Here is a 59,691-nt window from a genome sequence, read left to right as displayed (position 1 = left end):
CTGGCAGCTATGTTCTAACTCATACCTATGGACTTGACTTTACAGAATGAGTCTTTGTCATGTTGTGCTGGAGCCAGGGTGTTGTGAGGCCTCTGTGTCTGAATAACAGAGGAGATCTTTGTCTGCTTGACTTACACAGTGTGTGTGTGTGTCCTATAAGGGTTGGTCACAACCAAACTACATTTAGAAATAATTTAAAGTACTACAATGTAGAGGACTATAAAAACATACCGTTTAACATTAGTGATAATCTGAGTGAAGTAGCACAAAGTGACACTGACAGTATGAATGTTGTATTTGTATGTTTGGGACCATTCTAGAAACAGTGGAGCCGACATTAATGACTTTATGAGTGAACTAGGAGGCCATGCTTTAAGAAATGCAGTTGGTCTATGACACAAAACCTGAAGAATAATTTACTACAGTCTTTAAAAGATCCATCATGATGTATTCAAATAGTTTTGATGGGTGTATGTGGGTTTGGTAAGAAACAAAACTAGGTAGTCTCCAATGATATCAAATAAAACATGCAGTAAACCGAAAGAAAGAAGAGAACGATCTGTATATCGATATGGTTTAGTTGAACAGCGTCAAGCTGTGAAATGCAACAATAAAACCACATAACGCAGCAAAGGTTTGGAAAGTACCTGTCTACACAACATGCAGACACACCCACACACGATACGGAGAGAGAAGATGGTGGATCAGGGTCACACCCTGTTCCTTCCTCCATTTTGAGTGTCATCTCTTCTCTAGTCCTGAGATGAACAGCACTGTGCAGGATTCTTATGACTTTACACATCCTTATACACATAGCTGAGGGAATTGTCATAATAACAATGTTTTGTTCAGCTGTGAGCACAGACACTGAGTATGCTTTATCACGATGTGAGAGGAATGGTGCAGATGATTTTGGTTGCTTGTTTGATGATTCTTTATTTTTTCTTACTTTTCTTTGTGAGGTAGATGTATCAAGATGCAATGTTGATTGTGAGGATGATTGATCATTGTATTTAGATGTTATGTTTATTCTGGAATACTGAGAATTCAGAAAATATAATGTTGTTCTGGAACTAGTAAACACCCCTTGAGAGCATTTTGTCATGGACCCCGATGAGGCATTGAAACCAGTCAATGAATACAGACCGTTTATGACTGGAAAGTCCCTTCTAATGAGCTGGGTAACAGTGCCCTTATAGGTAGAAGCATTTAACTGCATCTGATGTTTCTGAGAAATCAGCTGCCCGGTCACTTGACTGGCTGGTCGATCCACTTTGAGTGTTTCTGTGCCAACTGGCAACAACAGAATGACAACCAGGAAGTTGGGTTGAGGTTGATGTCTGCCTGTCTTTCAACCCATGTCCCACTGTCCTACTGCAAAGCCAGCCATACTTTTGTTTACACGGATCTCTTTCAAACATTACATGCTTTATGCCACCCTGTTTGTCTGGATTCTCGAGACCAGGCTATTACTGGCATAATGCTTGTCAATTAAGGTTTAATTACAAGTGAGCTTAACATGAGCAAGTTGAGATCAGGATCTGTAAAAATGATTCTTGCATTAAAACATGTCTTGATATTTTCCAAATTGTTTCAGATGCATAGAGAAATCAGGAGGGCATGGAGAAAGTTATATTCTGTTTCAAGATGCAAAATTCACAATGTTTAAAATATTTGGTTTTCCAGGATCTGATCATGTCCTGAAATAACCCCATATTAACTGGTCATGGGCCGCTATTCACGCATGTACTCTCACCAAAAATTGTGTTAGATTGCCACCGTGTGGATGATTATGCATGCAAACTGCAAAGTGAAAGTGAAAGAAAAAGTGGAATTTCAGGGGAAATCCAACGGCCAAAACACTTCTTCGTGAAGAAACAGCCTTCGTGAAAACTTAAAACTGCAGACAGATAGGTACAACTGTCCATCGACAACAATCATGGCAAATATTTCGACAATTTACAAGCTTTCTTTGCTCGCATTAACTTACTTCATACACGGTAAGCCAAAGCCATTTGCAGCTATGGCGTACATTATATCTACTTTTATGTAAAGAAAACCTTAAGTTATTTTGTCTTAAAAGTTGATTTCCATAACGTTCTTAAATGCGCAAAACAAGCTACATCGCTGTCTCCTTCTCCAGTCGGTGCGTCGACTTGCCCGGTTCTGGAGTGCTGGTTCGTGCAGGAGAAGCCAGGCAGAGGGTTCCCTGCGGCTATGACCCAGGAGAAATCTCTGTTGGTTATCAGAACCGACCCAGAAAGCCAAGGAACCGGGTCACTACTGAAACCATCGTCAGACATAAACCCAGAGAGGGTCTATTACATCACAGGTCGGTTTTAACGTCACTGGATGTGTTGAAATGATATGAGTGTGAGAAGATAGAGGAGGTGGTTCAGATCATGTTTGACACACTGAGATGCCCTTTAGTTGGAAAAGCAGCAGTGACTTCTAACTTCAGTCAGTTTAGTTTGATGATACGGTAAAGCTGGTTGATACGTCACATCTCACTGATAATCCCTGAGAATCCCCCTTGTGATTTCTGTGTGTTCCAGACCCTGCTGCCACCTTCTGCCACTCCTCCCTCCACCCACCAGGGGGTGCTGTGGAGAAACCCCAGTGTGAGCTCAACCCCTTCCTGCCTCAGCCCTCCACCGTCCAATGGGCCGCGCCGCTCACAGACTCTGCCCTCAGCCCCATCTACCTGCAAGCTGATTGGTACTCTGCTGCCTTGCAGGGCCTTGACAGACAGCTGACCCTGTCCAGTGTCATGCGCGCTCCTACGGCAACTAAAGAACCCCAAGGTGCAGACATCTACATTAGATACAGACTAATAATATTAGCCTAATATTCTTGTTCTCCCTCTTCACCCCATTTGCTTTGCCTCTTCCCTCCTTCCTTTTCTCTCCATCTATCCATACCTTCCTCCTTCTCTTCTCCCCTCCTTCCTCTATTCTTCACTCCCCCAGTGATCCTCAGTGTGTCCAGCAGAACCGTGAGGGTCCAGTCCAGACTGGGAGAACCGGTTCTCCTGGACTGTGGGTTCTGGGTGGACCCCTCCTCTCCCCTGTCCGGGTCGGGCTTTGCCGTGGAGTGGCGGTACCAGTTCAGGGGCGATGGACGATTGGTCCTGGCCTACGATGGCAAGGGCGACCGATTGGCTGATAACTGGGAGGCAGGGGCGGGGCTGGATATCAACGCCCTCCACAAGACAGGAAACGCATCACTGATCCTGCAGGAAGCCCAGGTGCGCCACTCTGGAACATACATCTGCACGGTGTATCTGCCATATTTGCTGGCTCAGGTGGCGGTGGACCTGGAGATAGTGGGTAAGACTCAGCTACAATACTTTTATATGTACTCTAAATATACTATTAAAATAGGAAATGTATATTATAAATATCTGGAGATGGAGAGTTAGGCTGCAGCATGAAGATTCAAGTGGTGATCATCCATTAATTCCTCACTCTGTCCTTCTGGCTGTCCCTCCCTCTCTCTATTCCCTCTCCTCCTCCCTCTCTCCTCCCTGTTATCTCTCCTCCTCTTTGTCTCTCCCTTCCTTAATGGTATCTCTCCTCCTCCCTCTCCTCTGTGTATATCTCTCCTCCTCTGTCTCTCCCAGAGCCCCCCTCCCTCTCCATCTTCCCCTCCCCGCTCCCCCTCTCCTCTCCGGGCCAGCTGGTGGTGGTGCAGTGTGAGGCGTCAGGCTTCGCCCCCCTGTCCCTGGAGCTGGGCTGGGAGCTGAGCGGGGCAGGGGGGGTCCAGGACCTGGGCCGGGGCAGCGTGACGGGCCACAGGCAGGCCTCTGACGGCACCTACAGCCAGAGCTCCCGTCTGGAGCTGGACCCAGCCCGGGTGGGGGGGGAGCGGGGGGGGCAGGTCAGCTGTGTGGCCGTCCACCAGGGGGGCACCCGACGAGTCAGCGTGTCCCTCAACGTGATTGGTGAGAGGAGCAGCACCGCTGGCTGATCATAGCCTTTAACCAGCTTATGAAATTCATAACACATTGTTTATGATACCATGTAAAGTACAGTGTAAATGTATTTACAATGGCCTAAATGGGATTGAGATACTGCACAGTATAATCTTACACTGATGCGCAGATCACATTGATAATGACAGAATAAAATATAATGTGATATGTTGATGATTTGATAGAAGAGTATGGTTCATATGGTCTCATTTCTTTTTCTCTTTCTCTCTGTCGCTCCCAGGAGTCAGCACTCCCTCTATTGAGGACTCCATGGCGATGGTTGCCGTGGCACTGGGACTCTATGGTTTGATCAAGGTCTTCTCCTGGACAGTCAGCAGCTCTGGTAAATAAGACATCATCCATATATCTACAGTATACATTTATCTATTCATCTGTCAAACATGCATCCATCCACCCACTAATCTACTAACCAAATGAAAACCGAAACAACCAACCAATCAGTAGAACTATCAATAACCAATCAGTCTATCAGCGTGGTGGAAGATGTGTCTAACTCTTACTTGTATTTCCTCAGACTCCACTGCTGCTGACACACAGGAGAAGGTAACACACAGGCTCCTCTGACTGTCTTCCTCATGTCTGACTCTCTTCCTCATGTCTGACTCTCTTCCTCATGTCTGACTCTTTTCCTCATGTCTGACTCTCTTCCTCATGTCTGACTCTCTTCCTCCATGTCTGACTCTCTTCCTCCATGTCTGACTCTCTTCCTCATGTCTGACTCTCCTCCTCATGTCTGACTCTCTTCCTCATGTGTGACTCTCCTCCTACCTGCTGGGTTTACTTCAGGCTGGCTTGGTGCTTAGTTAACCATCATTCTAACATGTCTCTGTTACAGAAGGAGAATTAAAGAGTAGGAGCTGCATAGGGGCCAGTGGTAAGTAGGATGGATTTATGTATCTGTTTAATAGACAGTTTTATTCTAAGGGTACAGGGGGATTTGAACCTGGGACCTGTTCATCTGCAGTCAAATGAAATGCTGTACATTTGAGCTACAAGCCCCAAGGTTCAGTAGTTCTTACTATACACTATAGTCTATAGATATACTGTAGATACACTATAGATATACTGTATAGCTATATACATGTGTGTATATACAGTGTATACTGCATATGTCAATATACTGCATATACTGTATGTATTGTCAATAACTATATTAAATTGTATAGTATAACATGTAATTATAGTTACAGTTACACATAGTCTAGGTAGACTACAATATTTACTGAATGTTCAAATAGTCAACTCATTTTTCTTTCCAGTGGTGCCTGAGAACTGAAGAGACCTGGACTGTTTGTAAATGTGCACATTTATACTTTTCCCTAAAGAAGTAAAATGGCTGAGTGGTTGTTAATATTCTTCTTTCTCTCTGATGATATTGCAGTAGAGACAGTAATTTATTGTAGAGTTTTGTACAGAACGAGGATGTCGAGTTTTGAGAGTTGGGTACTGTTGTTGTTTTCTCTCATCTCATATTTAGGAAAGATAGTTGAGCTTTTCCTTTCATTGTTTGTAGCTGCACATTTGCATAAATTGAATAAAACGTGATTATCTTTGATAAAAAAATCTATGCTGTGTTATGAATCTAAAAACATAACTGTATGATTATTAGTTGAGAGAGGGTACGTTTGATTGTAAAGCAGGAAAATATCTAATGAACCTGTTAGTCCTACATATGAACCTTTCAGATGAAAATCCTGGTATTCTTTGTTTCTGACCACAGACAACATAAATAGCTCCAGAATAAATGAATAATCTAGTCTAGATCAGTGTTTCCAAAACCCGGTCCTCAGGACCCTCTGCCCTGCATGTTTTAGATGTTTCCCTTCTCCAGTACACCGGATTCCAAGGAATGGGTCATTATGAAGCTCAGCAGAAGCCTGATTCATTTGAATCAGGTGTGTTGGAGCAGGGAAACATCTCAAACATACAGGGCAGGAGGTCCTGATGACCAGGGTTGGGAAACACTGGTGTGGATCTCATACTGATAAATGGATCTCCACTAGATGGTGGCGAAATACCATGTGTTGACCACCACCACAGAGAAAGGGTGTCATCTAGTGGTTAGGAAGGGTGATTGCAAGTCTCCCTCTTTCTTTTACTCTGTATTTCTCTCCTTCTCTCTTTCTCTGTCCTCAGTGGTCAGAGATTGAGGACAGTCCAGTTACAAACACAGTGTGGAAACACAAGTATGGAAGGACTCTTCCATACTTGTTTGGTTTCTAGGTGAGATACTTTCTCCTGTTTGGACTGAGATTGAATAACACAACCAGATTATAATGGTTTCGTATTTTATGTGATCATGGCTCTTGATTTGAAGAAGAGTCGATGGTAATAACACAGACAGTGGCAGCTAAAACAAAAACACTCCCTTCTTGGAACAGTTGTTGTGATGTCATACCAGACTGATATTTACTAAATGGTCAGTTTATGTTTGCAAGTATAAAAGCAAATAACAGGCCAGTAATGTCAGCTTTTACAATAGCTCTGTCATTGTCCATAACAAATCTGGCCTTTATAGGTGTTCAACACAGGAATTCCATTATCCTGGATCTTTCAAAAAAGGGAATGGGTTATGAAAAAGAGAGAGCGAGAGAGCAAGAAACAGAGAGAAAGAGAGAAGGAAATAATGAAATGGAGGGAGAGAGAGAGGTGAACAGTTGGTAGAGGCTTCAGTAAACACTTGAAGGTTTCTGTGAATCAACGTTCTATTGATTCTCCTACACTGCATGCAGGTAGCATTTGCACAACATTTGATGAAAACCGACAAACAATATTTACAGCATCGCAACACACTGAGGAAATTAGGACCATGAGTTATAGGACATGTTCTGTACTGATGTTTAAAATGGTGTGTGTCTGTATTGATGTTAACAATGGTGTGTGTGTGTTGTAGCATCCTAGGACACGCATGTAGAAACAAGGATACCTTACCTCAGCCAACCTTACCTTACCTGCTGCAGTAGTTTCAATACGTATGATTATACCTATCAGGCCCAGCCTCAATGTTAGACACATGCATGCACACACACACTCACAAGTATGCACACACACTCACAAGCATGCACACACACACGCCCATACTGTTCACAGACACACACACACATTGCTGTACCGTTCTCACAATTTGAGAGATCTCAAGCCTTCTCTCGTCAGCATCAGTCTGTCTAAATGACTCTCATCTCTCTCTCCAGCTCTGCTCTCACTCCCCCATTGGCACACTCAGTCTGTCTAAATGACTCTCATCTCTCTCTCCAGCTCTGCTCTCACTCCCCTATTGGATCTCTTCTTCTTCTCTCCTCCCTCTCTCCTCCCTCTCTCCTCCCTCCACCACACAGCACTGCTGGTCTCATTCATTTCTGCTCACGCCATCCTGTCCTCTCTCCCTCCATCTCATTCATTCATTCCTATTCTGCCTCTCATTCTCTCCTCTCTTTCTATCTCTCCTTCAACCCCTCCTGCTCCTCCTAAACTCTTACCTTTTTTCTCCTCCACCATCCTATCTCTTTGTCTTTCCTTCTTTCTCCTCCTCCCCCGTAACTCCCCTCTCCCATATCTCTCTTTTTCTCCCTCCCTCCTTCTCTCCTCCCTCCTTCTCTCCCTCCATCCCTCTCTCCTTGATGTCTGAGTGAAGCTTGTGTGACAGATGGTCTAATGGGAGATAATGGAACATTAAAACCATCATTCATAGGAACGTAATGTTCCAAAGCTTTCACTGGAGCTTGCTCCAGATACTCCACACACGTGTGTGTGTGTGTGTGTGTGTGTGTGTGTGTGTGTGTGTGTGCGCATGTGTGTGTTTGTGCATGTGTTTGTGTCTGTGTCTGTGTGTATGAAAAAACAGGTATGTACAAGAGTGAATAGATTTTTGTATGAATGTGCACATGTGTGTTGTATGTGTTTGTGTATGTAGGTGTGTGTATGTGTGTCCATTGTGTGTATGTAGATATGTTTGTAAAAGTGTGTGAAGTTGATCTAAGTGTTATACTCAGGCCTAGCTGAGAATCATAGTGGTTACTAATTAGAAGCAAAATACATAATTACAGGAAGGACCTTAATGCACCTATGGGTGTCCTGTGAATGTGCCTGCTTCAAACAGCCAGTGTAAAACCTGCTATCCATCACCTCAGGCTGGTAAATGGAAGGCCTCTCCAGAATATCCTGATTGATAAAACATGGAGGTATGAAAGCAGTTTTCCTGTACCAATGTTATGCACACACACACACACTCACACACACACACACGCTGCTTCTCAACACCAGAAACCTGTGAAGACTTGTGAAAGGTAAGACACTAATGAGGACCAATCACATGATGGTGTCAAAACCAGATTTCAGGGGCCTCAGTACACCAACACACAGGATACCCTCTGGCTGGTGAGAAAGGATAACTACACCCAGGTGCTTCATCCAGGAAGAGGAAATGACAACTGAGTGTTTGTGAGGTAAAAGGTCACCTGATACTTGACAGGAAAAAACATTAAGAATGACATACATGCAGAATGACAAGCATGTGGAACTACAGATACCTACAGAGACATACACACAGACATGGTTTTATCAAATACCCTAAATGCACAATATAGAGCAGAAAGACACACAAGCCACCTAGATCTGGTGAACAGGCTTGCTGATGTGTCACTGATGTTTTGTAGGTGGTGAGGGTGGTTTTGCTGGGGTGGGGGGAGTGGGGATAATTTCCTGCCCTGACACACACACACACACACACACACACAAATAGCATATGTGAGCTGGAAACAGCTGGTTCCAATATGTGGTCCAACCATAAAATACTTTGTATTACCCAACCTTACAATGCAACACCAGAGGTGCCCCACCTCACACACACACACACACACACACACAGCCCCCACATATGATTTACAATACACACATGTGCACTGGAGACTGTATGACTGCTGGTAACAGGACTAGAAGGAGAGTGACCTGAACAGTGATGACATGACACAGACCCTCTGGGTACAGGGCTGGTACACCTTCATCATCACCACCAGCATCACCAGGATAAAAGTTTCTCACCCAGAGAAAAGTGTATATTCTTTTTCCAAACTAGCTTCCAGTGGTGTGAAATTGCCACTATTAGTCTCCTAATGTGCTTATTGCACTGATTGATTTTAAACATCTAAGAATGTTTGAATGGTACATAATGTGAGGCAGCTTGCTGGGGGAACAACCTGTGCCTGGTGCAGGGAGAGATCACACACCAGCACTGACATGAGTCCCACTCTGATAGGAGTGGTTGGTGGTCAGGATGGAAACAAGACTGCCAGAGAGAGGGGGGAGAGAGAAAGTGAGAAAGAGAGATTGAAGGTGAGAGAGACAGAAAGAGAGAGAGGGTGATAAGAGAGAGAGAGAGAGAGAGAGATGGAAGAGATGGAAATGACTGAATTAAGGGAGAGATTGAGGATCTGGATCTGTTTTGCTTAATGTCCTGGGTTTATGAGGGCTGTTAAATAGTCTTTTTACAATGCTTGGCTGATCCACACACACACGCTTACATGTATTAAATTATTTCTGATGTAGTCTATGTGTGGGGCGCCATGGTGGCTCACTGGGTAGAGTGTGTATCACATGATCTGAGGCCTTCCTGCAACGGGCCAGGTCCCTCACCTGCATCAACACACTCTCTCAGTCTCTCAGTCTTCACCTATATCAACACAACCTCTCACTTTCTCAGTCTCACTCTCTCAGTCTTAGCCCACTGCTTCTCATCCAAGTTCATCAGGTCAAATGAATTGAACTAATCCCAGTTAGCGGCTCTCCACAGCTGGTTGCTTGTCTTCAGGAACAGTCAGGTACAGAGAGACAGACAGGTCTAGTAGCACTAATAGACATAGGTACGGAAAGACAGACAGGTGCTCTAACACAGACAGACACAGGCAGGTACAGAGAGACAGACAGGTGCTCTAACACAGACAGACACAGGCAGGTACAGAGAGACAGACAGGTGCTCTAACGCAGACAGAACCAGGCAGGTGCAGAGAGACAGACAGGTGCTCTAACACAGACAGACACAGGCAGGTACAGAGAGACAGACAGGTGCTCTAACACAGACTGACTCAGGCAGTCCTGTGCTTGGCACATCGCTCATCTGTCTCATTTGGCCCCGGCTGACAAGAAGGAAGGATAACAAAGCAGCTGATGAACAGATCTTAAACAGATGCTGCCTCTGAACGCTCTCTGGAAGGCATGCGCCTGTTCAGAGTGTGGAGTGGGCGTTCAGGGAGGTCTGGGTTGTCGCTTATTGCTCTCTCTCTCCTTTCTCACTCCAAGTCTCCTTGCCCCTCTCTCTCTCTATTCTCTCATTCTCTCCTTCTGTCTCACTCTCACTCTGTGTTCCTATCTCTCACTGCTCTCTCTGTTTTTCTGCTGTCACTCTCTCATTGTCTATTTATCTCTCTCCCTTTCACTCTCTTGCTCCCTGCTATCTCTCTCTATTCTCTCCTGAGTCCTGACAGGAGATTACTGTGAAGAGTGAAGGACAATCAAAATTAACTCCCTCCAGGCCACAAAGGTGTGGTGACTGGGTGCATTCACAAGCACTTAACGTTTTCATGTTCACATGGCAACAGCACAAGACACTCTATGGTAGACAGATCCACATACCCAGGCCAGAGAGAAGGGTGGCTGTGAGTCACTTTCAAATTCACCAGCTGGTCTCATTCCGGGCCTACTGGGAGTAAAGGGAAATACCTAACTCTGACTAATGTAAACAAACCACACAACTCTTGGGAAGCTTGTAACTACAGCCCAGTGAAAATGATGGAACTAATCCTAATTTAACGAAGCAGATGTATCTAGACTACAGCTCTGAGGTCAGTTATGCCCCAGTGAGATCTTTTCAGTTTTGATTTGCATTCAATTTGAAGAACATTTCCCAAGCGATTAATGACATGATGCCATGGGCTATGGCCCGAGTAGGACTATAAACATTTAGTATGTGTTTAAGATGTCAATAAAGCACAACTCATGTATTTTGCAATTCACTTTCTATGTGGGAACAATTCAACGATCGGGTCATGTGGTTTTCTCGTCTGGCTCCTGGCATCCCCCTCTGAAAAGTAGATGAAATGTAACAACGTTTCAGTGTGTCTTCTCCTCTGTGTGTGTCTGAGGTCTGTGAGACTTCCTCTTCTCACTCTGAGTATTTTGATAAGTTCTGAACAGTTCCTGGCGGTGCAGTATCATCATGGGTTTGCTTTTCCTGTCTTCACTCATCTCTCAGTCCATTGACATAGTTTATGAGACACGACTGTCTACAACAACCAACCGTAAGGTGAGGGGGAGGCATGTATGGAAAGAGTGTGTGTGTAAGAGTGCGTACGAGCATGCGTGAGAGAGAGAGAGAGAGAGAGAGAGAGAGAGAGAGAGAGAGAGAGAGAGAGAGAGAGAGGGAGAGAGAGAGAGAGAGAGAGAACAGGGAAGGGAAGGGCACAGCTAGGAGAAGAGAGATAGAATGTTCATGATTGTAGAAAAGGAGTTTTACTCCTGTCAGCACATCCAACAATGTGTACATTTGCTGTTGCTCCTTTTATCAGCTCTTGAGTAACCACACTTGGATGACTGAGTTGTGTGTGTATGAAGTTGTGTGTGTGTATGAGGTTGTGTGTGTGTGGGAGGGCTAGGAAAGGTGGTGGAGAGGCTGCTTTTAGATTCAAACCTGATATGTGTGAATATGAGCTAAATCAAGAAGTGAAATACAAACTACACAACTTCATACACACACACAACTACAGCAAGTTATACAGTCTACTATCCATATTTCATTCTTTTCTATAAATAGTTAATCTATGAGTTTAGCTGTTGGTCTTGTCCATATGGTGATGCCATGCTCGGGCACATCTTGAGTTACTTGATGCGTCTTATGTCAGAGTAACTTACTTAAGATATTTTTTTATTCCACTCTGTGTGCTTCAACAGTTTTTTTTCCTCAAGATGAAAATTGCCTCAAAAAAATATATGTAGCCTACATTTACTGTTATACAAGCCATGCTGGAGGGCGAGATTCTGAAACTTTCAACAGAATGTTACGTTGTCAGTGAGCTCCAAAAACCAATCATTCTTCTACAAAGAGGACAACCCTTCTTCCTCCAACCACTGCACAACGTTGTCATGTTCAATCCATCAAGAAGCACTCTTAATCGCAACATTGTTCATAGTTTACAAACAGATGTTATCAAGAGATGCGATATGGAACATGGCTTTTCTAGGCAAAGCGGAGAGTAGACTATGTCTTGGAAGTGATTCAGCAAATCACTCAGTCTGGAGAGTATCTCTAGGCCTAGCCTCACACAGTTTAATATGGAGACCCATATTGTAAGTTGCCAAAGCGTTGTTACAACGTTGGTAAATGGGTTGAAAAGTGATTCAACAGTGTTTCTGGGGAGTCTGGGGAGAAAACTCATGTTTCATCATAACTTATTCACTACCTCCTAGAACAACGTTATCATCCCGGAGCATCATGCACCAAATCAATTGTCTGCCTCTCTAATAAAAAACTAAGATTGGGTACAGGTCTATTTCAACGCGCTTACACACCGTGGCTGTTCACAACGCAGAGTGGATATCTCCCGTTGACGACATAACTGGCGCGTCTACGTGTGTAATCAGTATAACCGTGTCGGACGTCTGAATAATTCCGTGCACAAGTGCCCCCCACCCTCGGGGTCGACTCGACGGTTATTAGTGAACGAGTTTCTGTGCTGCAGATCAGCGTCATTAGCACGCAGAGTGATGTGAACACGCAAGGGGTTCAGAGAGAAGCGCTGGCAAGACTTGATCTGAATGGTGCCACGGTAGGTCTGTTCGGTTGTCTCATCACGCAACGGGAAGATTTTAAACAGGACATATAGAAGGAGAGACTAAAAATACATGAAAAGAGAGGTAGGGGGGGAATGAAAAGGAGAAAGACTGAGAAAGAGAAATACCTATAAAAAGTGAGTAAGAAAGACAGAAAGAAAGAAGAAAACGAAAGAAAGAGAAATGGAGAAGAGAGACAGATGCCTCTACTGTAGATGGTTAGATAGAGAAAAAGAGAGAAGCAGGAGTAGCAGGACTGGAGGCCATGAATCCATGCTGGTGTTGGCAACTTGATCCTAAGTAGACCCAGAGGATTAGGTCTACATGCACTCCTCTCCTCCAGCAATAACAACTCCTGATGTATAGTTCTGCTTCACGTGGGAACAACAAGGCCAAGGTCTCTTTGAGATTCAAGAGTCAAGTTTATTAGCAAATAAACATAAAAACTAATCTTAATCTGGATTTGGTTAAACATTTTTAAATTAGATTTTATTTATTCATTTAACATATTTTTACTTCCTGACATTGAAGTTCATAAAACAAAAATGTACATCTGGTTTTAAATATTAAACTCAAAGTTGAAGTTAAAGTTAGTATTATATTACAACAAAAAGGTTACAGACAAAGTGAAATATAAAATTTGAATTGTCCATCTATTGTGTGGATACGTTTTATTGTTCAAAAGGAGGATTTGGGGAGTTTGGGGAGTTGTCCTCCCTGCTGGGTTCATAACGGTTCAGTCCACACAAACATGACCAGACTAGCACTCTCCTACAGGTGGGGACCAAACCAATCCACAGGAGGGGGTTGTGACAGCAAACAGAGAGAGAGAGAGAGAGAGAGAGAGAGAGAGAGAGACAGAGAGAGACAGAGAGAGAGAAAGAGAGAGAGAGAGAGAGGGTGAGAGATAGAGGGAATGAAAGCAAGAAAAACAGAGAAAGAGAAAGTGAGGGGGAGAAATAACGAGCAGAGAATGTTCCCAGTTGTTTCTATTGTGCTGGTTGTAGTGTACATATCTGTGGCTTCCTCTTCTAACCCCTCTGTTACGAAGGAGGGAGGGAGAGTTGGGACGGTGGAGGGAGGGAGGGAGAACAGAGGGAGGGAGGGAGAACAGAGGGAGGGAGGAAAGGGGCTGTTGAGTGAATATGTGCTGAAGTAAGGAGGGGGTGTGTAGAGAGCCATACACTCTCCAGTAACTTTGAGAGCCCTGCCATTTCAGCCAACATCCCCAAACCAGCCACTCTTCTCCTCCTCCTGTCATCCTCCTGTTCTCCTCCTCCTCCACTCCTCCTCTCAGCTCTCCATCCAGGCAGAACGGACACCACCCACACAGCTGGAGTAAAGGAGGTCGACGGAAAGAAACAACCAGAAGAAAAGAGGAGACCAGAGGCTAGATAAAGTACTTCTCAGCCTGTTTCCTGGACCAACGAAGATCTGCTGGGGGCAAACAGGAAGACATCCCATCTCCCTGCAGCCGTCCAGCCCCAGCAACCGTCTGCCTGTCTGTCTGCCTGTCTGTCTGTCCTGACAGCACACAGCAGGGATGATGGAGCACTGCTGAGTTTTGGGGAAGACTGCTGGATGTATCTGCCACAGGAGAGATACAGGACTAAACTGGAGGATACACAGCAGCCAGACAGAAGCCTGGTGTGTTTTTAACAGATCCAGAGAGAGAAAGAGAACGAGAAAGAGAGCGAGAAAGAGAGAAGAGAGAGAGAACAACTGAGTCAACAGAGACTAAGACAGTAGGTGCACACTCACCGGACACACCTTCCCCACCCCTCAACCCTCACCTCTCCCCCTCCTCCCCCGTGCCCGACATGGGCCTCCCCCTCGCCCTGTCCCTCACCTACCTCGTCTACCTGTCGGCTGTGGTGATTGGTTCAGAGCGGCGCCCATATCGCGTGCAGCATGGCCCCTGCAGCTACACCTTCCTGCTGCCCGAGGTCGACCACTGCTCGCCCCTCAAGGACTTCCAGGTCACCAACTCCCTCCAGAGGGACTCTCCCCCAGCCCCAGGCACAGGCCAACCTGAGGGGGGTGGTGGCCAGCCACGGCCCTCCTGGCACCAGAGAAAGCTTGAGGTCCTGGAGAGCGCTACAGAGAATAACACACTGTGGCTGCAGAAGGTAAGGTACCTCAGGGGCTGGGGGAAGGGGGGGGTGGGTGTATTTGTGTTGGTGTTTGTGTGCTTAGTGCCTTTGTGTACATGTTGGTGCGTGTGTTTGGTTTATGTGTTTGGTGTGTTTGTGTGTGTGTTGGCTAACAATGACTGGTATAGTCTTCTCAAGGGTCTTCTTCTCCTCTGCTCTCTTGTCCTCTCATCTCCTCTCCCTCTCTCCTTCTTCTCTCTCTTTCTATCTCCCTCCATCCTATCCATCTTCTGTCCTTCTCTCCTTACCCCAACTCCTTCCTTCACTCTCTCAATCTCTCCATCCTCTATCTCCCTCCCTCCTTTTCCTCTCTCTCTCACCCTCCTCTCTGCTTCACCCTCTCCTCTTCCAGCAGTCTGTATGATGTAGTGAAAGCCATCATCAAACAGATGATGACTTGATAATGATGACACAGACTTCTCAGTAGAGTTGACAAGGCCTCATCAGTAACGTTTTTTTGTGATCATTTATAATAAACTGGATACTCAGTGTTCTTTTGGCCTTCTGACAATATGCGTATGTGTGTGTGTATGTGTGTGATAGAAAGAGAGAGAGAGAGAGTCTCTATTTAAGACCATTGGGTAGCCAGGAGTTCCTATAGCATGAGAGGAAATACAAGACATTTAGCATATCAGCCAAATATGCATCAGACCATTAAACCAGTAGTGTTCCTCTGTCACACATGCACACACACACACACACACACACACATACACATAGACAGAAACACACACACGCCTCAAAATACTGTTTTAGTTCATTTAAACAAAAACTAGTAATTGAAGGGATTGAAGAGCTTTCACAAGCACAAACCTTGCCTTGCCAATGAACTATCTATTTATATATTTTAACACTTCTGAACAATTCTAGTTCACGGGTCATGTACCTTTACTATGTCTGTGCCATGTGCACTTTATTCTGAACCGGCATGCTGGTACTGTGAGATTGCTGCTGAGTGGACAATAGTGTTTGAGCTGCTAACGTTATCAGGGTGGAGATCAGAGTTTGTCTGTCAACCAGAGACTATCTGATACTCCATCCTGTTGTCTCCTTCTCCCTAAACCTCGACCTTTTCTCCTCTGTCCCTTCTCTCTCTCTCCTTGCTCTCCTTCATCCTGCCCTGTTCCCCTTCATCCTCTCTCCTTCTCTCCTCTCTCTCCATCTCTCTCTTCCTCCCTCCTCTCAGAGAGAGTGCTACCCCACCCTGTCCTCTATTCACAGACGGCTTCTCTGGCAGACATGCTGTTTATCTGACCCACAGCCTGTTCAAAGGCTTTTGTGTTCATGTATTTACATTTTAAAGGCCAACTAAGGGCATTTATCCTAATTTGAGAACTTTCAGAGCTAGTGAAGTGTGTTCTTTTCCTCTCTGCCTTTGTCTTAGTCTCTGTGAGTAGTAAACCATGGTGTTAAATCACAACACTTTCTCTTAAAACAAACGTAAAACCTACCACCCCAGTCTCTTGAGAATACACTGTAAATGGATGATTAGATATTATTTGATGTCTCTCTAGATACCTTTCTGTTTTGTGTTCTAACCCCTTCCTCTATCGCTTCCACTTTTTTCCCTCTTTGGCTCTTCTTTTATTTTCTGTCATCCTTAAATGGATCTCTCTGCTCTCCAACTTTGGTGTTGGTTCATCTCAGTGTTACAGTAAAGATGAAAAATGTGTCTGGTGTTATTCCCTGGTTGGCCTGTCTTAACTCCCTCCCTCCCTCCCACACACACACACACACACACACACACACACACACACACAAAGACACACACAGACACACTCACACATTCACGCACACACATACACCAGCTGTGTCCCTTGTGTGTTGTCAATCTGACATACAGACTGTGAACTGGAAATGAGGCTACCAACAAGCTTCCCCGGGAATTTTCCATAAACACTTGAAGAGTGTGTGTGTATTATATGTGGGTGTGTGTGAAGCTCGTCAAACTAATAGCAAAGTCTTGTATCACCGCAACAGTAGATTACAAGAGGGTAAAACTATGCACCTATCCAGTTAGGGTGTTCCTGCCACCTCTCTCTCTTTCTCCCTTTCTCTCAGTCCCTCAACCAATCTCTCTTTCTCATCTACACTCCTTTCTCTCTCCCTGTCATTCACCTTCACTCAGAACCAGCCAGGCCACCCACCTGGCTCCTTCTCATTGTATCCAGTGTGAGCCTCTCAATGTCTTTCACCACCTGGATGACTGTTTGCATAAATGATTGGTTTTAGCCTGGCGATGGTGGGATTTCTAAACAAACACTGGAGAGCCCCTGTGAGAGGCAGCTTCTGATGGAGCTGGGGACAGTCTGGGCCCCTGGACCTTCTCTTCTTAGGGCTTGAGATAGTGGCCGGGTTTCCCAGATTTGTTAAGAAGCTCTTAACGCTAAGAGCTTCTTACAGTAAGAACGTTCTAAGAGCGCTCTAGAACGTTCTTAGAATGCTTCTAAAAAGCTCGTAGTGTTAAGAGCTTCTTAACGAATCTGGGAAACCCGGCCAGTGACAGTTTGGGGCACCTGGAATGACTATTGTCAGGGTTAGGGACAAGAATAAAACAAGATCTTTCAACACATTGCTGTCTTGCATAGATCCTGTTGCTGTTCATGACCTGCTGTGTAGCTGGGAGAGACTGCTTTCAATCAATAGTGTTATATCTGTGTTCGATTGTGTGTATGTGTGTTTCTAAAATGGGGATAATCTTGGCAATAGTCTTGCTGTACAAATGCAGACACACACATCCAAGACTGCCCCCCCCCCCCCACACACACACTAACACGCACACACACACACACACACACACACACACACACACTAACACACACACACACACACACACTAACACACACACACTAACACCCCAGACACCCACACTCACACACGATCCAGCATGTTACTACAGTGAGTTCTTAAATCAGGGTTGCAATATTCAGTTTTAAGAGTTCCAGATTATTTTAGTAGTGTTCCCAGAACACATCATTGTGGGATTGTTCCATCCTCCCCCACACCCCCCATGTGGTGTGCTTTGCTCCCCCCAGCAGCTGTGTGAGTGTGTGTGTGTGGTCTCTGATGTGTTAATTGTTGGTAGAGTTAATTGTATCCTGCATTATAGTCTGGAGATTAAGGAGATTTAAGTGGCCAGCTTTGTTCATATAATAATTAAGTTAATTTCATTAAGACCATATTTCTTTTAAACTAGCTAAATGTACTAAAAGCTTTTAACTCTCTCTTTCTGTCTTTACTCAACGAAACTCTCTCTCACACACACACACACACACACCCACACACACACACACACACACACACACACACACACACACACACACACACACACACACACAACACACACACACACACACACAGTTGCAAACTCCCTTGTCTGTGTAACTCTTACAGATAGAGAACAATGATCCTATTGACTCAGCAAATGAAGACATCAAGTGGTGGATATCATCTAAGCTGATTTACACCTCTGCTATCCATTTATATTCCTTCTCAGACAGCATTCTTTGTGGGCCTAATGCTTGAGATTTACACACACACACACACACACACACACGTGTGTTTTCATACAGACACACACACAGAGGATCTACTAGCTGGCTGTGTTTCTGACAGCAGAGGAGGGAGTTTGTATTGACCTCAGGGAGTGAACTACATCATGTACTGTGATGGAGACACGCTGGGCTGTGTTCTGATATCTGTGGAAGAGAAAGAGGGAGGAGGGAGAGAGATATAGAGATAGAGAGGGAGAGAGAGAGAGAGAGAAAAAGAGCGAAAGAGTGAGGGAGACAAAGACAGAGAGGGAGAGAAAGATTGAGAGTGACAGAAAGATGAATAGAGGAAGAGAGGGAGAGAAAGACAGATATATTCCTCCCTTTTGAGGGTTGAAGGCAGAGGGTAATCCACTACTACTGTAATCTCTTCTCCCAGCTCTGCTCATCATGTATTTCTTTCCTGTTCAGATGTCTCTATACATCACAGTAGCAAGGATATATTTAGGTTTACAGAGAGTGAGAGACAAAAAAAGTGAGAGACAGAGAGAAAAAGAACAAGATAGTGAGAAAGAGAGAGAAAGAAAGAAAGACAGAAATAAATAAATTATAGAGCCAGAAATCACTCCAAAGTCAACAATTTTATGCTGATTTATCTTTATTTTTTCTTGTCCTTATAAGGTATTTGATTGAAAACTGAAGGCGCACTAGTGGCCGGTGTCTATTGTGCTTATAACTACGCTTCTCAGAATAATACAGTTTATTGTGAAAACCAATAATCATAGCATTGTTTGAATACACTCACCCCTCATTGCTGTGGCTACCCACCTATTAGCAGAATTATTCTGAAGAATGTTCTCCTTTTAGACTAAATTTGTACATCTTCTCTTCAGAGACATAAATATGGATGTGTACCTTACAATACCCAGCCATGATTTATTGCTAAGTTCCAAGCAGCTCCTGCTAGGGTGAATTCCGTAACTCAGAAATGGAAACGTTTGAACAAAAACACCAGAGAGTGACGTGTGGATTAGTCTAGCATGTTCTGTTCTCACAAAGTAGCCACATCAATACATAAATCTGTTTATGGCCCTGAGACGGATGGGCCTCTATTTTTACTACTCCTATAAAGTACAACGGGTTTTGGATGGATTGAAGTATGTATGTTTGTGTGTTTTCTACATTAGGTGTGTGTGTGTGTGTGATTGTATTGTGTCTGTGTCCATTGTGTCGTGTATTGTGTCCTCCAAGCCACTCCAGGATAAAGCAATCAAGTGCAATATGAAAGGTAATTAATGAACTCCAACTCCCACGTGCACTTGCACCAGCAGGACACACGTGTGGAATGCTGTGCTTCCTTACTGTGTTTTCAGAAGAGGGATTATGAATACAGTTAGATAGAGCAGGGATGAATTACAGTTCAGATTATATTTTGCCAACTGAACCTCCACAGGCAAAATGTGACTAACTCAGCAGGAGCTTAGTAGCTCCTCTGCAACAAGGACCAGGCAGGGATGACAGGGATGTGTATGTGGGGCTCCTGGGTGGGTTACAAATCCTACTCATCCCAACAAGGTCATGTTCCATCCTGCAGTGTTTTGCAGTGTACAGTGTGTTGTGGGTTCGAGTTCCACACCCCACTGCTGGTTCCACTCCTGCATTACTGTGTACATTTCCTCATGGGTTCGAGTCCCACACCCACAAGTCAATAGGCTAATGTAAATGGAATGTATAGGTTTAGATAAGTTATTGAATGCAAATGTTAAGATAATGGTAATGGAATGTAAAGATTTGGATAAAAGTCCTGTGTCTCTTGTGAGCAGCTAGAGAACTACATCCAGGAAAACGTGCGTTCCAGGATGGAGGAGATGAAGAGGAACGCCGTCCACACCCAGACGGCGGCCATGTTGGAAATGGGAACCAACCTCTTGAGCCAATCAGCTGAGCAGACCCGCAAACTGACGGATGTGGAGACCCAGGTCAGCCAATAACAAGCAGCCAAGTGGAAAATAGTTTGGTCTTGTAACTGTATTATTGTTACTGACCTCTTAGTAGCTAATGGTTAGGTAACGTTAGCAACTGTAGCTTAAGTGTAAGAAACAACTCTAAAAAGCTTACAGCTTGCTAATTATACATCAACTGATTCTAGTGTGGAAATTAGAGTTAAAATGATCAACAAAGTGTTAATTTTAGTAGCTAACAATTGCTAAAATTATAGCAACTTCAATACTCAAACTGCCTACGAGGAAGTTATCATATTTTAGCAAGACTTTAAAGTCACAAGTTAAATTGAATCTGATGGGTTATGCACTCTGGGAAAAGGCTAGACAAAAGTTCAGGTCAACAGTTTGTGACCGTCTCTTTGTAACAGGTGATATTTGGGCTGAGTAAACTCTGATTGACGTTCTAGGTCAAGCTAGGTGACTGACAACTAGCCAGTTCAAACACAAGTCCCCACAGTACCACAACACAGATGTGGCTGTAGATATGCCATGGCTGTTATTACAGATTGTTTTAATCCCTCACAATTCTCATCCTTTGTAGCTTTAGCATCCTTCTCTCTCACTCTCCTTTTGTTAGCTGTCCCTGTAGTGATGCATGATGAGGCAACCAGAGCAAATATTTGTCTTTTAGCTGTTTATTTCAAAACACAGGTGGATTGACGTGTCAGCCTTCTCTTTTCACTGTCGATAAAATCCAGCTCCCTATCCACCTATTGAACTGTTCATCTATCTATCCCTCCTTCAACTATCCTCTGTTTTTTCTCGTTCCCTCCTTTCGTCCTCTTTCATCCATCCATCCATACATACATCTTCTCAACCTCCACCCTTCCCTGTTCTTCTTTCTCTCTATCCATCTCTTACTCCCTCCATTTATACCTCCCTCCCATAATATATTCATCTCTCTATCCCTCTCTTCCTTCTTCCATACCTCCATACCTCTCTCCCTCCATCCCTCCCTCTTGTAGGTGTTGAACCAAACCAGCAGGCTGGAGATCCAGCTGTTGGAGTACTCTCTGTTCACCAGCCGCCTGGAGAACCACATCCTGCTGCAGACCCAGGAGATCTCACGACTCAACCTCAAAAACAAGTAAACGTTTGTGTGCGTGTGTCTGCATAGGTGTGTGACTATGTGTGTTTCTGCGTATGTGTGTGTATCTGCACAGTGTGAAGAGAGTATGTGAACTGTGTGTTTGGATGTATGTATTTTTGTGTTGGTGTACTCTCGCAAACCCTTTATTGGAGTGCAAATTCCTTTTATTCCTTTATGTGTATATTCTCACCTGTGTGTGTGTATACATTTTTACCTGTGCTTGTGTGTGTGTATTCTCAGTTGTGTTTTTTTGTGTTCTTACTTGTGTGTGTGCGTTATATATTCGTGTGTCTACATTCTCACCTGTGTGTGTCTGTATTCTCATATGTGCATGTGTGTGTGTATACTTGCCTGTGTATGCGTGTGTGTTTGTGTGTGTAGAGAATGTATATACAATGTCTGTCTATCTGCTTGTTTAACATCCTAGCCTCCCGGCCAACAGTTGCCCATCTGGGTCTGTTTGACCCTTCGCCCCCACCGTACATGCTTACACCAGGTTCATGATGCGTCAGTAGATGGTGGACAAAGAGAAAGGAGATTACTTGCAAGAGAAAGAAGAAGAGAAGAGGAGGAGAGGGAAGAGGAAGGAAAAGAGAAAGAAGAGGATGAATGAAGAAGAGGAATGAATCTCTGGTTGCTTTTCAGAGGGGCTACTGTTGTAGCCTCGGGGGTCTGTGAGTGAGCTTTGATCCACCGCCCACTCAACAAGAAGAGTTTTTTCAACAATTGACATGCTAATCTGTGAGAAATGTTCTGGTAATGTACTACCAGAACATGTGGCCCTATCCCTTCCCAAGGCTGAGAGAGAGAGACAGAAGACAGAGATAAAGAGAGAGAGACGGAGTAAGAGGGTGAGAAAGGAGGAGAGAGAGAGAGAGAGAGAGAGAGAGAGAGAGAGAGAGAGAGAGAGAGAGAGAGAGAGAGAGAGAGAGAGAGAGAGAGAGAGAGAGGAAGAAAGAAGGAGAGAGAGAGAGCGGGCAAGAGAGAGATGTCATGTTAAAAGTCTGTAACGTTCTAATGAGCAAAATGCTTTCCCATCTTCAAGCGTCTTGAGAAAAAGTCAAAGACATGCTTCACTCAGAATCTAAAAAAAAAAAAAAAAACACGATCCTCTTTAAACAATTGAAACCTTCCTGGATCATGACATCATCTCCCCCTCACCCTCGTCCAATCACAAGTCAGCACATGCCGTGCTTCACGGTGGATTGGCTGGCCAAGTGTTCTTACACAAAGACAATGTGAAATAAAAGTGCCATTGAGATCGATATTCACAGAGACAAGTGTCCTCGGGGGGTGTGAGCAGAAATGTGTGTGTGTGTGTGTGTGTGTGTGTGTGTAGCGGTGAGAGATGGAGGGAACATGTTGGAGAGCGTGGCGATGGAGCGGAATGCTGGGAAGTAGCTTGTCCAATCAGGGCGGCTGGATTGTTTCAATAAATGATGGCCGCAGTGTCGTTAGTCACAGCTATAAAGATCAGGACGGGGATTTATGATGTTCATTTGCAGCTAGCAATAACATGCACACACATACACACAGACACACACATACACGTGCACAGAAACACACACACACTGTATAAACCCAATCTCTCTTCGTCTCCATTCACAATGTAATTCTCTCTCTCTCTCACACACACACACACACACACACACACACACACACACACACACACACACACAAAGACGGTGGCCGGTCATATCCCTGCCTCTGGGTGGTGATTGAGAGCCTGCTCTGCAAGTCCATCTGCAGACACTACTGCTGTACAGGTGTTTCTGTGGTGTTGAACCAATGAGACTCTACCCTCCCTCCATCACTCAGCCATCTTCTCCATCCAGGCTGGGTGCTCATTCTATTGTGTGCCCTGTGCTGCAAAATGGAAATGGATAAACGACAAGGTTTCCTTTAGCCTTCATCTCCTCTCCTCTTTTCACTCCATCACTTCTCTTGTTTGCTTTACTGTGTCCTCTCCTCTATTCTGTTCTCCTAATTGTCTTTCTCTCTCATTCCCACTCCTCTCCAATCCTCCCTCTTCTCCTCAATCCCCACTTCTCTAATTATCTTTACTCTCCTCTCCTCTCTCCTATCTCCACCACCTACTCCTCTCCTTTACTGCTTCTTCCTCTTTTTGCTTCTTTCTTCTGACCTCACACCTCTCCAATTCCCTCTCCTCTTCACTCCTCAATCCCCACTCCTCTCCAATTCTCACCCCCCTCCCCCGCACCTGCACACCCCCCGTGTGTCCCCCAGTCTCCTTGAGCAGAGGGTCTCCTCCCTGGAGGCCAGGCACCAGAGGGAGCAGCAGGACCTGATGGAGCTGGTGGAGAGGCAGAGCTGGCTGGTGGGGCAGCTGCAGACTGGGCTGGGGGCTTCCAGCCACAACAGCAGCCTGCTGCAGAGACAGCAGGCCTCCCTCACAGACACTGTGCAGCAGCTCCTGGCTCTGGTCACACACTGCAACGGTGAGACTCTGGGCTGGGGATGTGTGGAGGTCGAGGAATCAAGCTGTTCTAACTTCAAACACGCTGCTTATGAATATGTTCAATCTTGTTAGATCTAAACATGATTAAAAGAGTTCAGGTGCACAAATGACTTACAGTAAATTGATGTGAACATTATATTGTATACAGTATATCAACATTACTTTTACATGATTTACTAAAAGTCATTCGTCATTTCTGAAGTTACTAAGGTTGATTTTTGCTGATGTGTTGATCAGAATGTGAATGTTGTTGTTCTAGAAATCTCCAGCCCTCCTATAGAGGAGGGGTCCAGTCTGAGGGACTGTGCTGAGCTCTTCAGGTCAGGGGTCACAGAGAGCGGCGTCTACAGCATACGGCTCCCCAACTCCACACGCACCATCAAGGTCAGAGGTCAATCTTGGGCCCAAACTTTTAGTCTTTGACATAAATACACTGTATTTGTATATACTGTATCAATATATCTATCTATCAATATATTGCTAAATCGATATATCAATCAATATACTGATCGATAGATAAATAGATGGAATAGATGGATGGATGACTCACACATCCGACAATCTCATGGTGGAGGTGATAAAGGTCATACCTTATTCAAATAAACTATTTGTGATTCCTATTTAAATCTTCAGGAGGCTACTGAGTCACAGCAACTTTATTGAACTCCTGACAAAGGGAATCATGTTGTTAACATACTGTGCAACCAAATGTCGTTCCTTCTTTGATATCAGTTTGGCCACATTTGTCTTTCTTTTACCTGAAAACATGTAAAATTTTTCTTGACTTTTTGATAACCTTTTACAGTTTTTTACAATCGCTATGACAGTTTTTTCAATACCTTTAACAATTTTTCTAAACTCTTAACGCAACAACACACCTACCACACACAATTGGCAAAACTGTTAATTTCATACTCAAAATCACACATTGTAAACTAAGCTCAAACACTAATTGTCATAACACAAAAATATACTAAAAATGACACCATGTCTACCAAACACTAACACACGTTCTCTTTTCACAGTAACATTTAGTCAATCATAGCACAATGTCATAAAAAACACTAACATCAGATGGAATTACAGAAACTGCATTCATTTATGCAGGTATGTGTCAGGTCTCACAGTATATGGATTATAGATTGTGTTTGCAATGCAGTTTTTTTTTAAGCCTCTACATTTTTGTTTTGTTGGGTTTAGAAAATGCATGCATTTTGTTTCTTTTGCTGCAGAAATTCAGAACAAAAAATGAATGACGATGTCAGAATAGCTTTATAGAATGTATGGTTACTGTATTGAAAAAAAAGAAGCCAGAAACATAATTGCTGCAGTAAAGGCTTCATTTGCAACAGGACATTACTGCAAGAAATATGCAATATAGCTGCCATTTACAGTATTACCCTAGCTCTGGCCTTTCTCTGAGCGCCACCTCACATTCTAACTCCTCTCCCTTGCCCTTGTCCCACTCTTCTCCCTTGTCCTGGTACTTGTCTTCCTCTCCTCCGTGCAGGTATTACTATACTGTATTCTTACTTTCTTCGTGTTTCTCTATATTGTTTTTTTTCCACACAAGATCAGCACAAAGAGCTCCACTTTGCAGTATATGTACCATATAGTCATGCGATTGAAAGAACCTCAACACCATAGTGTTTCCTAGTTGGGAATCAACTGTAATTTACAGTATTTGCATAACTTCAACCAGCTTTTTCTCAGTAGCAATGGAATAAAATACAGGGGATATATTTGTGTTTCAATTCACAATATGAACAGCTGTTCACTTTGACTTTAGCCAATAAATTAGGTTTTGAACATAGTGTTATCTGTTCTGACAAACAGTGTTAAAGCATTGGTAAATTGGTCCGTAAAAATCGATTGTTTTGGTCTTGGTGGAGCTTGTGTGTAAAAGAAGTTCAAGCATTAAAAATTTGTGTTTACTCTATGCATTTTGTGTCAAAGCAACAAGAAATGTGTTAATTGTATGGCCAACACAGGCGGATGTTCTGCTAACTGTGTCAAGAGTTTAGAAAACTTGTTAAAGGTATTGAAAAAACTGTCATAGCGATTGAAAAAAACTGTAACAACTTCTGTTCAACTCCAAGTTGTTTTTCCACTTTACACATGCAGTACTACAACTCTCAATATCTCAAGCATTTCATTGTCTAGAAGACACTGTCACTCTGTGTATTTGATGAATACAATAGTTTGCGCCGTTGACCTTCAAATGCGTAGGAAAAGCAATACCTCAAAACAAATACTTTCAAGCCATCAAGAACACAGTCGGAACAGAGTTTTTCCACTAACAGGTATTTCACAGTCAGAGATGCAGATCATTTCACCACCCAGGAGATTGATTCATTCACTGTTGCATGTGAGTCCTGAGAGAGACTGAGATGTAGCTCTATTTTCCCCACTGGGCAACATTTCTCTGTCTGCCTGAGAGTTGAATAGCTGTGATTCATTAGTGTTCGTCCTTCCAAACACATCTACATAGGATGAATGTGTAATCAGGTTGAACAGAAAACATACAGTGATCGTTTGGGTGACTGAAGACAGGATTTCTCTCTCTCTCTCTTCCTCTCTTTCTATCTCTCCTTCCCCCTCTTTCTTTCATTCTCTCTTTCTCTCTCCTCTCTCTGGGATCATAACAGGCTGTTGGTTTTCACACCTGGGTCATATCAGTGTAGGACACCCTCGGGTGTACACTCCCCTCTCTCCCTTTTCTCTCTTTTCTCCAAGACTTACCAAACTTGTTCCAAGTTCAGGAAACTTCTCTCCATGATGTCACCCCTGGTGCCTCTCACTCTCCACCTTCACACTTCAAAGAAGGTGTTGTCTCAGATTAGCAGATCAAGATACACATTCTCAACTACTATGAAGAGTGCATTCATCATCAGTTGTCACTTTTAGCCAGGCGCGTTGCTAGACATAAAGCTAGACTGGGGCACAGGCCCCTGCTCACTATACAAACACTTCAGGGACGCAAGTTTGATACCAGCTTTGATAGGGACATCAATAGCTAATGTGAGCATGCGGCAGCGATCGAGACCATTTTTCCCCAGAATATATTATATCATATATTTTTGGCCTGTAATATATCGGAATCATGTTATTATGTTTGAGTTGTCCTTTTATTTAGAAACCTTTTTTCGTTTCGTTTTCTTAGCCTACCTCAATCCTGACTTGGGTGCCGATACCTCACATTAGTGAGCAGGTGGTGAAGAGGAGAGAAAAGGCTCTGATAGAAATGAGCGTCAGCTGAGCTCGCTCTGATTCGAAAAGAATACAGAATGACCACTAGACCATCCCTCGAGCCCCGACAATGTTTAGCCAGCACTACCTGAAGTGTGCCTGTATGCTAGCTTATCATACTTAGATAGTGAAACAGATATTTTCTAGATTGCTTTAGTGAGGACCCCCAATCACAGACACATCGTTATTTGTGTCATCTACAGCGTTTAGAGGTCTTAAGGAGTGTGTTTTCAACTCTGCAGGTGTTTACAGGTCTAACCAGGAGTGTGTTCACCTCTGCAGGTGTTAACAGGTCTAACCAGGAGTGTGTTCACCTCTGCAGGTGTTAACAGGTCTAACCAGGAGTGTGTTCACCTCTGCAGGTGTTAAGAGGTCTAACCAGGAGTGTGTTCACCTCTGCAGGTGTTAACAGGTCTAACCAGGAGTGTGTTCACCTCTGCAGGTGTTTACAGGTCTAACCAGGAATGTGTTCTCACCCTCACAGGTGTTTTGTGACATGAAGACGAGAGGAGGAGGCTGGACGGTTCTACAGCATCGCAAAGACGGATCAGTGGACTTCCATCGTGGCTGGAAGGACTACAAAACTGTACGTTTACAAGGACTACAAAACACTTTATGATACATGGTATATTTTAAAATATATAATATTATGTATTATAAAACTCTGTTTTGGCTAATCACAAAACAACAGTGCACAAGACATGTAAAACAGTACATTTGAAAATAATCTAAGGAGTGTTATTCAGAAGGATTCACAATAGAGTACATCAGAGATGTATTGCCATGGAAATACAGAGACAACAATTACGACATGCAACAACTGGGGGCATGTCAAGAATGTTTCCACAGGCTTCAAACACTTCAGATTGAATCACAAGAGCATCATTAGAGCACAGCACAGTATCAGAGACTGAACACAGCAGAGTATCAGAGTATCAGTATCAGTGTGTGTGTGTGTGTGTGTGTGTGTATGTGTGTGTGTGTGTATGTATGTGTGTATGTGTGTGTGTGTATGTGTGTGTGTGTGTGTGTGTGTGTGTGTGGGCGTGGGATACTGACAGGCCCACGATCCCCAGTGACCTGTGGTTGTTTTGATTGGCCGCCCGTGTGTGTTCCTCCCTCCACACTCCCTGTTTATACACCTGCTCTGTCCTCCCTGTCTGTCCTGCCCCTCCCCTCCTCACACACACACACACACACACACATACAGTACATACACACACATCTTTCATAATGATATATATTTGGCCGTGGCAGTGCAGTGAGAGGGCAGGGGCTCTGGTGATGCTGGATATCGGTTGGTTGATGTTGCGTGTTGATGTTCAGCTAACGTTTAGCCAAGGTTGCTCTCTGCTGTGTGTGTGTCAGTTGTTATGGACAATAATTCTGAAGACACTGTGCACTCAAAATTCCGGATTAATACAAATTATTCAGTCAATACTGTGAAATACTTATCAGAGTACTCTGAGACAGATCTACTGAAGGACACATAACGCAAATGTCGTTCAGCCGAGTGATAAAGACCTTCCAGATTAGATAAATTCAAACAAAACTTTATACCAACGTAACCATCATCAAAATACAAACATAATACAATAACACCAAGCCACCTGTCCATGTATCAGATGGGATCACAATTAGCGTTCGCCCAAACAGTCTCACAAGTCCTGATGCCCAACCTAATTTCAGATTTCATTTATAAAGGACTTCTCTGGAATTGGTCAAGCATCTCCCTAGGCATCAGCCAATCAATCAATATAGACATTGGATAACTTCTTCTCCACAATGGATGTCTTATTAGGTAAAGGTAATCCAGCATCTTCACATCAACATATTCCCAAAAACTTGTTAACTCTTAAATCACCTACACTTCATGTCTTCGGATTTCACCCCCTGGTCAAACTACCCCATTGTATCAAGAATCTTGGATAGAAGGCCGTAAAAAATTCCCACCCATCCCCAAGGGTCAACTGTCCCACAAGGTGGTCAGCACCTTAGGTCAAACAAACGTTCCTCCTAATCTTTCACCCCCTCTTGACTTAACTCCTTGTCTGTAAACTGTAAACTATTCCCAGGATATTCCATAACAATCAACACAGGAACTTACAGTTCAACCACAATTAAAACACATTCATTTCAGATTTAACTTTTTGTGTTACATCTTGGCATCTGTCATGTTTGTCTGAGCTCTTTCTGTATGATCTGTCTTTTTCTTCAATTATATCTCTCTCCTTCATTCCCTTTTCTTTCTGTCTTTCTCCCTCTCTCTCCCTGTCTCACACACACACAAACAGATTCTGTGTGACACTAGATGTCTCCCGTATGTCTTTATGCAGGCTCAGTTTGTCCCTCCTCTCTCCTTGTCCCTATCCCCAGGGTTTTGGGGACCCCTCTGGAGAGTACTGGCTGGGGAATGATGTCATCCACCATGTGACCATCTCCCAGGAGTACAGTCTGCATGTCCTGCTGCAGGATGGAGAGGGGAACCAAGCCTACTCACACTACGACCACTTCTACATAAATGGAGAGGACAAGAACTACAGGTACCAGAATGTAACTGAGCTTTGCAATCTGTTACTGCAGAGTGGTGAAATGGTTGAGTCTATGGTCTTACATGTTGGAGGGACTGTGGCAGGTAATGTGTTAATGTACGTGATAAAGAGAGAGAGAATCCTCCTCTGCAAACATAATGCATTCACATCTCAATGTGGGAAAGTCTTGCTGTTATTGTTTATGTTTTTTATGGCTAACATAACAAATTATATCTTCAAACTGTCAAAAGCACATCTTTACAAGTGTCTGATTGTACAAATTACGTGTAAAAGAATCACATTGATTAAATATATTGATCAGTACTGAACAATCTACAGTTTAACAATTGCCACTATGCCATAATTTCATGCAGGCATTAAAGACCTGGGAGGAGCAATTCAGTGAGGGATCCCCTCCTCAAGAGACGGTTGGTGAAAGAAAAGAGCAGAACACAGGCTTAACATAGTCATACAGCAGGGAAGTGTCAATGGGTTTTGAAACACCCAAATCCATTGTTCAACTTGGTAGATGTGGGAAGGGACTAGGAAACTCGATGTTGCCCGTCTTGGAGACTGGTTTCCGGTTGGCGACCAGGTCTAGCTTTGGCAGACCGACGACCAGGCAGGTGCTGACAGCTCAAACCCCCCACACCACAAGGGATGTGTGTGTGTGTGGGGGGGGGGGGGCAGAGAGGGGAGAGCAGGGATTAGAGAATGCCAGGAGCAGCTAACAGTTACAGTCATATTAGAATGAGATCCCCACTGGTCAAGTGTGGACTAGTGCAGCAATTTAGCAGAGCAAAAAAGGGTATTAGATGCAGCCCTAGACTCTTAAGTCAGCGCCAGTCCCCTCGGTTGGGACATGAAATCTGTTCCAGGGGAAAGAACTCTAAAATAAGTTACATTTATACGAATAAGGATGAGAATGCCCCGTCCCCCGTCTTCACCCACCAGTAACAGAAACTGTAACAGTAACAACATACAGTAACAGGTTGACTTTATTTGTAAAATCTAGATGGGGCAACATGAACATATAGAAGCTTTAATTGTTATTTAAAAGTTACATGTGATACATATACAGACAAACCCACACTTCAGATTTACATAGAAAGTACATTACATTTAGCAGACGCTCTTATCCAGAGCGACTTACGGTAAGTAGAGGGACATTCCCCCCAAGGCAAGTAGGGTGAAGTGCCTTGCTCAAGGACACATCGTCATTTGGCACGGCTGGGAATCGAGCCAACAACCTTCTGATTAATAGTCCGACTCCCTAACCGCTCAGCCATTTGATCCCCAAGTACATACACACATACTTTAGCAGTCATAGTACGCTTAGCAGTCTGAACAATAACGTTTTTAACCTAATTATGAATGTCGAAACAGTATCAGCCTCCTTAATTGAGACAGGTAATTTGTTCCAGAGAAGAGGTGCTCTATATGAGAACACCCTGCCTCCAGCAGTTTTTTAAAAATTAATTTTGGGAACCACCAGATAGCTGGCATCTTGAGATCTAAGTGTCCTTACGGGGTGATAGGGTGCAAGGGGACCAGAGAGGTGAAGTGGAGCCAAACCATGCAGAGATTTGTAGGTTAGTAATAGAACTTTGAAATCAGCTCTGGCTTGGATCGGGAGCCAGTGTAAAGAGACGAGAGTAGATGTTATGTGATCAAACTTTCTGGTTCTAGTCAATAATCTAGCAGCAGCATTTTGCACCCGCTGTAACATTTTCAAGTAGGTAATTGGGAGGCCGGAGAACAACACATTACAGTATACCAGTCGGAATGTAACAAATGCATGGATTAGTTGTAATGTAATGTTACCCACTCTCTCCACCCTTCCTCCCTCCTTCCTCATCCCATCATTCTTGTCCTCCTCCCTCCTTCCCTCCCTCTCCTCCTCTTCTCTCTGCCAGCCTCCATACCCAGGGCTTCAGTGGCACAGCGGGCAAGACCAGCAGTCTGACCCACCCTGGTACCCCGTTCAGCACCAAGGACAGGGACAACGACAGCTGCAGCTGTAAGTGTGCCCAGATGGCATCAGGAGGTAAGGACCATTGGTTGATTTTAAACCCACTTTTCTTCTATCTCTTTATCCCTCTATCCTTCTATATCTCTATCCCTCCTCCCCACTATCCAGTAAGACTTCTATCTCACTCACTTTATATCCATCCATCCCTATTGATCTATTCCTCTATTGCTCAATCTCTGTATCCTTCCATCTCTATCCCAACCATCCTTCTGTCTCTCTAAGTCTCTATTCCTCCATCTCTCTATTCTCCTACCTTTCAAATCTATCTCTCGATCTCCCTATACCTCTATGCATCTATCTCTCTTTCTTTCTATCCCTCTATAGCTTTCCATCCTCAATTCATGCTTCTCTTCACTATAACCCATTCTATTTCACTCTGATTATCTGCTAACCATCCATTCTGGAAGTAAGAGGGGATGAGAAGCCAGGTGTAGCAGTGAATGAGGAGTGGAGATGCACAGTAGACCGTAAGAACACACAGTTGTTTCTGGTTATTAGTGAAAGTCTCCCCTTTTTTATTCTTCTTTGGTTCTTCAACATAACTTTCCTATAGTTTGAATGGTTTGAACAAGTCTCTGAAGGCTGCCAGCTGCACTGCAGAGAGATTCTCATACGTTTATTTACTTTCCAAAGCAGAATTATTTTTAATAAAAAAGTTATTAAATAATGTTTGGGTTTGGAGTGGTCCACTGTTGTGTGCACTGTTACAGTTTCTCTGCCGTCATGGTTACATAGAACACGTGTAGCAATCCCAGCAGCACCATTAGAGGACCTCATGATGGTCTCAGCAAGACCTTCTCCAACCTGCCTTCCCCCAATTTAGTGGTATGCATTATGCCTTATCTCAACCAGAATACTTGACCTGGTAATCGGCTACTAAATTCCCGAAAATGTTAACCTCTGATTGGTTTACATACAAATAATTAATTGGATATTTATGCATTGTAAAAACATAACCTTTCCACATACAGTAAAGACACCTGATATACTGCACATCACACCAAGCTGGCCCTCCCTGTTTCTCTGGGTTGATGTAGCACTCCTTATTGCTGGGGTTATTTGTAGGGCTGATGGTGTGTGTGAGTGGGATTCCCCCGTTACAAGAGAACCTAGAACCTCGCCTGACAATTTATCTTCTCGGCCATGTCACGAACCCGGCTCAGTGGTTGTGACAAAACAAAGGGGAACACATGCGAGAGGACTATCTGCTGTGGTAATTTATTAAAGAATACTAATTTAACAGAAATTAAGTGTGTCATGATTGTTAGCAGTGTTGAAGTGTGTATTAACAAAAGTCAAAAAGGTTGCCACAACGCAAAACAAAACTTGCTGCCGACAAAAAGAAGTCTCCTCTCTCTGCTTTGACGTCCTTTTAAAGGGGAAAAGACACACCAGCCCAGGTGTATCCACTTAACGGCTGAGGAGCAGGAGGCCGTCACAGCCAAAGATAGTTGAAGAGGAGGAGGACAGGAACAAGGGGGAGAATGGAGGAACGCATGCAGAACATCGAGGGAAGAGAAACCAAGGGAGGGAAGAAGAGATGAGCCAAGGGGAGGAAGAGAGGAATGAGGTGGAGGAAGATGAGGAGGAGAAGGAAGAGGAGGAGGAGGGGAGCAATATCCTCAGTGTGAACATGACAGCTTCTACATGCTGCTCTTCTTCCACAGATGGTTCACTAAAGGCTATGGAGGGTGAGACAGAAAGAGAGACAGCATTATAGTGAAACTTAGATGAAAGCGACCACTGTCTTGGTATGTGTGTGTGTGTGTGTCTTGGACAGTGTGTTGTCAACCACACTGAGACAGAAGATTCAGTCAGCAGGGTACTGTCTCTGGTAGTGGCTGGGTCGACCTGAGGTCTCTCTGATGCTCCTCTGTGGGTTGTGCACTCTGCAGACATGATGGAGCTTCTTCCTCCTAGGAGGGAGAGGGAGAAGAGGAGGCCCTAGAGGAGGGGGCAGCACAGGCGTCTTGGTCTCCCCTTGGCTGCCAGCCTTGGATGGTGGACTCCGCTGGCCAGAACCGGTGAGAGATGGAACAATCCTGGACAACTAGCACTCAGACAGGAAGACCCCGCTCCCTGCAGGTGTAGCACCTCCAGACACGGCCTCCAGACACGGCCTCCAGACACGGCCTCCAGACACGGCCTCCAGACACGGCCTCCAGACACGGCCTCCAGACACGGCCTCCAGACACGGCCTCCAGACACGGCCTCCAGACACGGCCTCCAGACACGGCCTCCAGACACGGCCTCCAGACACGGCCTCCAGACACGGCCTCCAGACACGGCCTCCAGACACGGCCTCCAGACACGGCCTCCAAACAGCCTCGGGGTTGAGCAGGTGTTGCCTGGGTGGTGAAGGTGGTGATGCGGTTGGTGGGCTGGACGAACCAGAGCCTGCTGTGTCTTCCTGGACTCTTGCTCGACCATCATTTTTCTGTTACCTGGAAGTTCCAGCGTCTGGATGAAGTGATCAATGTAGTTCTGCTGCTTCTGCTTCTCCAGGTAGGTGATATCATCTTCCAGCGTCAGCGTGGTGAGGACAGTCACCGGAGCAGCCCTCAGGGTTAATGGGGTGATTTGTGTCACCAGTTGAGAGAGGAGGTCCTGCATGGGGCCCAGGTCCTGGTCTGGCTGGGTGTGGGATTGAAGCAGGCGTGCTAGGGAGCTGTCCATCTTCCTCATCTGACCTGAGCTCACTCAGATCCTTCTGGGCTGGGTAGCGGTCTCAGGTGCCCTCATGCTCCACCATGTGAGGTAATCACACTGAGACCTGTATGTGTAGCACAGCCAGATCAGAGGGGTCAGACACAGGAAGTCAGGTTTGCATGGCTGGGCATTTAAGGTACAGTGAAAAACTAAAAGGAAAACTCTGATTGTAGTCGTTGGAGGTTCTTCTGCCTCTGGAAGCTTCTCTGGGATGTCACTGCCTATTCCTGCACTGTGGACACAGAAAGAACAGGTTAGTGCATGTTGACATTGTGTGATGCTGCACACAAGCTATCACTCCTCTGCCCTCAGTCAGTGTTCTCTCCCTCTGAGCTGCTGTGGCTCTGCTTTTGTAGGCAGTGACTGATGAGGGAATGAGGTGCAGCTGTGCTGTCCCTCATTATGAGGAGTGGGGAACTTGAGGGGTGCTGAACTTGGAGAGCTTAGGTGCTGGGTTGGGGCGCTGTCCCTGGTGCTGAAGGTGCCACAGGTCCATGGATTGCCACAGTGTGTGAGAGGTTGAGAGACACCAGAATGGAGTGGGAGAGGAATCATTTATTAACTCCTTTTTCACTAAGAAAAAGCTGCCAGCATAACACAAACTCTTGTCTTGCTTTAAATATAAAACTGATTAAAATTAGCTACTTGTTTTAGATCATTGGCTAGCAGTAGAGGTCTGTGAGACCCTCCAAGGATATGTCTCCCCAGACTATCTGATGTTGCAGGCAGCACAACGTTCACCACGGCGTCTCCAGACTGTTTCACGTCTGTCACGTGCTCAGTGTGAAGCTGCTCTACTCTGTGAAGAGAACGGGGCACCACTGAAGGACCTGCTGATTCTTTCTATTTCATTTACACCAAAACCCTGATTCACAAGCTCTTAGGCTTCCTAACGGGACAGATTGATATCCCTAAAGTTGAATGTACTTGGTGTTGATACTGTTCATAATGTCTGTGAGGGTTACGTGTTCCCTTCATGTTTTGAGTAGTGTAAATCACTCTAAAGTACTTTTACTTTAAAGCGATTCAAATCAATGGATCATTTTTTAGTTTGATTGATTGGACTGATTTTGGAGATTGACTTCTAAAATACATGACTGAAATAAACTACTTTCTCTCACACAACTACCAGTGACTAGTGGTCCAGTCCAGAGATTACAGCCATCAAGAGCAGATTCCATCTGAGATGTCTGTTCGTCTGTGTTTAATTGTTTTTCTTTTGCTTGTCTGGTCAGTACAATACAATGTGATGGTCTTTACGTCTGTCAACTCTTGAATCTAGACATATTAATTCCATTACCTTCTGCAAACAGCTCCTTCCACTGTCTTTCCCTATGAACCACACAGAAATTTAGCGTCAAATTATTAATTAAGCATAATTGATAGTTTGATGTGTGCATGTCTGGGATCCAGAATGGTGACTGAGGAAGGCACAGGGACACACACACTGTCATAAATACACATGCAAATGTTGAGGGAGCTCAAACATTTGTTACTGTAGCTCCTAAAAGGACATACCATTCCTTCATTCTTTCCATCTCTTTCTTTCCTTTTTTATTTCTCTCTCATGCATGTACACAAACAAACACACTTTTGTCAGGAATAGACAGTTGAATCTAAACACACGACACAGCACAGGAAAAGAGAATGGAGTAAGAGGTGTTTTAATGAAGGGTTGGGGGTGTAGGAGAATGAGGGCAGAGCAAGGCGATGGTGTAAGGCAGGTAGGGAAGGTCGGCTGTGTGGGCTGATTCAGCATCCAGCCAGCCTCTCAGCATGGTGCATGTCCTCTAAGCTCTCAGAGGTCAAACAGCCATGTCTGAGGTATATCTGAGGTCTCTGTCATCTCTGGTGACGTGACAACCCTGGATTTGACCTTTCATGATGCATTTCAGATATGATGTTGTTGTTGCACTGTGTCCTGTTAACTTAGATTGTTTCTTGGCACCAACCACAGTAATACAGAACTGTGCACTTCTAGATCTTGTCTATCTGCTTTAGTTTCTATATTCTTTGTGCTCCTCGTTGGTAAGTGTCTGCTAAATGAATACCTGTCCTCTAACACATTACGTCACCACCTCCCATAACCACAAATGACGAGTGTGGATGTGTTCAGTAGGTTTGACATAAGTGAAGAAGTGGGTACACTGAAGTTCATTTACTGTATGCATGGGAGAGTTCAGCTGATGTTTTCAGAGGTTAGGGAGCCCCACTCCCACACAAAACAGGGTGTCTCAAAGTAGCAGATTCAGTCTGTCTGGAAACCAGACCTTGATGTTCTGTAGCCCTGCTGCCCTGCATGGTTGAGTTCCTCCCTTCTCTGTGGTGGAAAGTCCCTGCCTGCCTGCCTGGTCAACAACAGCAGGTGTAGTGAAGCTCTCACAGGGAGAGATGGAGTCACATCGCCCCCTAGAGGGGAAAACGTGTTATACTTGTAGGTTGCTTTGATATGACTCTTTTTCCAGTTCCTCCAAAACCCGCTCAATGGGGTTTAAGTCTGGAGACTGCACTGGCCAGTCCATGACTTGAACCCTACTGTCTTGTTAATTTTGGTAGTGCTGACATAACCTGGAGGTATGTTTATGTCATTATCTCGCTGTAGAGTGAGAGCATGCATACCCACATACAGTATTTAGTATACTTTGATTAGTAATCACACCCATTACCAGTTTAACACAACTACAGTGAATGAGTTTATCTGATCACTGACTAGCTTACTGACTGAAGCTCTCCAAGCAACTTAGATCTTCAGGAAACACAAAGAACACAGTTGAACTCCTTTAATTTATCTTTTAACCACGCATACATAAACCACGCCCAAAATATTATAATCATGACAAAAGAATCATCTCCTGAAATAAAAAATAGATCGCACGTGATCTCATCTTACCCTAAACATGAGATCAAGAGATGAACAATAGCATTTCAGACATAAAAAACACTATAAACACTGTTGTCTATGGAGCTCCCATCAGAGATAGAGATATGAAACAGGAGGAAACCACTGTCCAGGCCACCAGCAGCAACAACATGACAGTACAAGCAGTGGCAGCTGGTCTCTGATGACTCACTGAGATCTCTCTATGCTGGTCTCTCTAAGATAGTCTCTCCAGTTAGCTATAGAAGAGTGTAGCTGACTTCTAACATGTTTAGGAGACTAATGGGGAGAGTCTCCCTTCATTTTGATGTTATAAAGCTAGGTTAGAGTTGTTCCTTAAGTGTGATAGAGTAAACAGTTATACACTAACAGAGCCTTCCTGCAGACTGGTGCTGAAGAGAGGAGAGGTCTGCTGTTGATCTGAACAGCAGAAGCACTGAGTCATCTGTCTACAGGCTGCCAGCATGATCATACATACAGTATCTGATCTCAACACAGTTAGAAACCTCTCTATAGCCTCTGACTATATTATATACTATAAACTCAGTGTTCTAAACATGACGTCATTACTCCCTAAGAACCCGATACTGGACAGTTTTGACAGGACACAGTCAGATAATGTCATCTGGCAGAACATGCCCCATTAATTATAATATGTACAGTAATAGAGTATTAAGCTGAGCAGAAACACAGAGAAACAAAGTATGTTTTGGTGAAGCATGAAAACAAGAATTACTGTATGTTTTGGTACAAAGTAGTTTGTTTGAAACATAAAATCCTGACAATCCTTTTATCAGGATCAAAATATTATTAATTGCTCATTATTAAGACCAGATCAGTAATCAGAGACACTGTGTGAAATTGGCGTTGTTCCTTTCTGCACTTCATGATTGGTGAGTTTCGTTTCTCTCCATCCTCCACTCATCTCTGCTTCTCTCCTGTTAGGACACATTAAAACCACAGAACAGTAAACACTAACCTTTACATTGTAAAACCAAGACTCTTGGTGAGTGATTTGTTGAATCGAGTCTCTAAAATATCAGTTTAACATGTTACTGTGATAAACACAAACTTCCAGAGACACTCACCTTTGATTGGTTAAACAGAGAGGCCTCATGCGTTTGTTGGCGTGTTATTGGAGGAGTTAGATCCACCATCAGAAGCTGCATGGAGAAATAACCAGAGCAGTTCAATGAGCTGACCAGGAACACACAACTGACATGAAGGTAGTCACACATCATGGATACACATACACACACACACACAATATTGACCTACCAAAAACTCAATTTAAGAAGGATTGTCTATGTGATGCACATATCTATGTATCTATGTGAACATAGATATACTGTGAACATAGTACACTGTCTGGATACTTCAGTTTAATACTCACTGTTTGCTGGAACAAAGCCTGAAACAGAGATGACAGCGTTAATATCACTAGAATAACTATGATCACTGATCATCCCCACTATTAGCACTAGAGAGATCCTTACACACACAGATGAGGTCTAACAGAGTTCCTCTCCTCTCACCTTTCTTGGCATTCTTCTTCTTCCAGATGACGACTCCACAGACGATGGCGACCAGCAGAAGAACACCAACCACAGCTCCAATGATGAGACCAGAGGAATCAGGACCTTCTGGCCCATCTGCACCTGTAACAACCAACACAGAACATTCAGACTGCAGCTTGGAGCCTCACATGCTGCTGATGTCACATTCTATGGAGTCATTAGGAAGAGATCAGATGGTCACTCTGAGAAAGAGAGAGCCTTAATATTAAAGTAAGAACATTCTAGAACTGTGTATGTTGTCACCAGTAGCAGAACCCTCCAGGTAGAACACTTTTTAAACATGGCATGGTAACAACAAGGTTCAGGGTAAAATATGTACTGTATGTAAGAAAGTGTTTCTTATATACTAGTGTAATAATTGGACCAATACGCTGTTCCTATTGGTCCAGAAGACCAGTTAATAAATCCGACCTACGGTGTTTATAAGTATGAATACAGACTAGTAGTGTATATTAGATTTAACAGAACAGAGATACAACACTAAATACTCCTCCTAGTCATCCCTCCATCATTCTATCCTCATGTGAGGAAGTACAGTAACAAATGTATATTTGTCTTCTCAGCCCTGCTGGTCTCACCTGGGTTGGTCCTTCCAGTGTTTCCATGGTTGGTCTTCACCACAGAGCGCTCCAGTCTGGTGACAAAGTCCTCCTGAACCCCCGAGAGCTGAACCACACACTCATACCTCCCGCTGTCCAGGTCCTCAGGCTTCACTGTCAGGTGAACACTGTTCTGGAAGGTTCCGTCCTCGTTGTGGAGAACCTCTCCATGCTCCACATCCTCGTACACCTGGTCTCCATCTCTCCTCCAGAACACCATGACACTACTGGGGTAGAAGCCTGTAGCGTGGCAGGTGACTGGAGAGGAGGGGCTCTTCTGGAGCAGAGACATGGAGGGGGGGACTGGAGGAAGACACACTATTTTGAACAACATTTTAAATAAAACATTTCAATAACATTCTTTGTTGTACAAACGACTTAGTTAACTCAGTTCCAGTGATTTCTGTGAATGCACGTGTGACGCAGGTGTAGAGTAGGTGGTAGCTGAACCAATAGGAAAAAATGGAAGTCATATTGTTAAAAAATTGCCCTAACTCTATGATACATACGGTAATATTTTGCATTGCGATATATTGTGCCACGATATATTGTTACACCCCTAAGAGTTTCGTAGATAAGGTCATGTGACTCTACCTGTCCTCTTCAGAGTGCTCTTCCCATAGTCCACATACTTCTTCAGCCAGTCAATACACTCCTGGGTGAGGTAGTTCTTCCTGTGCTCAACCTCAGCTCTGTTGTCCCACTTGAGTTTGGTGATGACAGCCTGCTGCACTGGAGCGATGTATCTCAGGTTCTTCAGATCCAGAGATATAAAGTCTTCTCCATCATAACCAAACTGATCAAACCCATCTGTAGCTCCAGTCTCCTCATCCCACTCACAACCATACATGTTCTGGTATGTGTGCACACCTGAGAGGGGGAAGAGAGAAAGAGAGTGTGAGAGTTAGAAAGAGAGAGAGGACCAATATCAGTACAGTCCACTGCCTGCTGAGTCTAATAAGATATGATACACAACATACTGTGCAGTATAAACACAAATTGTACAGTATTCCATGGTAGGAGAACACACACACCCTACATGCATAACATCAAGTTGAACACAGCTACATTGCATCCGACAGAAACACACACAAATGCACAGCATATACTGTATGTGTACTACACCTGTGGTTCTGTACATTCAGATATACACACAGCTGACGTGCACAATGCAGAGACACACTAAGATCCACACTGAGCAAGACAGTCTTGGTGAAAGACCAGAATGTTCCATAGGGCAGGACCCTATCTCCTGTTCCTGCATAGAGAGGCAGCTTGATGGACAGTAACCCCCCTGGACACACTGGTCTATCATGGGGGGGGGGGGCAGACCCAGTGTGACTGTATCCAGAGAGACATGGAGTCCTGTGTTAGAGCGGGTGCTCTACCTCAGCTGGTCCCACCTCATGTCAGGGAGGACCCTCTACCACACAGGACCACAGAGGGGCTCACTCAGGATGAGGTCACACATCATGATGTCATCATCATCTAGCAGAGGTTCAAGCAGCCAGTCCTGAACCTGACCCCCCAGCACACACACTCTCTGTCACTGCTACAGGGAGTCAACACCACCTACAGCCTGCACAGTGTGTGTGTGTGTGTCGTCCCTCTCTTCTACTGATGTCACTCCACCACTCAGACTGACTGACAGACTGGCAGCGTTAACATGGAGACATGGAGAGAGAGAGAGGGTGTATCTACACTGGCTGATGTTGCCATGGTGACATCTACAGCACCGGGTTGGAGGTAGCCACTGTGTTCAGTGCAGTGGTGTTGCTGTAACGTGTGTGTGTGTGTGTGTGTGTGAGAGAGAGAGACGGTGTGTGGGAGGTAGGGGTGTGTATGACCAGACCTCCAGGGAGATACCAGGGGTTCAGTATGGGTCTCTCCCTGTAGACTCGGACACAGAGGAGCGTCTCTCTGCTCTCTCCCTCCAGCTGCTGGGATGGTTTCTTACTTCCATCACCTCAGTCACATCTCAGGTGAGGACGGTGACATGTTCCTCTGTCACTGTCACCAGACGACTGCAGGGCGGCTCTCATGGTCCTGCAGAGCTGACGCCAGCTGGCTGAGGAACAGCTGGTCCTGCACATCAGCTGACGTGCAGGGCGCACCACAACGCCTCTGACAAAGACCCTGCAGGAGTCTGATACCAGTGACAGCCGACGTCATCGTCGACGTCACACGTTTAGAAGAAGTGTCCTGAAACACTAAACTATGGACCACAGCGACTGGAGGAAGACACCAAAGAGACGCTCCTTCCTGTTGAAGTCAGTCAGACGGAGCACAGTGTTACCCCCAGCTAGTGGGCCTGGGCTCTGGGTGAGTCAGAGACTGTTACATCAGCTCCTGCCTTGCCTCTTCCTCTCTTCCTGGGTCTCCCTAACCTGCTGCCACTCCCCCAGCTCTCTCTCTCTCCCCCTCCCTGTGTGTGTGTGTGTGACAGAGAGAGAGGAGACTGGTGTGCTGAGGCAGAGCACATCCCACCAGCTGCTCTGTGTTCTCCATCCAGACCTCTAGAAACCCTCAGCCCTGCCTCTCCCAGGCTGCAGCTCCTAGCCTCTCCCAGGCTGCAGCTCCTAGTCTCTCCCAGGCTGCAGCTCCTAGCCTCTCCCAGGCTGCAGCTCCTAGCCTCTCCCAGGCTGCAGCTCCTAGCCTCTCCCAGGCTGCAGCTCCTAGTCTCTCCCAGGCTGCAGCTCCTAGCCTCTCCCAGGCTGCAGCTCCTAGCCTCTCCCAGGCTGCAGCTCCTAGCCTCTCCCAGGCTGCAGCTCCTAGCCTCTCCCAGGCTGCAGCTCCTAGCCTCTCCCAGGCTGCAGCTCCTAGCCTCTCCCAGGCTGCAGCTCCTAGCCTCTCCCAGGCTGCAGCTCCTAGTCTCTCCCAGGCTGCAGCTCCTAGCCTCTCCCAGGCTGCAGCTCCTAGCCTCTCCCAGGCTGCAGCTCCTAGCCTCTCCCAGGCTGCAGCTCCTAGCCTCTCCCAGGCTGCAGCTGCTAGCCTCTGCTCAGTCAGGCTGTGCTTCAGGACGTTGGCTCCTGTGTTGGTCTAGTCCTCCTGCTGTGCCTGCTTGTCCCTGGCCTGATGCTGCTTCTCTCTCTGCTCCAGTTCCCTCTGCTCTGACTCTGGTCCCCGTTTACAGTCCCCTCTCTCAGCCCTGCTCCCCTACCTGGACCCCCGCTCTGCTGCCTGCTGGGACCCCACTCCACACCTGCTCCCCCTGCCCCAGCCTCAGTCCTGCCCCTGCCTCAGTCCTGCCTCCCTGCCCCTACCCCAGCCTCAATCCTACCTCCCTGCCCATATTCCCCCTGCCCCAGCCTCAATCATGCCTCCCTGCCCCAGCCTCAGTCCTGCCTCTACCCCAGCCTCAGTCCTGCCTCCCTGCATCCTACTACCCCTGCCACAGCCTCAATCCTACCTGCCTGCCCCAGCCTCAGTCCTGCCTCCCTGCCCCTACTCCCTTTGCCCCGGCCTCAATCCTTCCTCAAACTCCCCCTGCTCCAGCCTCAGTCCAGCCTCCCTACCCCTGCCCGAGCCTCACTGCCCCTACCCTAGCCTCAGTCCTGCCTCCCTGCTGTCCGTGCTCCCCCTGCCACAGTCTCTGTCCTGCCTCCCTGCCCCAGCATCAGTCCTGTCTCCCTGCCCCTACCCCCCCTCCACCAGCCTCAGTGCTGACTCCCTGCCCCTACTTCCTCTGCCCCAGCCTCAACCCTGTACCAACTGTGACTGTACCAACACCAGACCCCCGCCTAGACCACCCTACAGAGTCTAACCACTGGAGCTGTGGGATGACAGTGTGGCTCTGTGTGAGAAGCAGACATCAGAGTTCAGACCTGGATGTGTTCTAACTCCACTGATGGTGCAGATGAACAGTGGAATGTTGGAGCCCTGGGTGTGTTCTGGGTTCTGTATGACTACAGTCTGTTCCTACATCTCTGAACACTGATACAGTACTGGAGTGTGTGGATGTGTGTGTGTGTGTGTGGATGTGGACTGAAGAGTGAATGTCAACACGTGTGTGTCGTGCATGTAGTGCTGGAGCTTCACATCCAAGCCCTCTGGACAGTGTGTGTGTGCTACAGAGTGATACGTCCATACATGTGCATCTGGGTGTCTGACTGTAGTCCTGTGTGGATGTGTACTCTGGTCCTGATGTGTGTGTAAGTGTGTGTAGTGTGTAGTGTGTCCTGAGTGTGTGTATGTGTGTAGTGTGTACTGAGTGTGTGTATGTGTGTAGTGCGTCCTGAGTGTGTGTATGAGTGTGTTCATAGTGAGCTCCACTGTGTGATGTCGAGTCTCAGCAGATCCTGATGGTTCTGACAGCATCATAACCCAGGACTCCTTCACCATCAGACAGTGTGTGTTTGAGTGTACATGAGTGTGGATGTGTGTGTGTGCGCGTGTTCAAGTTCAAGTGACTTGGATGTGAGCGTGTCTGTAGGGAATCAAACGTTGTGTGACACTGAGTGTCTGTATGTGATGTCGTCATGTTGTGACGTGTGTATGAGTGTGTGTGACGTTTCCTCGGTCAGACGTGCTGCTGCTCTGCTGCCCTCTGCTGTCCCCTCAGAGACAGGCAGGGAGGAGTCGACAGCTCAGGGGCCAAATGTACCAAGGAGCGTACGCATGACAATGGGCGTAGAAACGTGTGCGGGTGTTTCTACACAGAGTTTCCGATTGATGAAAAAGCACGTGAGAACCTGCGTACCTTCTGCGCACGGTAGAAGCCGTGCGTACGCCATGTTTAGAGATGTGATGCGGCGACACAGAGTGACCGAGAGGCAGAGAGGATGTGCATGCATAACAAATGACAGTTTGACTTGATCTACAGTGGGAGTAAGTTGTGTAGATTATCTAAAAATGATGCCAATTATCTCACTTCAGCCTATTTAGGCAGAAAGAAAACGTGTGATTTGGGCCATTTCAGCAGGAGCTGCAGACAGGGAAGGGATGAGCCAATCCACCCTCTGTCATGTGACGCCAGAGGTGTGCAATGACATGATCTGCCTGTCCCCAAAGTACATTAGATGACCTTATACTGTGGTACAACAGGCCAGCATTAAAGCATAATTTGCTGCAAAAAAAAAAAAGTTTCCCAAATGTGATCAGTGCCATCGACTGCACACATGTTACGATAAGGGCACAATGGGTTGATTATTTATTTTTGTTTTATTCTATCAACGTTCAAACAACTGCTAGTCTAAGGCCACCAAACAAGATGCTCCTGCTATTTCGCTAATTAAGATCTCCATTTCACATTCAGTACAATTTCTCTTTTTCCGTTTTTTTTGCTTAGCCATTTCTCATATAGAATCCTTCATTGTTCACAATGGGTTAATTGAGAAGTTTGAGAAACCTGACAAAATAGGGGTGTTTCAACAACCATGTAAGGTAGAATATGGGAGTTGACTGGGTGTGGACAACAAGCTTGTTCACGTGCCACCTTTTACAAGTTAAGTGGAGTCTATGAACATAAACGTGTGATATCGGTCGCTTACGCAGTGTTCATAAATCTGAGAAAAACGTTGCGTACAGAGTTTTCCCAGTTTTCTCCGTATACACTTTTACAGATGAATTTACACAGAGTGTGGTAGAATTGGCCCCTGCTGGGGAGCACATCCTTGGTTTAGCTGCTGCAGAAAGCAGCTTCAGATTATGAGGCCTCATGTATCTGGATGTAAATGTCTGAGGATGTGTTTGACAATACCTCCAGTTTGGTTGAAGCGCTGCTTTGCAATCTCAATGTTGGCCTTGAATGACTGCTGGTCACCCATAAAGTTGCCAGTGTTTCTCTCCCAGTACTGTGGATCTCCTTCAGTTGCCTCGTCCATCCAGTCCTGTTTGGGCACGGCTCTTGGGTTGTTGCTGTCGTAGTAGACCATCTGAACGTTATCCACCATTCCTACAACCACAAACTCTGGGAAGTTTGGGACTTGAGAGGATGCAGTGTAGAAATACTTGAGGGAGTGTGTCCCTGGAGACAAAATGTGAAGATATACAGACATGTTAGTCAGTACAGTTGAGCAGTACTGACTACTACTAGAGAGGTGGTGTTGGGTGGTGTGTGTGTGTGTGGGGGGGCATTATTCCTGGAGCATTTACAAGATCAATACGAAATATAAACAATAACCATCAAATTAAATGTCTTATATACAATATACTTAGTGTTACTAGAAAGTGTGAAACCCTGGTCATGTCTAGTGATGCAAAACTTGTCCCAGCTGTGCTACATACTAGTGTACATAAAGTGGCTCCAAGTCTAGCTGTTGCTGTACAAATCATTGCACTATTTGTACAGATTTCAGTTCATAGTCTCCAAAGGCATAACTGTGCAGTCCAGTTTATTTACTGTAATTTCCTTCCTAACACCACCTTATGTCCAGGCAAGTAAAGTATGCTTCTTCTGTGAGCACAGTTTTAACCAGTATCTATGTTCTTCAAGTAAATGTTATTAGAAAGATGTCTACACTGTTGAGAAAGTCTGGGAGTCAAGCATTTCATTACCAGTAACTGGTACAATACTGTTGGTTGGTCTTGGTTGATCCTCTGACAGTTTTATGAAGAAATGCATTTATAAAATTGTGGATCAATAATTAATTATTTGTTATTAATAACGAATGTTATTTATCCATTAGCACTTTTAAAGTGTTAACCTGTCTTGTGTTATTACTTGCTAAACTGTAGCCTACTTCATGCATCTGCAAACTGCCTTTCGGGAACAAAAAGTGTACTAAATTGAATAGAAAAAAGCACAAAACACAAACTTTGTTATACTCAGCCGTTGTATCTGATTTGGTATTTGAATGTTCTAAAAATAAAATTAAAAAGGTGTAGGGGAGTTTCTCCCCACCCAGGTGTAACTAGTTACCAGGCAGAACTGACACGGCAATGTTACAAAGTGGTTAATCAAAGAGCAGAATAGAGCCACACATGTTAGGTTAGCTGAACATAAAGGACAACCAATGTCTCAGCTTACATACTCAAGTCCAGTTTTTGTCAGCAATTAACACTTTCCAGTTCACATTGTAGCTCATAGCAAGCAGATGTAGGATTAGCATAGCCCACTGAAATGAAGTCCCACTTCTCTGTGACAACATATTTTGCTTAGCCTATAACAGTTTGACTGATAAGTAGATCGAGGCCATACTTACAACTGCACTCTACTTACTACATTTCACATTTGATAATATGCTGTTATAAAGGGATACCGATTCTAATTCTATAGTTAGGTCTATTTTCTGATTAGAGCAAACAGAAGAGCATATTCGATTAAATTCTTACTGTTTAACTTTACAAACACATTATCAAAGAACATTCATGCTATTTAAATATACGTTTTGTAATTCAAATACTGTATAATTTACTGACCCGCGTGCGCTCCATTTATCCCCAGAAATAGAAGAAAGAGGAGATTCATTTTGATGTTAGCCGCAGAATGTAGCTAAACAAGAACTTATCTCGACGCTTCTTGCTGAATCAGAACTGACAGAGACTGACTTTCTCTATCAAGAAGTAACGCAACAATGAGGAGAGAACGGGGCGCTCTTACCGGTAAATATTAGTAGTCTGGGGATTTGAGCCAATGAAAATAAAGATCGCTGTTGCGCGTCATTAAAATCCAAGGTAGACAAAGTAAAAGAGGTTTGTTTTGGAAACCAAAAGTAAGAGCTCCGTTGAAATCACCTGCAAGCCTCTTATATGGTGTTTATGCTACAGTTTGAAAGTCAGAGGATTTTGTCCATGAGCTTAAGGATAGGGATTTTATTAAATTATAATTGTATATCGGTATTGTATATAATCATCAGAAGAAAATAGGCAGGCTCATTGCTCATAGCTTAATTAATTATTCTCCAGAGGTTTTTGCCAGTCTTAAATTGGTCAGGTGTTATTATGACCTTTGGTAGTTTTCCAGCCTGAGTGTTGAAGGACGATCAAGTATCTGAAAACAACAGCATCCCAAACAGCTTCATTCTGTAATGAAAAGTATGAGACTGCATAACCTGTGGTGGTTTGGTGAACCCATCTTGTAACAATCTTCAATGTTTTGGATTCAGTTCTCTTCCTGTCAGCTATGTTCTAACTCATACCTATAGACTTGACTTTACAGAATGAGTCTTTGTTATGTTGTGCTGGAGCCAGGCTGTTATGAGGCCTCAGTGTCTGAACACCAGAGGATATATTTGTCTGCAAGATTTACAGTGTGTGTGTGTCCTGTAAGGATTGGTTACAATCAAACTACATTTAGAAATAATTTAAAGTACTAGAATGTAGAGGACTATAAAAACATACTGTTTAACATTAGTGATAATATGAGTGAAGTAGCACAAAGTGACACTGACAGTATGAATGTTGTATTTGTATGTTTGGGACCATTCTAGAAACAGTGGAGCCGACATTAATGACTTTATGAGTGAACCAGGAGGCCATGCTTTAAGAAATGCAGTTGGTCTATGACACAAAACCTGAAGAATAATTTACTACAGTCTTTAAAAGATCCATCATGATGTATTAAAATAGTTTTGATGGGTGTATGTGGGTTTGGTAAGAAACAAAACTAGGTAGTCTCCAATGATATCAAATAAAACATGCAGTAAACCGAAAGAAAGAGGAGAACAATCTGCATATCGATATGGTTTAGTTGAACAGCGTCAAGCTGTGAAATGCAACAATAAAACCACATAACGCAGCAAAGGTTTGGAAAGTACCTGTCTACACAACATGAAGACACACCCACACATGATACGGATGGAGAAGATGGTGGATCAGGGTCACACCCTGTTCCTTCCTCCATTTTGAGTGTCATCTCTTCTCTAGTCCTGAGATGAACAACACTGTGCAGGATTCTTATGACTTTACACATCCTTATACACATAGCTGAGGGAATTGTCATAATAACAATGTTTTGTTCAGCTGTGAGCACAGACACTGAGTATGCTTTATCACGATGTGAGAGGAATGGTGCAGATGATTTTGGTTGCTTGTTTGATGATTCTTGAGTTTTTCTTACTTTTCTTTGTGAGGAAGTTGTATCAAGATGCAATGTTGATTGTGAGGATGATTGATCATTGTATTTAGATGATATGTTTATTCTGGAATACTGAGAATTCAGAAAATATAATGTTGTTCTGGAACTACTAAACCCTCCTTGAGAGCATTTTGTCATGGACCCCGATGAGGCATTGAAACCAGTCAATGAATACAGACCGTTTATGACTGGAAAGTCCCTTCTAATGAGCTGGGTAACAGTGCCCTTATAGGTAGAAGCATTTAACTGCATCTGATGTTTCTGAGAAATCAGCTGCCCGGTCACTTGACTGGCTGGTCGATCCACTTTGAGTGTTTCTGTGCCAACTGGCAACAACAGAATGACAACCAGGAAGTTAGTTTGAGGTTCATGTCTGCCTGTCTTTCAACCCAGAGCCATACTTTTATTTATACGGCTCTCTTTCAACCATTACATGCTTTTTGCCACCCTATTTGTCTGGATTCTCGAGACCAGGCTATTTCTGGCATATTGCTTGTCAATTAAGGTTTAATTACAAGTGAGCTTAACATGAGCAAGTTGAGATCAGGATCTGTTAAAATGATTCTTGCATTAAAACATGTCTTGATATTTTCAAAATTGTTTCAGATGCATAGAGAAATCAGGAGGGCATGGAGAAAGTTATATTCTGTTTCAAGATGCAAAATTCACAATTTTTTAAATATTTGGTTTTCCAGGATCTGATCATGTCCTGAAATAACCCCATATTACAGTAACTGGTCATAGGCCGCCATTCACTCATGTACTCTGACCAAAAATGGTGTTAGATCGCCACGGTGTGGATGATTATGCGTGCAAACTGCAAAGTGAAAGTGAAACTAAAAGTGGAATTTCAGGGGAAATCCAACGGCCAAAACACTTCTTCATGAAACGGCCTTCGTGAAAACTTAAAACTGCAGACAGATTGGTACAACTGTCCATCGACAACAATCATGGCAAATATTTCGACAATTTACAAGCTTTCTTTGCTCGCATTAACTTACTTCATACACGGTAAGCCAAAGCCATTTGCAGCTATGGCGTACGTTATATCTACTTTAATGTAAAGAAAACCTTAAGTTATTTTTCATAGATGTATCAGATATGTGAACAGTTTGTCTTAAAAGTTGATTTCCATAACGTTGTTAAATGCGCAAAACAAGCTACATCGCTGTCTCCTTCTCCAGTCGGTGCGTCGACTTGCCCGGTTCTGGAGTGCTGGTTCGTGCAGGAGAAGCCAGGCAGAGGGTTCCCTGCGGCTATGACCCAGGAGAAATCTCTGTTGGCCATCAGAACCGACCCAGAAAGCCATGGAACTGGGTCACTACTGAAACCATCGTCAGACATAAACCCAGAGAGGGTCTATTACATCACAGGTCGGTTTTAACGTCACGTTATGTGTTGAAATGATATGAGTGTGTGAAGATGAGGTGGTTCAGATCATGTTTGACACACTGAGATGCCCTTTAGTTGGAAAACCAGCAGTGACTCCTAACCTCAGTCAGTTTAGTTTGATGATACAGTAAAGCTGGTTGATACTTCACATCTCACTGATAATCCCTGAGAATCCCCCTTGTGATTCCTGTGTGTTCCAGACCCTGCTGCCACCTTCTGCCACTCCTCCCTCCACCCACCAGGGGGTGCTGTGGAGAAACCCCAGTGTGAGCTCAACCCTTTCCTGCCGCAGCCCTCCACCGTCCAATGGGCCGCTCCGCTAACAGACTCTGCCCTCTGCCCCATCTACCTGCAAGCCGATTGGTACTCTGCTGCCTTGCAGGGCCTTGACAGACAGCTGACCCTGTCCAGTGTCATGCGCGCTCCTACGGCAACTAAAGAACCCCAAGGTGCAGACATCTACATTAGATACAGACTAATAATATTAGCCTAATATTCTTGTTCTCCCTCTTCACCCCATTTGCTTTGCCTCTTCCCTCCTTCCTTTTCTCTCCATCTATCCATACCTTCCTCCTTCTCTTCTCCCCTCCTTCCTCTATTCTTCATTCCCCCAGTGATCCTCAGTGTGTCCAGCAAAACCGTGAGGGTCCAGTCCAGACTGGGAGAACCGGTTCTCCTGGACTGTGGGTTCTGGGTGGACCCCTCCTCTCCCCTCTCCGGGTCGGGCTTTGCCGTGGAGTGGCGGTACCAGTTCAGGGGCGACGGACGATTGGTCCTGGCCTACGACGGCAAGGGCGACCGGTTGGCTGATAACTGGGAGGCAGGGGCGGGGCTGGATATCAACGCCCTCCACAAGACAGGAAACGCATCACTGATCCTGCAGGAAGCCCAGGTGCGCCACTCTGGAACGTACATCTGCACGGTGTATCTGCCCTATCTCCTGGCTCAGGTGGCGGTGGACCTGGAGATAGTGGGTGAGACTCAGCTACAATACACTTATATGTAGTCTAAATACAGTATACTATTAAATTAGGAAATTGATCTTATAAACATATCTGGAGATGGAGAAGGAAGCTGCAGCATGAATATTCATTCAAGAGTTATTCATCAAGTTAAGACTAATTCTTATTTACAGTAACAACCTCCTACATTATGGACAATACCAGAGCATGAAAGTGGTGATCATCCTTTAATACCTCACTCTGGCTGTCCCTCTCTCTCTCTCTCTCTCTCTCTCTCTCTCTCTCTCTCTCTCTCTCTCTCTCTCTCTCTCTCTCTCTCTCTCTCTCTCTCTCTCTCTCTCTCTCTCTCTCTCTCTCTCTCACTCTCTCCTCCTCCCTCCTCTTTGTCTCTCCCCTCCTTCCTGTATCTCTACTCCTCCCTCTCCTCTGTGTATATCTCTCATCCTCTGTCTCTCCCAGAGCCCCCCTCCCTCTCCATCTTCCCCTCCCCGCTCCCCCTCTCCGCCCCGGGCCAGCTGGTGGTGGTGCAGTGTGAGGCGTCAGGCTTCGCCCCCCTGTCCCTGGAGCTGGGCTGGGAGCTGAGCGGGGCAGGGGGGGTCCAGGACCTGGGCCGGGGCAGCGTGACGGGCCACAGGCAGGCCTCTGATGGCACCTACAGCCAGAGCTCCCGTCTGGAGCTGGACCCAGCCAGGGTGGGGGGGGAGCGGGGGGGGCAGGTCAGCTGTGTGGCCGTCCACCAGGGGGGCACCCGACGAGTCAGCGTGTCCCTCAACGTGATTGGTGAGAGGAGCAGCACCGCTGGCCTATCACAGCCTTTAACCAGCTTATGAAATTCATAACACATTGTTTATGATACCATGTAAAGTACAGTGTAAATGTATTTACAATGGCCTAAATGGGATTGAGATACTGCACAGTATAATCTTACACTGATGCGCAGATCACATTGATAATGAAAGAATAAAATATAATGTGATATGTTGATGATTTAATAGAAGAGTATGGTTCATATGGTCTAATTTCTTTTTCTCTTTCTCTCTGTCGCTCCCAGGAGTCAGCACCCACTCTATTGAGGACTCCATGGCGATGGTTGCCGTGGCGCTGGGACTCTATGGTTTGATCAAGGTCTTCTCCTGGACAGTCAGCAGCTCTGGTAAATAAGACATCATCCATCTATCTACAGTATACATTTATCTATTCATCTGTCAAACATGCATCCATCCACCCACTAATCTACTAACCAAATGAAAACCGAAACAACCAACCAATCAGTAGAACTATCAATAACCAATCAGTCTATCAGCGTGGTGGAAGATGTGTCTAACTCTTACTTGTATTTCCTCAGACTCCACTGCTGCTGACACACAGGAGAAGGTAACACACAGGCTCCTCTGACTGTCTTCCTCATGTCTGACTCTCTTCCTCATGTCTGACTCTTTTCCTCATGTCTGACTCTCTTCCTCCATGTCTGACTCTCTTCCTCCATGTCTGACTCTCTTCCTCCATGTCTGACTCTTCCTCATGTCTGACTCTCTTCCTCCATGTCTGACTCTCTTCCTCATGTCTGACTCTCTTCCTCATGTGTGACTCTCTTCCTCATGTCTGACTCTCTTCCTCCATGTCTGACTCTCTTCCTCCATGTCTGACTCTCTTCCTCCATGTCTGACTCTCTTCCTCCATGTCTGACTCTCTTCCTCCATGTCTGACTCTCTTCCTCATGTCTGACTCTCTTCCTCATGTCTGACTCTCTTCCTCATGTCTGACTCTCTTCCTCATGTCTGACTCTCTTCCTCATGTCTGACTCTCTTCCTCATGTGTGACTCTCCTCCTACCTGCTGGGTTTACTTCAGACTGGCTTGGTGCTTAGTTAACCATCATTCTAACATGTCTCTGTTACAGAAGGAGAATTAAAGAGTAGGAGCTGCATAGGGGCCAGTGGTAAGTAGGATGGATTTATGTATCTGTTTAATAGACAGTTTTATTCTAAGGGTACAGGGGGATTTGAACCTGGGACCTGTTCATCTGCAGTCAAATGAAATGCTGTACATTTGAGCTACAAGCCCCAAGGTTCAGTAGTTCTTACTATACACTATAGTTTATAGATATACTGTAGATACACTATAGATATACTGTATAGTTATATACATGTGTGTATATACAGTGTATACTGCATATGTCAATATACTGCATATACTGTATGTATTGTCAATAACTATATTAAATTGTATAGTATAACATGTAATTATAGTTACAGTTACACATAGTCTAGGTAGACTACAATATTTACTGAATGTTCAAATAGTCAACTCATTTTTCTTTCCAGTGGTGCCTGAGAACTGAAGAGACCAGGACTGTTTGTAAATGTGCACATTTATACTTTTCCCTAAAGAAGTAAAATGGCTGAGTGGTTGTTAATATTCTTCTTTCTCTCTGATGATATTGCAGTAGAGACAGTAATTTATTGTACAGTTTTGTACAGAACGAGGATGTCGAGTTTTGAGAGTTGGGTACTGTTGTTGTTTTCTCTCATCTCATATTTAGGAAAGATAGTTGAGCTTTTCCTTTCATTGTTTGTAGCTGCACATTTGCATAAATTGAATAAAATTTGATTATCTTTGATAAAAAAATCTATGCTGTGTTATGAATCTAAAAACATAACTGTATGGTTATTAGTTGAGAGAGGGTACGTTTGATTGTAAAGCAGGAAAATATCTCATGAACCTGTTAGTCCTATATATGAACCTTTCAGATGAAAATCCTGGTATTCTTTGTTTCTGACCACAGACAACATAAATAGCTCCAGAATAAATGAATAATCTAGTCTAGATCAGTGTTTCCAAAACCCGGTCCTCAGGACCCTCTGCCCTGCATGTTTTAGATGTTTCCCTTCTCCAGTACACCGGATTCCAAGGAATGGGTCATTATGAAGCTCAGCAGAAGCCTGATTCATTTGAATCAGGTGTGTTGGAGCAGGGAAACATCTCAAACATGCAGGGCAGGAGGTCCTGATGACCAGGGTTGGGAAACACTGGTGTGGATCTCATACTGATAAATGGATCTCCACTAGATGGTGGCGAAATACCATGTGTTGACCACCACCACAGAGAAAGGGTGTCATCTAGTGGTTAGGAAGGGTGATTGCAAGTCTCCCTCTTTCTTTGACTCTGTATTTCTCTCCTTCTCTCTTTCTCTGTCCTCAGTGGTCAGAGATTGAGGACAGTCCAGTTACAAACACAGTGTGGAAACACCCCAGTCTTTACTGAGCAGGGTCAGATTGAGGACTCTTGCATACTTGTTTGGTTTCTAGGTGAGATACTTTCTCCTGTTTGGACTGAGATTGAATAACACAACCAGATTATAATGGTTTCGTGTTTTATGTGATCATGGCTCTTGATTTGAAGAAGAGTCGATGGTAATAACACAGACAGTGGCAGCTAAAACAAAAACACTCCCTTCTTGGAACAGTTGTTGTGATGTCATACCAGACTGATATTTACTAAATGGTCAGTTTATGTTTGCAAGTATAAAAGCAAATAACAGGCCAGTAATGTCAGCTTTTACAATAGCTCTGTCATTGTCCAAAACAAATCTGGCCTTTATAAGTATTCAACACAGGAATTCCATTATCCTGGATCTTTCAAAAAAGGGAATGGGTTATGAAAAAGAGAGAGCGAGAGAGCAAGAAACAGAGAGAAAGAGAGAAGGAAATAATGAAATGGAGGGAGAGAGAGAGGTGAACAGTTGGTAGAGGCGTCAGTAAACGATTGAAGGTTTCTGTGAATCAATATTCTATTTATTCTCCTACACTGCATGTAGGTAGCATTTACACAACATTTGATGAAAACCGACAAACAATATTTACAGCATCGCAACACACTGATGAAATTAGGACCATGAGTTATAGGACATGTTCTGTACTGATGTTTAAAATGGTGTGTGTCTGTATTGATGTTAACAATGGTGTGTGTGTTGTAGCATCCTAGGACACACATGTAGAAACAAGGATACCTTACCTCTGCTGCTGTAGTTTCAATACGTATGATTATACCTATCAGGCCCAGCCTCAATGTTAGACACATGCATGCACACACACTCACAAGCATGCACACACACACGCCCATACTGTTCACAGACACACACACACATTGCTGTACCGTTCTCACAATTTGAGAGATCTCAAGCCTTCTCTCGTCAGCATCAGTCTGTCTAAATGACTCTCATCTCTCTCTCCAGCTCTGCTCTCACTCCCCTATTGGCACACTCAGTCTGTCTAAATGACTCTCATCTCTCTCTCCAGCTCTGCTCTCACTCCCCTATTGGATCTCTTCTTCTTCTCTCCTCCCTCTCTCCTCCCTCCACCACACAGCACTGCTGGTCTCATTCATTTCTGCTCACGCCATCCTGTCCTCTCTCCCTCCATCTCATTCATTCCTATTCTGCCTCTCATTCTCTCCTCTCTTTCTATCTCTCCTTCAACCCCTCCTGCTCCTCCTAATCTCTTACCTCCTTTCTCCTCCACCCTCGTATTTGTGTCTTTCCTTCTCTCTCCTCCTCCCCCATACCTCCCCTCTCCCATATCTCTCATTCTCCCTCCCTCCTTCTCTCTTGCCCCCATCCCTCTCCTCCCTCCATCCCTCTCTCCTTGATGTCTGAGTGATGCTTGTGTGATGGATGGTCTAATGGGAGAGGATGGAACATTAAAACCATCATTCACAGGAATGTAATGTTCCAAAGCTTTCACTGGAGCTTGCTCCAGATACTCCATACATGTGTTTGTGCATGTGTTTGTGTCTGTGTGTATGAAAAAACAGGTATGTACAAGAGTGAATAGATTTTTGTATGAATGTGCACATGTGTGTTGTATGTGTTTGTGTATGTAGGTGTGTGTATGTGTGTCCATTGTGTGTATGTAGATATGTTTGTAAAAGTGTGTGAAGTTGATCTAAGTGTTATACTCAGGCCTAGCTGAGAGTCATAGTGGTTACAAATTAGAAGCAAAATACATAATTACAGGAAGGACCTTAATGCACCTATGGGTGTCCTGTGAATGTGCCTGCTTCAAACAGCCAGTGTAAAACCTGCTATCCATCACCTCAGGCTGGTAAATGGAAGGCCTCTCCAGAATATCCTGAATGATAAAACATGAAGGTATGAAAGCAGTTTTCCTGTACCAATTGTATGCACACACATACACACACACACACACACACACAGCTTCTCAACACCAGAAACTTGTGAAGACTTGTGAAAGGTAAGACACTAATGAGGACCAATCACATGATGGTGTCAAAACCAGATTTCAGGGGCCTCAGTACACCAACACACACAGGATACCCTCTGGCTGGTGAGAAAGGATAACTACAGCCAGGTGCTTCATCCAGGAAGAGGAAATTGACAACTGAGTGTTTGTGAGGTCAAAGGTCACCTGATACTTGACAGGAAACCACATTAAGAAGGACATACATGTAGAATCACAAGCATGTGGAACTAAAGATACCTACAGAGACATACACACATACATGGTTTTATCAAATACCCTAAATGCACAATATAGAGCAGAAAGACACACAAGCCACCTAGATCTGGTGAACAGGCTTGCTGATGTGTCATTGATGTTTTGTAGGTGGTGAGGGTGGTTTTGCTGGGGTGGGGGGAGTGGGGATAATTTTCTGCCCTGACACACACACACACACACACACACAAATAGCATATGTGAGCTGGAAACAGCTGGTTCCAATATGTGGTCCAACCATAAAATACTTTGTATTACCCAACCTTACAATGCAACACCAGAGGTGCCCCACCTCACACACACAAAGACACACACACACACACACAGCCCCCACATATGATTTACATTACACACATGTGCACTGGAGACTGTATGACTGCAGGTAACAGGACTAGAAGGAGAGTGACCTGAACAGTGATGACATGACACAGACCCTCTGGGTACAAGAATGGTACACCTTCATCATCACCACCAGCATCACCAGGATAGAAGATTCCCACCCAGAGAAAAGTCTATATTCTTTTTCCAAACTAGCTTCCAGTGGTGTGAAATTGCCACTATTAGTCTCCTAATGTGCTTATTGCACTGATTAATTTTAAACATCTAAGAATGTTTGAATGGTGTATAATGTGAGGCAGCTTGCTGGGGGAACAACCTGTGCCTGGTGCAGGGAGAGATCACACACCAGCACTGACATGAGTCCCACTCTGATAGGAGTGGTTGGTGGTCAGGATGGAGACAAGACTGCCAGAGAGAGGGAGAGAGAGAGAAAGTGAGAAAGAGAGATTGAAGGTGAGAGAGACAGAAAGAGAGAGGGTGATAAGAGAGAGAGAGAGAGGGAGAGAGATAGAGAGAGAGAGATGGAAGAGATGGAAATAACTGAATTAAGGGAGAGATTGAGGATCTGGATCTGTTTTGCTTAATGTCCCGGGTTTATGAGGGCTGTTAAATAGTCTTTTTACAATGCTTGGCTGATCCACACACACACGCTTACATGTATTAAATTATTTCTGATGTAGTCTATGTGTGGGGCGCCATGGTGGCTCACTGGGTAGAGTGTGTATCACATGATCTGAGGCCTTCCTGGAGCGGGCCAGGTCCCTCACCTGCATCAACACACTCTCTCAGTCTCTCAGTCTTCACCTATATCAACACAACCTCTCACTCTCTCAGTCTCACTCTCTCAGTCTTAGCCCACTGCTTCTCATCCAAGTTCATCAGGTCAAATGAATTGAACTAGTCCCAGTTAGCGGCTCTCCACAGCTGGTTGCTTGTCTTCAGGAACAGTCAGGTACAGAGAGACAGACAGGTCTAGTAGCACTAATAGACATAGGTACGGAAAGACAGACAGGTGCTCTAACACAGACAGACACAGGCAGGTACAGAGAGACAGACAGGTGCTCTAACACAGACAGACACAGGCAGGTACAGAGAGACAGACAGGTGCTCTAACACAGACACACACAGGCAGGTGCAGAGAGACAGACAGGTGCTCTAACACAGACAGACACAGGCAGGTACAGAGAGACAGACAGGTGCTCTAACACAGACTGACTCAGGCAGTCCTGTGCTTGGCACATCGCTCATCTGTCTCATTTGGCCCCGGCTGACAAGAAGGAGGATAACAAAGCAGCTGATGAACAGATCTTAAACAGATGCTGCTTCTGAACGCTCTCTGGAAGGCATGCGCCTGTTCAGAGTGTGGAGTGGGCGTTCAGGGAGGTCTGGGTTGTCGCTTATTGCTCTCTCTCTCCTTTCTCACTCCAAGTCTCCTTGCCCCTTTCTCTCTCTATTCTCTCATTCTCTCCTTCTGTCTCACTCTCACTCTGTGTTCCTATCTCTCTCTGCTCTCTCTCTTTTTCTGCTCTGTCATTCTCTCATTCTCTCATTCTCTCTATCTCTCTCCTTCTCACTCTCTTGCTCCCTGCTATCTCTCTCTGCTCCTGAGTGCTGACAGGAGATTACTGTGAAGAGTGATGGACAATCAAAGTAGGTTTTAACTCCCTCCAGGCCACAAAGGTGTGGTGCCCGGGTGCATTCACAAGCACTTAACGTTTTCATGTTCACATGGCAACAGCACAAGACACTCTATGGTAGACAGATCCCCATACCCAGGCCAGAGAGAAGGGTGGCTGGGAGTCACTTTCAAATTCACCAGCTGGTCTCATTCCGGGCCTACTGGGAGTAAAGGGAAATACCTAACTCTGACTAATGTAAACAAACCACACAACTCTTGGGAAGCTTGTAACTACAGCCCAGTGAAAATGATGGAACTAATCCTAATTTAATGAAGCAGATGTATCTAGACTACAGCTCTGAGGTCAGTTATGCCCCAGTGAGATCTTTTCAGTTTTGATTTGCATTCAATTTGAAGAACATTTCCCAAGCGATTAATGACATGATGCCATGGGCTATGGCCCGAGTAGGACTATAAACATTTAGTATGTGTTTAAGATGTCAATAAAGCACAACTCATGTATTTTGCAATTCACTTTCCATGTGGGAACAATTCAACGATCGGGTCATGTGGTTTTCTCTTCTGGCTCCTGGCATCCCCCTCTGAAAAGTAGATGAAATGTAACAACGTTTCAGTGTGTCTTCTCCTCTGTGTGTGTCTCAGGTCTGTGAGACTTCCTCTTCTCACTCTGAGTATTTTGATAAGTTCTGAACAGTTCCTGGCGGTGCAGTATCATCATGGGTTTGCTTTTCCTGTCTTCACTCATCTCTCAGTCCATTGACATAGTTTATGAGACACGACTGTCTACAACAACCAACCGTAAGGTGAGGGGGAGGCATGTATAGAAAGAGTGTGTGTGTAAGAGTGTGTGCGTACGAGCATGCGTGAGAGAGAGAGAGAGAGAGAGAGAGAGAGAGAGAGAGCAGGGAAGGGAAGGGCACAGCTAGGAGAAGAGAGATAGAATGTTCATGATTGTAGAAAAGGAGTTTTACTTCAGGAGGTCTGGACTGAAATCAAACTCCTGTCAGCACATCCAACAATGTGTACATTTGCAGTTGCTCCTTTTATCAGCTCTTGAGTAACCACACTTGGATGACTGAGTTGTGTGTGTATGAAGTTGTGTGTGTGTATGAGGTTGTGTGTGTGTGGGAGGGCTAGGAAAGGTGGTGGAGAGGCTGCTTTTAGATTCAAACCTGATATGTGTGAATATGAGCTGAATCAAGAAGTGAAATACAAACTACACAACTTCA

The 59,691-nt window shown here is 44.7% G+C and overlaps 4 protein-coding genes across 5 annotated transcripts; 3 read left to right on the top strand and 1 right to left on the bottom strand.

Annotated features, from left to right (window-relative positions):
* The first annotated feature begins 1,811 nt into the window (after positions 1 to 1,811).
* LOC146294950 (tapasin-like) lies at positions 1,812 to 5,557 on the top strand. 2 transcript variants are annotated; one of them, XM_084695575.1, is made up of 9 exons: positions 1,812 to 1,914; positions 2,144 to 2,332; positions 2,556 to 2,804; positions 2,970 to 3,329; positions 3,623 to 3,943; positions 4,215 to 4,316; positions 4,509 to 4,537; positions 4,830 to 4,868; positions 5,254 to 5,557. In XM_084695575.1, the coding sequence occupies exons 2-8, from the start codon at positions 2,218 to 2,220 to the stop codon at positions 4,839 to 4,841; spliced, it is 1,188 nt and encodes a 395-aa protein (XP_084551701.1). In that variant the 5' UTR covers positions 1,812 to 1,914; positions 2,144 to 2,217; the 3' UTR covers positions 4,842 to 4,868; positions 5,254 to 5,557. The 2 variants fall into 2 exon arrangements, with proteins under 2 accessions (XP_084551701.1, XP_084551700.1); XM_084695574.1 differs by having other exon boundaries at positions 1,812 to 2,000.
* Positions 5,558 to 14,631: 9,074 nt separating this feature from the next.
* Positions 14,632 to 33,787, top strand: LOC146294949 (angiopoietin-2-like). The gene is made up of 9 exons (XM_084695936.1): positions 14,632 to 14,940; positions 20,279 to 20,434; positions 21,424 to 21,545; positions 23,796 to 24,007; positions 24,287 to 24,411; positions 27,761 to 27,862; positions 29,653 to 29,819; positions 31,724 to 31,854; positions 33,735 to 33,787. Exons 1-9 carry the CDS (start codon positions 14,632 to 14,634, stop codon positions 33,785 to 33,787), a joined length of 1,377 nt encoding a protein of 458 aa, XP_084552062.1.
* A 4,724-nt stretch (positions 33,788 to 38,511) lies between these two features.
* On the bottom strand, positions 38,512 to 47,104 carry LOC146294948 (BOLA class I histocompatibility antigen, alpha chain BL3-7-like). Its single transcript, XM_084695584.1, has 7 exons — positions 46,962 to 47,104; positions 45,301 to 45,567; positions 40,197 to 40,472; positions 39,582 to 39,905; positions 38,962 to 39,084; positions 38,820 to 38,837; positions 38,512 to 38,589 (listed from the first exon to the last, which is right to left on the bottom strand). Exons 1-7 carry the CDS (start codon positions 47,008 to 47,010, stop codon positions 38,540 to 38,542), a joined length of 1,107 nt encoding a protein of 368 aa, XP_084551710.1. The 5' UTR covers positions 47,011 to 47,104; the 3' UTR covers positions 38,512 to 38,539.
* Positions 47,105 to 49,402: 2,298 nt separating this feature from the next.
* Positions 49,403 to 53,574, top strand: LOC146294947 (tapasin-like). Its single transcript, XM_084695573.1, has 9 exons — positions 49,403 to 49,629; positions 49,803 to 49,991; positions 50,211 to 50,459; positions 50,625 to 50,984; positions 51,432 to 51,752; positions 52,024 to 52,125; positions 52,318 to 52,346; positions 52,872 to 52,910; positions 53,296 to 53,574. The coding sequence occupies exons 1-8, from the start codon at positions 49,569 to 49,571 to the stop codon at positions 52,881 to 52,883; spliced, it is 1,323 nt and encodes a 440-aa protein (XP_084551699.1). The 5' UTR covers positions 49,403 to 49,568; the 3' UTR covers positions 52,884 to 52,910; positions 53,296 to 53,574.
* The last annotated feature ends 6,117 nt before the right edge of the window (positions 53,575 to 59,691 follow it).

This window comes from Hypomesus nipponensis, chromosome 4 (genome assembly GCF_054491055.1).
Source record: "Hypomesus nipponensis isolate SF chromosome 4, ASM5449105v1, whole genome shotgun sequence".
NCBI lineage: Eukaryota > Metazoa > Chordata > Actinopteri > Osmeriformes > Osmeridae > Hypomesus > Hypomesus nipponensis.
Note: the sequence above shows the minus strand (reverse complement) of the source record. Positions and strands in the feature narration are given on the sequence as shown.

What these genes read in the sequence shown, in the direction of transcription:
- LOC146294950 (XM_084695574.1), top strand. Translation starts at nt 1,940, where the DNA reads ATGGCAAATATTTCGACAATTTACAAGCTTTCTTTGCTCGCATTAACT. An exon ending in ATTAACTTACTTCATACACG is followed by an intron (nt 2,001 to 2,143) that starts GTAAGCCAAAGC and finishes CTCCTTCTCCAG; the next exon opens with TCGGTGCGTCGACTTGCCCG. An exon ending in GGCAACTAAAGAACCCCAAG is followed by an intron (nt 2,805 to 2,969) that starts GTGCAGACATCT and finishes TCACTCCCCCAG; the next exon opens with TGATCCTCAGTGTGTCCAGC.
- LOC146294949 (XM_084695936.1), top strand. Translation starts at nt 14,632, where the DNA reads ATGGGCCTCCCCCTCGCCCTGTCCCTCACCTACCTCGTCTACCTGTCG. An exon ending in CGACTCAACCTCAAAAACAA is followed by an intron (nt 21,546 to 23,795) that starts GTAAACGTTTGT and finishes TGTGTCCCCCAG; the next exon opens with TCTCCTTGAGCAGAGGGTCT. An exon ending in ACTCCACACGCACCATCAAG is followed by an intron (nt 24,412 to 27,760) that starts GTCAGAGGTCAA and finishes TCACCCTCACAG; the next exon opens with GTGTTTTGTGACATGAAGAC.
- LOC146294948 (XM_084695584.1), bottom strand. Translation starts at nt 47,010, where the DNA reads ATGAATCTCCTCTTTCTTCTATTTCTGGGGATAAATGGAGCGCACGCG. An exon ending in GCGCTTCAACCAAACTGGAG is followed by an intron (nt 40,473 to 45,300) that starts GTATTGTCAAAC and finishes TCCCCCTCTCAG; the next exon opens with GTGTGCACACATACCAGAAC. An exon ending in CACTGGAAGGACCAACCCAG is followed by an intron (nt 39,085 to 39,581) that starts GTGAGACCAGCA and finishes TGGTTGTTACAG; the next exon opens with GTGCAGATGGGCCAGAAGGT.
- LOC146294947 (XM_084695573.1), top strand. Translation starts at nt 49,569, where the DNA reads ATGGCAAATATTTCGACAATTTACAAGCTTTCTTTGCTCGCATTAACT. An exon ending in GGCAACTAAAGAACCCCAAG is followed by an intron (nt 50,460 to 50,624) that starts GTGCAGACATCT and finishes TCATTCCCCCAG; the next exon opens with TGATCCTCAGTGTGTCCAGC. An exon ending in GGTGGACCTGGAGATAGTGG is followed by an intron (nt 50,985 to 51,431) that starts GTGAGACTCAGC and finishes TGTCTCTCCCAG; the next exon opens with AGCCCCCCTCCCTCTCCATC.